The 72089-nt window shown below is 40.5% G+C and overlaps 2 protein-coding genes across 2 annotated transcripts in view; one reads left to right on the forward strand and one right to left on the reverse strand.

Moving 5' to 3' along the window:
* The first annotated feature begins 3774 nt into the window (after positions 1-3774).
* DCT (dopachrome tautomerase) lies at positions 3775-22471 on the forward strand. The gene is made up of 8 exons (XM_032226259.1): positions 3775-4087; positions 8991-9290; positions 10484-10584; positions 12543-12709; positions 16506-16685; positions 17999-18134; positions 20857-21058; positions 22290-22471. Exons 1-8 carry the CDS (start codon positions 3775-3777, stop codon positions 22469-22471), a joined length of 1581 nt encoding a protein of 526 aa, XP_032082150.1.
* A 15040-nt stretch (positions 22472-37511) lies between these two features.
* The window catches only part of GPC6 (glypican 6), a 934808-nt gene continuing 900230 nt past the window's right edge, over positions 37512-72089 (reverse strand). Inside the window, 3 exon segments of the mRNA XM_032226094.1 lie at positions 37512-38487; positions 43965-44140; positions 47658-47794. Coding sequence (XP_032081985.1) covers positions 38285-38487; positions 43965-44140; positions 47658-47794 — 516 coding nt within the window. The 3' untranslated portion in view covers positions 37512-38284.

Genomic DNA, 72089 nt, shown 5'->3' on the forward strand with positions numbered 1-72089 from the left:
GGACTTCAACTCCCAGAATCCCACAGCCAAAATTCTAGTGGGTGGGGGGAACTTGGGAAGTCTGGCTCTAAGAATGGCTCTGTGAAGTTTAAACCTAAGAAAAAGTTAGAAGCATTCATTTAGTGCCAGAAAAAATATAGACATGTTCTAAAACTAAAGACACGGTGGCTCAGTTGCTAAGATACTGAGTTAGTCGATCGAAAGATCGGCAGTTCAAATCCCTAGTGCCGCGTAATGGAGTGATCTCCTGTTATTTGTCCCAGCTTCTGCCAACCTAGCAGTTTGAAAGCACATAAAATGCAAGTAGAAAAATAGGGACTACCTTTGGTGGGAAGGTAACAATGTTCCGTATGCCTTCGGCAGTGAGTCATGCCGGCCACATGACCATGGAGATGTCTTCAGACAGCGGTGGCTCTTAGGCTTTGAAACTGTTTTATTTATAACTAGCTGATAACCTGGCGTTGCTCAGGTATTTATTTATCCCAACCCTCCTTCCATGAATGTTACCGTAATTTCTAATGTTGGATTTCCCCCCTTACCAGAGGGAGCCACCTTGTGGAGTACTGTGAAGCTGTTAGCATGGCAACTCCACAGCGCTGTAGAATAGAAGCCATTTTAAGGCAGTATGGTAAAAGCCGTTTTAAGGCACAACAGGCTGTATCTGAATAGGACCCCCCCCCCCAAGGGGTGTTAGTGGTGTTTTATCCCATAGTATTTGTTTCCGGAGAGTAAGTAATCTGTGTACCAAGTTTGGTTGAAATTGCTTGAGGTGTTCGAGAGTTATCCTGGAACACATCAGGAGCACTCTATAAACCTCATAAAGGCTATGCATGCCCCTTTTTTTTTTTGACAAAAAACGGGCCCGCTTTTGCGAAAAACGGGTCGTTTTTGGGAGGTCTGCAGAGTGCAAAACCTTTTTTAAAAAAATTTGCTTCTTCAAAATCTTAGTGCGTCTTATACTCTGGTGCATCTTATACTCCGAAAAACATGATACCCCAAATGAGCTAACTTACAGAATGTGACCAAAATCCTGAACCTGTGGGATTGAAATTTGACAAGGTTTATACAACATTTTACAATAAAAAATGATCATAAAGCATTTTATGACATCATATAAATGTCATAAGATTGTTCTTGAGGTCAGCCATGGCTATATATGCCATATGTTACATCAACTGAGGAGAAGTCAAGATGGTGGCACATTAGCAGCTTCTGAAATAAGCTCCCGATTTGCAACTCAAAGTTTTGCCCTCAAAGCTTCTGGCTTAACTCAACGTCCCCAAAACGCCAGCCAAGAACAAAAACAGAACCAAGACCAGCGCCAGCAATGTTACTGGAACCCATAAATCTAACAAGGCAGAAAAAAAGAGATGAGGATCGACTCTTATCTTCCTACCACAGAGGCAGTTATATGAACTGTGATATAAAATTCAACTTTGGCTGCTTTGAAGGCAGATACATCTCTGAATTTTAAATAATTTTCCAAGTACATTAGAAGCTCTGCCATTACTGAAGCCATTGAGGAATCCAGTAAGAGCATATCTCTGAAAAAAATGACCCAAACACCAGCAGACGCTTGATGTTTGCATCAACAGATGTTTGATGCTGCCACATTGCTATATATGTATGTATATGTGTATGTGTGTCTGTTCAGCTATCTTTCAAACTTTATTGAAAATTTTAAACACCACACAGACTAATACAAAGTAAAATAGAGTGAAAAAGGAAAAAAAGAGAAACTAAAAGAAAAAACCCTAAAAGTATGAAAAAAATCTAGCAGATACAGTAAAGAAAGAAAGAGAAAAAGATATAATTCCAATCTTTACAGCAGTTATAAATACTATCATAAATTGACCCCTGTCTCTAAAGTCACATCTTGATTCTCTTTCTAATCATCAAATCATAAATAATATTGATTTTTTTTCTTTGTACGTAAAAAGTCCGTAAGGGGTTTCCAGTTGCTGCCATCTTGATTTTTTGACTGCTTCTATGGATGTCATGAAATATTTTTTGTCTATTTCACACTACATATCATCAGGAAAACAATCTCTTATTCGTTTTCTCTAAACCACAGAAGAGTGAAAGGGAATATTTAAAATTTCTTGCATATGGATACACTTGATCTTTCAGTGATAAGTACAATTCACTAGCCTCTTAGTGAAGACCTCTGTCTTTGTTGGGACACGACTGAAGATGTAACACTCTTGGTATTATAGCTAGAAAACAGATGACATAAAATGTCATTTGAATATACTCTGACTTCATCTTAAATTCATGACTGCCTATCTTTTAAGTATACATGTTATAAAACAGTAGGATGGTTTTAGGATCCTTGCAGGGGCATTATCATTGTAATTATTGAGCTTATTAATTTATTTCTCAACTGCTTTTTCTTTTAGGGCTGTCCAGCAAGGTTTACAATAAAGCAATAAAAATAATCTCAAATTGATTCATCATAATAAATCTAAGAGTATTTTAAAACAGAAAATGCATAGCAATTGTTTTTAAAAACTACCATAATGCAAACTGACAGGCAATCTGGAATACTTTTCATCCCCAGATGAAAATTTTAAACACGATACAGACTAATACAAAGGAAAATAGAGTGAAAAAGGAAAAAAAGAAAAACTAAAAGGAAAAACCCCCTAAAAATATAAAAAAAAATCTAGTAGAGACAATAAGAAAGAAAGAAAGAAAGAAAGAAAGAAAGAAAGAAAGAAAGAAAGAGAAGATATAATTCTAAACTTTACAGCAGTTATAATACAATCATAAATTGGCCCCTGTCTCTATAGTCACATCTTGACTCGCTTTCTAATTATCAAATCATAAATAATATCGATTTTTTTTATTTGTACGTGAAAAGTCCATAAGGGGTTTCCAGTTGCTGCCCTCTTGATTTTTTTGACTGCTTCTATGGATGCTGTAAAATATTTTTTGTCTATTTCATACTACATGAAGCATCTCCAGATGCTTCAGAGATATATATCTCCTTTTAATACGAACAAACACAGCATGGGGGCCAGAAAAGAGTTTCGTAATTGGGGCAGAGTTGATTGTACAAACCCGCCAGTGGTGGCCCTCCCCGTCCAATCTTTACGTAGGCTTGGAAGAGACTGACTGAAGGGGCCTTTCAAACACCTGAATTCAAACTCTTCTGCCATGTGATAGCTCGTGATCCTTTGAAAGTGTTAAGAGTGATTTACAACGTTCAAACTATAGATGCTGCGGAGGTCTAGATTTTCCAACCCATTACAAAAGTCTCAAAGAAACTTGCGTTCCTCAGGCCACAGCGTGACAACGGAGGCTACAGTCTCACAAATCCCTGAGCGGAAGAAAAGATGAAGCTGTGTGGAAATCAAAGATGTTTTGTCTCCTTCTTCCAGCGCTTCTCCTCCAGCATCCCAGGGCTTTCTTTTTGCTCATAATGTCATGTGCTGATCATAAGGGCTTTCAAAAGGCTAATCCTTCTAATTAGGGCTTGCTGACCCCCACGTATAAAACCTTAATTTATGGCCCCTTGGCAAACAACAAAGAGCTAAATTGCTTGCCTATTAATCACATTCAATTCTGGGAAACTTGGATTAAGCAAAGACCCCCGGAGGTTAAACTAGTTGCTAGTTGCGGTGAGAAGAGAAAAAAAAATGTTTCTTGGGTCAGTTCAAATGGGGCTTGCTCAATAGCTGGAAACAGCTAATGACAATCTCTTCACCTATCCTGCATTCAGAACCATAAGCTGAGCAGTAGAGTTTTGCAGGCTCTGGAAAGTAGATCTTGATGGCATTCCTGCTGCGAGATGAAAGGTTGCTTTGCCTGATGCTCTTTGCATATCTGAGCCTTGTTGGGCTTCCAGAGACAAAGGCCCAATTTCCACGGGTATGTATGACTGTAGAAAAGCTGCAATCCAAGGAGTGCTGCCCGGCTTTGGGGTCGAACCCGAACAATGTGTGCGGTTCACAGCAAGGCAGGGGCACCTGCCAGGAGGTCCAGGTAGACAGAAGGCCCTGGAGTGGGCCCTACACACTCCATAACGTGGATGATCGGGAACAATGGCCCTTGAAGTTCTTCAACAGAACCTGCCAGTGTACAGGTGAGAAAAACAGGGGAAGCTCTCCAGATGTTTTATGATTAAAGCTTTGCTGCTAGCAGGGGATTTTAGAATTGTAGTTGTGATACCTCTGGAGTATTGCTAGGCTGCTCACTGTGACAAGATTCCTAACAGAGGATCTTAAATTCTTAATGTCCTCTTGACTTGATGCTGCTTACCAGTTTTGAAGCCCATGGAGGTAAAACCACATGCTTTGAGTATGCTGAATATCTCTGATAAGCTTTTCTTGGGTATCATTATTGTTATTTTTTGTCTGTTCGTGTTCTGAGAATGCTAGCAAGGCACATCATGAAAATATCTTGCATTGTCTATTTAATAATGTGATCACTCCTGAATAGGCATGTTCATTGGACGACATTTGAGAGTTTTTTTTTCCTTTTAGACAATTTTCTGTCTATGAGAAGTATATATTTTGCAAGCGGGGAGGACATCACCTCAAGTGAGATATTAGGAGGCATACTCCAAGGAGAATTAGTGACAGAAACGGAAAATGATTTCATTTATATTTAATGTTCATGGGATTACTTTCTAGCTAGGTATTTTCACATTTCCCCTCTTTTGTCACATTAAAAATTACAATACAGTCACAAATTTTGAAATCCTTAAGTGATACACTCAAGTGATTAATGTTTGTGCCAATGTGCCAGAGTTTGTTTTTGCAGCTGTCTGTCTGTCTGTCTGTCTGTCTGTCTGTCTGTCTGTCTGTCTGTCTATCTATCTATCTATCTATCTATCTATCTATCTATCTATCTATCTATCTATCTATCTATCTATGGAACACGGTGGCTCAGTGGCTAAGACTCTGAGCTTGTCGATCAGAAAGGCCGGCAGTTCAGCGGTTCAAATCCCTAGTGCCACGTAACAGAGTGAGCTCCCGTTACTTGTCCCAGCGTCTGCCAACCTAGAAGTTAGAAAGCATGTAAAAATGCAAGTAGAAAAATAGGAACAACCTTTGGTGGGAAGGTAACAGCGTTCCGTGCACCTTCACCGTTTTAATCATGCCAGCCACATGACCATGGAGACGTCTTTGGCCAGCGCTGGCTCTTCGGCTTTGAAATGGAGATGAGCACTGCCCCCTAGAGTCAGGAACAACTAGCACATATATGCGAAGGGAATCTTTACCTTTTCATTCATTCATTCATTCATTCATTCATTCATTCATTCATTCATTCATTCATTCATTCATACATACATACATACATACATACATACATATTTGCATACATACATACATACATACATACATACATACATACATACATACATCACTAAATTATGAAATGTTTCATTAATGCTTTCTGGAATTATATCCAATTAAAATATTTAAGAGTTTCAGTTCCAAATTCATTTTTAAGAAGTTTTGGAATATTTTGATATATTTCTTTCTATTGTTTCAGGTTTTTAAAAAATATATATAACTACCTTATGATTGAGATAGGGTCTTTGTTGCAGCATTTCCAACATTTATGGTTATATGTCTTCTATGTTTTCTTGACAGATGTATGTTTCATCTGTAAAATATGTTATACCAATTTTCCCATAAATTATAACTGGGATAAATGTTACTATCTTCCCCCACCCTCATATTCTTCCCATTGGTCCACTGCAAATGTTTCTTTAAAATTTTGCATTCATGTAATCATGCAATTTTTGATTTGTTCTTTCATTACCTGCCATCTCTTGGCGGTTTATGTCTGCTCCCTCTTCCCTTCCCTTCCATGAGGCCTCATACAGAGTAGGCCTCGCACAAGGAGGGGGCAGAGGATGGGCAGAAGTGTTTTCCTGGTCATCCTGGTGTTTTCCTGGTGTCTTTCTTTCAACACAGGAACATTTTTTCCCCCCATTTAGGAGCATCATACATCTTCCTCCAAAATATTGTTTGACTCCAACATTATCACTCATTGTGGCTAATCTTGAAGGATTATGGGAATATCAATCCAACACTATTTGGAGAACATATTTTGCCCTCCCTTGTTTTATCAAGCCAACTTGTGGCCTAGCAGTCAAACATAGCGTCCCAGTAAGGGGACTATTTTGTCTTTTGATTCAAGCTTGAAGTTGTAGATTATCGAAGTTACGGCAGTAAGAATCTCGAGTTTAATGTGCCACAGGTTGCAGAAATCCAGAATAGACTTAACTTTTCTATAATTGCAGTCATGAGCAAACATGAACACAGTAGTTTTATATGCTTACAATTCTAATTGCCATCAATTCCATGCTAAAGACTGTGTGTATGTGGCAGTCTTGAACTGCATTATTGTACATGGTGGACCTTATATTACTTAAGTCTTCCATTTTGTGAACCAGGGATAATTAAATCAGAAAGTCTGACCTATTCTTGTTTTCTTCAGCTAACGTACTTCTTGTAAATGTTTATTGTTTGAATGTATTGTAGTACGTTGAATGGTTTAGAATAGAGGTCATGGGTGCAATTACAAGCAATTATCAGTCATTATTGCTGTGAGACAGCTAATTCCATAATACATCTTTTCTGAATGCAGTAAGCTCCCATGCATGCAGGCTGTGAAGGGCTAATGGAATTCTTCTTCCTAGGGCTATTTCTTTTTCTGAAAATAGATTTCCTGAAGGTTTTCATCAGAAAAACATTGGAAAGGCCACCAGTGTAATAGTATTTTACTAAACGTTTCTATTACTCTTTACTGTATCTTTATGATCAATTTGCCAACATAGCTAATAGCAGAAAAACTAATAATTATATGTAAACAAGGTCAGACTACCCCATGCTGGGAATTCTGAGGTTTTGAGCCGCAACCTTTCAAGATAATGGGAATATAGACCACATTTAAGATGCTTCTGTCCTATGCTCCTCCTGGCTTGACTCTAAGAAGGCTTAAGAAACCCTGCCTGGACTCAAAAACTGGCAACTGCTAGCAAAATATTTAATCTGGACTGTAGGTTCCCACATATTTCTTTGGACAATTCCCTTGTTTCTGCCTTCTGAAAAGCAATGGCCAATCACTTTCCTTTCTGTGAGTAGAATCCTATATAGATACTTGTGTGTGTATGTATTTATTTATATACATCTACTCAGCAATGGTGGGACTCAATTTTTTTTTACTACCGGTTCTGTGGGTGTGGCTTGGTGGGTGTGGATGGGGAACAATACTGCAAAATCCCCATTCCCTCCCCACTCCTGGGGGAAGGATACTGCAAAATCTCCATTTCCACCCCACTCCAGGGGAAGGATACTGTAAAATTCCCATTTCCCCCCCACCATCCCACTAACCTGCTTTCCAGCTCTGTTCTATGTAAGGCTACAAAAGAAGACTCAGCCGATCAGCTGGGACTCGAGAGGCAGCGAATAGATGGGGGCCAGTCAGAGGTGGTATTTGCCGGTTCTCTGAACTACTCAAAATATCCGCTACTGGTTCTCCAGAACTGGTCAGAACTGGCTGAAAATCACCTTTGCTACCCACACAAGTTAAATTAAATTTATAGTTACAGGATTTATAGTTAGAAGATTAAAGCATCAATATGCAAATATGCATTTTCTCCTTCTTCCCCCCCCCATTAAGAACTTTAATATACTTTCCCTTACCAGCATTACAGAAATAGTACAGTGGTTAAGATGAAGACTTACTAAAGTAGGGCGTAAAGTGAAATTTGGACATTAAGAGTGAACATACGGGGTCAGGCTGGATAGCCTCTCGGGGACCCTTTCATGTTGTTATTATAAAATAAAAGATGGAGTTTGAAGCTTGCGGAAGAACAGGAAGTGTGAATGCCAAAACCGCAGAGTTCAGCTTAAGTTCTTACAAAGCCACTTAGCCATTATGACCTGCGGCCCAGACAAAAGAGGAAGCAAGACAGTATCTGCTTATAAGGCTTTTTTCCTCAGGGTAACCGATCAGAAATGGTATTTCCGTGTTGTGCTGCTTTTGACAAAGTATAACAATGCATATTTCCTTCAGAACACTGTTCAGATTTTCAAATGGCTATCTTGGCTAAATTATTCTGAACCTTTGGCTGCCAAATAAAACTACTTCTCCTTGATCCTGAAACATCTGTCCCGTTATTTTCTGCAACATTACCGGTACATCTTTGCCTAGCACACAGAAACTTGCTGCTGTAAAATAAAGTAGAAACATTTTTTCTTTCTTTTAAATAAATTTAATTTTTGTGGATTACATACCTTATTTTTCGGAGTATAAGACGCATCTTTTTTCCTCAAAAAAGAGGGTGAAAATCTGGGTGCATCTTATACACTGAATACAGCATTTTTGGCTGCCTGAAACCCGCCCCCTTCACCAAAAATGGCTGTGCATAGCCTTTAGGAGGCTTCCAGAGTGCTCCTGGGAGCTGGGGAGGGCAGAGGGCATGAGCGAAAAACAGGCGATTTTTTTCTCGTTTTTGCCCTCCCCCGAGCTTCCAGCAGCACTCTATTAGCCTCCTAAAGGCTATCCATGCCCTTTTTTTAAAAAAAATATATGAAAAAATGAAAAACATTTTTGGGAGGTCTGCAGAGTGCAAAAACTTTTTTAATTTGCCTCTTCAAAATCTTGGTGGGTCTTATACTCCAGTGTGTCTTATACTCTAAAAAATATGATACTTTCCTGTTTTTTTAAAAAATGTCCAGAATTTGATTGTTTTATTATTTTTAAGTCACATAGAATACAAGAGCTCAGTTCCTAAAGAGCCCAGGTCTACTAACTATGTCCCAAGGTGAATTGTGTTCTTAGAAAGTGTATCAAGTCCAAAAGACTTAATTTAACAACTATAACATGAGCTTGGCTTGTTCCCACAGGGCAGCATCTAACTTTTGTAGAGACATGTTGTAATCACGTATGTTTGACATTTATGTTCTTTTCTTGACATTTTTATTCGTATCCAGCAGTAATATAAATGATGCTGTCTTTTTCTTTAGGATATTTTGCTGGCTATAACTGTGGCGAGTGCAAATTTGGCTGGACAGGGTCCAATTGTGATGAAAAGAAGCCTCCAGTTGTCCGGAAGAACATCCACTCTTTGACAAATGAAGAGCGAGAGCAGTTTTTAGATGCCCTCAATCTTGCCAAGACTACTGTCCACCCTGACTATATGATTGCAACCCACCATTGGTCGAGTCTGCTTGGTCCCAGTAGAAATGAGCCACAAGTCACAAACTGCAGCATTTATAATTACTATGTGTGGCTTCATTATTATTCAGTCAGAGATACTCTCTTAGGTTGGTGCTTTCTAGTTTGGTGGAAGGTTAAGTAGTAAAAAATATATTGTAGGTCAGGGGCCCTCAAACATTTAACAGGGTTCTTAATTTTTAAACAGGGTTCTTAATTCACGGTCCCTCAGACTGATGGCAGAATCCAACAGATCAGAAGTTATGAGTATGATGACCTAGCCATAATTTAACAGCAACTTGATCCACAGAGAACAGAAACTGAAGATTTTCCCACGTGCTGATTTCTTTAAATTAAGCTGGAACCAAAGGCACAGAGGAATGGAGCTGGTTTTTTAAAAAATGACAAATATGATTTGTCCCTTCTTTAGCGGTGTGTTTTCTTGCACTATTGTGATCCTTCAAGTTGAATCCATCAACCAGATCTTCCAAATCTCCTTTCTTTAGTCCCTGCCTTGGACTGAAATAATTTGAAGGCTGTGGAGGCCTCAATCCATAACTGGTTAACAAAAATCAGTGTTTTATCAGTTGCTTCTACAAAGCAGGCTTTGTTCCTCTTTAGAATACTCTTGCTGCACTCAAGTTGTTGAGATGTGAGCATTGGGCTGCAGTACATTTTTACATTGGCCAGTATAAGTAATTAAAGGGTTATTTCTGGAGTACCAGAACTGTGCAGACAATTGATGGAAGAACTGTGATGATTCCAAAGGAAGGGAAATCTATGATTCCAGTTTTCATTAGAAAGAGGATAATCGCTAAACTGTAGCCCTGTACTTTGCTCCTCTTGGCCATTTCCTTCCTGGCCAGTTACAGATGCACAGGATAGTCACACTTCAATTACACAAATACGTCAGGGTAATTTGTGCAAGTGAAGAAAAAAAAATGATGTGGCTATGTCAGAAAATAGATGGTTTAGAGAAAATCCTCCATCTATTTTTTTCCCATTAATTTCCTTATCTTGGCAAACTTTTTGTCAAATCTTAACCCACAAAAATTAATTTTAATTTGTGAAAAATGCTGTGGGAAGTGTACAGGCAGGCTTTAGGGATTAGAGGTTGTGCACTTAAATTATGTAGATTTATAAGACAAAGAAAAACCAGGGCACAAAAAATTGGAGAGAGAAAGAGCAGAAGAGGGAATGATAGAAAGGACCAGAAGATTATAGATTTAATCTGTCTTTGTAGTTCTAACCTACCTTTTAGAGTGTCTTTTTAACTGTAATTTTTGTTTCTCTCTGTTTTCAGGACCAGGCCGTCCCTTTAGAGCGATAGATTTCTCCCATCAAGGCCCTGCTTTTGTTACCTGGCATAGGTATCATTTACTACTCTTAGAAAGAGACCTGCAGGTAAGTTGTCATCACTGTTTTTATCATGTATCTGAAAGAAGCAACTAGGGCATCTCCTGGCCTCCAATAATGCTCCAGAAAGGGAAAGATTCTCAATATGAGAAATGAAAACTATGGCTCACTGCATCTTCTACCAGAGCCAAGGTCAAGCAAAGTGGAGGCAGAAAAATGATAAGTTGGTGGGATCAAAACAGAACATCATTATTATGATAACTGGCCAGAAAACTGTATAATTATGTGAGCCGTATACTACTAAACTCTCATGTTTGCAACCTTTAACTGGGCGAAATTGTGCATCATAGGATAAAACCTTTTCAAACAAGGTGTCTCACATAGCAATAGCACTTAGACTCATATACCGCTTCATATGGCCCTCTCTGACCAGATTACAGGGTCAACATCTTGACTCTAACTATCTGGGTACTTATTTTATGAAAGGATGGAAGGTTGAGTCAACCTTCAGCCTGTGAGGATCAAACTCCTGTCAGTGGGCAGAATTAGCCTGCAATTCTGCATTCTAACCACTGTGCCACCATGTGGGCTCGTTTACAGAATGTTGGGAACCATTATTACTGAGGGAATGAAATTTGGGGAAATTGTGGCTCCTTCAGCATTGCTGTGCTGCTGCTCTTTCTGCCCCACTATTATGTGGTCCTCATTTTCTAGTGCTATCCCTGGGAGCCCCAAACCCATGCACTGCACTCTCTTGCCCCACTTAACTGCTTATTGAGAAATGAAGGGGGAAGAGGGAGGGAGGGAAGGAGGAAGCTGGAGGGAGAGAGGGAAGGCAGAAGAGAGGAAGGAAGGGAGGAAAGAGAGAGGGAAGGAAGGAGAGAGAAATGGAAGGAAGGAAGTATAGAACAGGAAAGAAGGGAAGGAATGGAGGGAGGGAGAGAGTTATAAGGAGGAAGGAAAGAAGGAAGAAACAGGGAGGAAGAAATTGGGAAGAAGGAAGAAATAAAGGAAAGAAGAAACAATATAGAAGGGAGGGCTGGAGGAGGGAGGGAGATTTTTGTGGGTTACACTAGAAATTAGCATATATTAATTGTAAATCACTAATACTATTCTACCATACCGTAAGATTTACAAGAATGAATATTTATAGGGCCTATCTGTGATAAACCAAGAAGTGTACATTTTCCTTCTACATAGCTATTTTTTAAACAGGTGTGTATTTTATAGCTTTTTTAATTTGTTCATTCCATGTTTGGATAGATAGACATGAACCAATAAAATATGTAACAGTCTGTCTTCTTATTCCCAAACCATAAAGTGTCCATTTTTCAAACCACCTTCTTGGTGAACATATTTTTGAAATAGACTGTTACTAACTGATGTTAGTAAAAACACGCCCCAAGGCTCTCTGTATCTTACCATCCTTTTCCTAATAAAGAAGTATAATTCTAAGAAAAATAAACACCCTGAGAATGCATAATGTCGCCAGATATTCTGGACAGACTACTACAATTCCTTTTATAGCTTGCAGGTAGAAGAGCAATGTATTAGCACTAAGAAGAATCTATCTAATTTTGTTGTCACAGTCATCTTTCAAATACTAATACTCCAAGCAAAGCTATATTGAAATGCATCTGTGCTGCTTATTTTGTTGTTGCTGCAATATTGATTGGATGATGGGGTTTGTTAATGAGAGCAGACCAGAAAAAGAAAATAGGGAATATAAACTTATTTTAAAGCACTTTGTGCTATTTTGATTAACCATTCTATTGCTCTTCAGTAGCTAATCAGAATAATTCATGAATCCTGCCTTTAAAAAAAAGTAGGTGTGTGTCAGCTGGCAAATGAAATGGCATGGATCTTATTAATGGAATATATAATTTTCATGAACAAAGTCAAGAGATATTGCAAAGAAAATGTTAATGATGTATCATTTCCAAAACCAATATAAAGATATGATTGATTTCTTTTCTCCATCTCTTCTCCACGCCCACGTTCTTTAGCGACTGAGTGGCAATGAGTCCTTTGCATTGCCATTCTGGAATTTTGCTACAGGCAAAAATGAATGTGATGTGTGCACGGATCAACTTTTTGGAGCATCAAGGCCAGATGAGCCGAACCTAATAAGTCGTAATTCAAGATTTTCAGAATGGGAGATAGTTTGCAATAGGTAACAAACATTTTGAGACCAGTGAAACATTGATGTTCAACCTGTCCATTCTAATTTCCCATTGCCACTGTGGTTAATTATCTATCTTTCAACTATTTAATCAATACAGAGATCTAATTTAAATACTATTAAATATGCTTCTTACAGTGACGTGCGGTGAAGTTTATACCTGGTGAGGTTCAGCTGGGCATCCTTTTGCGAAGCAGCTCAGCAGGGCAGCGGTCGGCCTCGGCGGGGGGGGGGGGAATTTGCATCGCGGGAGCAACCAAGCGCCCGGGTCTGCAGCAAAGGCGCTTGGCGGCTCCCGCGATGCAAAGTGCCCTGCTGCCCCCCCGCCGCCCCGGAGGGGCGGTGGCGGCAGCAGCGGCTGCTTTAAGCGCTCCCTTGTCTTGCAGCCGGGGCTGCTCCAGGCCACCGGCTGCTGACTCACGCTCCTGTGAGAGCCTCTGCGCAGCGCCAGGAGGCCACAGAGAAGCTTCGCTCCGCTTCTCACCCAGCCTTCCCCCAGAGGCGATCTGGGACTTCCAGCGGCGGAGCCTGGAGAAGCAGGCCAAGGCAGCAGGCGGGCGGCAGCATCAGGGATGGTGGGGCACTTTGCATCACGGGAGCCGCCAAGCGCCCAGGTCTGCAGCAAAGAGCCAGCCTCCTCCTTCTCTCCCACTCTTCTCTCCTCTGAAGCATGCCCCGCCCAACGTAAGTGTGCTCAAGAAGACATGATTCGCTGCTTCCAGATCAGGAGGCGGAAGAATTAGTGCCTCTTTTGCATCTGAACTTTTTTGCCTTTTAACTCTTTCTTAACTTTTAGAAGGCAAAAAATTCCTTATGGAAAGGAGGCCCCGAGTTCTCTCACCTCCTGCTTTGGTTAACACTAAGCAGACACCAAGCCACTGTGACCTGGAATCTGGTAGCAACTATCTTGGCTTTAATTATTTTAAAAAAATTATTTACATTTCTTTCTTTTTCCTGAGGAGATTGGTGAGGCTCCGCCTCCCTTGCCTCTAGTGGCTGCACGTCCCTGGCTTCTTAAGAAACCCTCAATATTTTTAAAACTACGATAATTTTCCATTTTACTAAACAATCCTAAACTTTATGGTATTTCAGTGAAGGTAGCCTGGTGAAGTAACACAAGAGGAAAGGAGACAATATCCAAGGCTGTGACTGACAAAATGTGTGTCAGAGTTTCAACGGAAGCCCTAATTAAATCAATAGCCAAGCTTCAAAAGAATCCAGTTATTTATTAGGAGCAACATGTCGGCATGTACCCAAGTGAAGCTAACTCTGACCCTACGTAATTTATGGCTCAGTTATGACCCTGTTTCTCACCCTTCCCCAGGTGTGTCCTAAATCACATTCTCCAATGGAGCACTTTTGTGGGCCGTAGAGATCACACCCCTCTTGCTGTTGCAGGTAACCTGGGAGACAGCCTTGAGAAAGATATAGAATGTGCTTCTGGTTGTGGCTGCCATGCTGCTCCATCAGTTCCCCTCCTTTTGCCTATAGCAACTCTAGAGCAGGCCATGGATGCTTTGTTAGTTGACATTCAGCTCCCCTCACTTCCTGAAGGCGACCTGTACAAAGCAAAACAATTTAAGTACAGGTATAAAATTTAGGGCTGTGACATCCCCCCCCCCAGTGTTTTTGGCTTTTCTGCATGGAATTTTGCTATAAGGTGGTCGGACTGTATGTTCCTACTTTTTACCCAAGATGCCTCTGATAAGGGGTATCCCTTCCACTTGATTAAGTATTGGAGTTGTCTCCATGGATGCTTTGCGAGTTGACATTGTGATTATGTAACAAAAGCCTACTTGACACATCCTTGGTTCAGGCAAAACTTTCGCTGGTGCCACACTGAGGTAGCAAGGAACATCTTTCTTGCTGCTTATGTTTGAATCAAAATATCATCTGTACATGTGAGGATGACTCTGGACCCCAAATAAGCTTCCATGGGATTTCTTAGAAAGTAAGAAACATGGCAAGAGATCAGTAAGTTGATCTCGGATAAATTGGGATGAGTTGAAAGGAAGAAAGATCAGCCTTATCTTAGGTTATGTTTCCCAGGACAGCCATTTTGTGAATGGGCAAAAGAACTCCCTACAAGATATTTTCCAAATATTATATAAGCCTCCCAAAAGCTTAAAACCATTAAACCATGTTATGTTAATAAACTCTATGGTCACGTCTTATCTAATTCCCTCCTCTTCCTCTAATGCACAATTATTTTCACTAAATTATGTGAAAGAAAGCCATTCCTTCTCCATGGGTTGCTTTTGCTAAGGGCCTCCAAGCTACTGATGCCAAAACTTTAACAGGATTAAAGTTAATATTGTTAAGGCCCAAATACCTCGTGTTCAATTAATGTCAATTCTCTGGTTTTCCCCCCCGCTGCACTTTAGCCATTTTAAGAGTAACATTACAATTTGTTTTACCTCAGAATTTGTAAAACTGATATTTTAAAGAATTGCTTCTTAAAGAATGGCCGAAGGACCCCCCTGGGGCTCCCTCAAGTCCTTCTCAGAGATTTGCAAAATCAGATTTATTTGTCAAATGTTTAAGGTATTTTCAAAAATGTAAAACAATATCACTATTATCATTATTTTTATTTGTTAAAAAAGATAGGTATTTTCATAAAAATATTTTATTTTAATATCTAATCAGTTTATTTATAGGGATGTGTGAATCAGTGGCTAAGACGCTGAGCTTGCTGATCAGTAACTCTGCAAACAAACCTTGTTAGCATGTCTCCAGTTATACTGCCTACACTTTACAATTTATCAACATTCTCAATTTGTTAAGAACATTTACAACTTTTTAAATCAACCTTTTCTTGGATACTAATACGTATATATCTCAGGGACACAGTGGCTCAGTGGCTAAGACGCTGAGCTTGTCGATCAGAGAGGGCAGCGGTTCAGCGGTTCGAATCCCTGGTGCCATGTAACGAAGTGAGTTCCCGTTACTGGTCCCAGCTTTTGCCAACCTAGCTGTCCAAAAAGCATGTAAAAATGCAAATAGAAAAATAGGAACCACCTTTGGTGGGAAGATAACAGCGTTCCATGTGCCTTCGGCATTTAGTCATGCCGGCTACATGACCACGGAGACTTCGGATAGTGCTGGCTCTTCAGCTTTGAAACGGAGATGAGCACTAGAGTTGGGAACGACTAGTACATATGTGTGAGGGGAACCTTTATCTTTAATCAGTTTAATATTGTTATTTTTCATATTGTTATATGATTCAATAAGAAAACATACTACAAACATACAATTTTAATGCATTAAGCCAGTAAATATTAATAAATATAACACAAACAAAATCCCTTTTGGAGTTCTCTATAATTTTTAGAAACGAGAAGGGGTCATATGAACAAATAGTTTCAGAAGTCCTGTTCTACACGATAGTATCTTCCAGTTTTACCTAGGGTGCCTGTTGTTATCCTGTAAACAATCTTAGTTGTAAACCTGACCTTGGATGTGTTTTGTATTTTGGCTTTCATCACCCTTAACCTGCATACTAGAGCTGTTATCTGTGCTTATTGAGGATGACGTTAATTTTAATCCACTACATAGAAAGTGCCAAATTGGTGTAGAATGATTATTACCAAATATTGTACAGTATAGATTGTCAAAATTCTGTTAACTTTAAAAAAAAATCATTTCTGCTATTAATAGTTTGGGTAACTAATTAAAGGTTTAATTCTTTTCCACTGTGCAGGTCAGTGAAACAAAATTGTTCAGACATTACTAACCAAATTTATCGAACAGATCTAATTAGTGCTATCTGTCTTATTTTGAACCTTAGTTTGAATGATTATAACCGTCTGGTCAAGCTGTGTAATGGAAGCAATGAGGGACCTCTACAGAGGCACCCTTTTAGCAAAGCTGGTGACAAGCTGCCAACCCCAGAGGACATTCAGAAGTGTCTTTCTCTTCAGGAATTTGATAATCCTCCTTTCTTTTGGAATTCTAGATTCAGTTTCAGGTGAGTTCTTTGAATTTCAGAAGGGGTTTTGCTCAGTGGTGGGTTTCTATTTTTTTTTTTTACTACCGGTTCGCTGACGCGACGCTTCTGCGCATGTGCAGAATCATCCCGGCGGGTGGGCGGAGCCTCCCACTGCCACCACTACTGGTTCGCCCAATCTGGGCCGAACCAGCAGAAACCCACCTCTGGTTTTGCTGCTTGACAATGACTTTTACTTCCGGCCAGAGATTGCTAGATGTGACATAGAATAGAATTCTTTATTGGCTAACTGTGATTTGGCACAAAGAATTTGTCTCCAGTGCATAAGCTCTCAGTGTGCATACAAGCAACTAGTGATAAATGATGATCACAATCATAAAACATCATAATCATAAATCACAAGATATAACAGTGATAGTCATAGGATGCTAAATAAGCAATCAACATGAATCATAATAGGATACTAAATAAAAACAATCATCATAAATCATAAAATACCAACAACAAAGTTATAGTCATAAGAAGCTAAGGAAATAGGTAACAGGAAGGCTGAGAAGGATAATAGTAATACAGTCGTCCCACCTTGTTTCCCCGAAAATAAGACAGGGTCTTATTTTCTTTTGACCCCTGAATTAACCACTTGGCCTTATTTTTGGGGAGGTCTTATTATTTTTGAGGTTCAGGGGGCGGTGAGCACGGTCACCTCATGGCTGCTGCTGTGTTGCAATATTTTCAGGAAGGGCTTATTTTGGGGGAAGGGCTTATTTTAGCGCATGCACTGAAAAGCCCGATTGGTCTTATTCTCTGGCGAGGTCTTATATTCTGGGAAACAGGGTAGATGGTTTGACATTTCAGGGCATAGACAGTGTTGTGGGAATTAATTGTTTATCAGAGTGGCGGTATGGGGGGGGGGGGAAACTGTCTTTGGATTTAGTTCTTTTAGCATGCAATGCCCTGTAGCGTTGTCTTGGGGGAAGAAGTTGAAACCATTTATGTCCAGGATGGGAGGGGTCTGTAGATATTTCCTCATCCCTCTTTCTGGCTCATGCAGTGTACAGGTCCTTAATGGAAGGCAGGCCAGTTGTAATTGTTTTCTCTGCAGTCCTAACCATCCGTTGAAATCTATGTCTGCCTTGTTTGGTTGCACTGCCAAGCCAGACAAGTTGTTGAGGTGCAGATGACAGACTCAGTAATTCCTTTGTAGAACTAAATCAGCAGTTCCTTGGGCAGTCTGAGCTTTTTGAATTGAAGCAGGAAGAACATTTTTTGTTGTGGTTTTTTGATGACATTTTTGATGTTAGGTGCCCATGCCGCTTCATTTGCCTTTTCCACAGGAATGCATTGGAAGGTTTTGCTGAACCAGATGGAAACCTCGAGCCGCCAATCATCAGTCTCCATAACTTGATTCACTCTGTTTTGAATGGAACGAGTTCTTTCCCCCATTCTGCGGCAAATGATCCTATTTTTGTGGTATATTCTTCTGCTTTTGATTTCCATAAGCTTTTAGAATTAAATATGACTAAATAAGAACTTTTTCCCATATCCAGGAGGAAATGGATTTATGCCCATAATGGTAATAATATTCTCTACTGATTAGTATATCTGACCTCTATTGAGTACTATGCTTTTAGCTTGGAATAGCACTAAGCAGGGAGCTGCGAATATGGTAAAAATGTTAAGAGATCAGTTGCAATAGTATGATAGACTATTAAGTCTTTTTCAAAATGAGTATTTCATGAGCAACACAAAAACAGCTCTTCTCTTGACATTATTTTACTGTACACTGTTTGAGCATACATTAATGGGACACAGAACAGAATTTACATGTTGTATATCAACATATGGAAACGTAATTTAAATAGATCATATACAGTGCATGTTTTGGGTTTTATTTAAAATTTATTGGGAAGCAAATCAGTCATTTAATTTATCTTGCAAACTACTCAAAATATTCAGTTAATTTTCACTTTTCTTCACCATGTTGTTCTTGTGGCTGTTGTTGAAATATTGTTATATTTCATATATTCTCTGCTGAGGTCTGAAGCACTCGGAAGTTTACAATCAGGTTATCAGTTATCCCAAATTAGTTACAGTCAGTTACAATTAGTTCGCAATGGTAGAGAAAAGGTATAAGAAAGAAAAATTAAAAATTATTTTCCCCCCATTACTTATCTCATGTATGTTCCTCACAGATCTAGTGGATTAAAAGTGTGTTTCAAACATTTGAGAATGTTTAATCCCCCCCATTTGATAGATTAGGAGCCAAGAGTGAATCATATCGGGGAGATGAAAATTGAAATGATTTTCCAAATCCTGCCCTAGATTTAATCAGTGTTAGGAATATTCCGGTTTCTTGCAATAGACAGAATGCCTTATAATGAGATAGTAAAATCTGGTTCATTGTTATTTTAAAAGGTGATATTTATTATGTTGTGCTGTTCTGAAGCCAAGAGCATCCATTACTTGTCACATTATTAAAAACAGCTGAAAAGAAAATAGTATTCTGCAAAGTTAGCATATGGACACACTGAAACGGTTGTCTTTTTCAGTACTTCACAACAGGCCTTTGGATTCTGGGGGCTAAAGACGTAGGAGGAGAACAGTTGTGTCAGTCTATGATGGGAAAAAAAATCAGAGAGGGGCATCTGATAGATTTTTTTCCCCAATCAACCAATACTATTAAAAAGCATGAAGCTGCAGCATATGGAAAATTAAACTGTTTAATAAAACCTGTTAGTCAAAAAGATGCTACCAGAGTACTTTTGATTTTATGTGAGCTCCCTCTGCTGGTTAAATTAAAGTTTGATCCCTGCGACTATTAGTACAAGTAACCAAAAGAGGAAGGACTTGAACATTCACTCTTAATAAATTTCAGTAAGAGTGCCAAGATTCCTTCTCATCAGGTTTGAAATAGCGGTTTGGTGTCTAAAGCAAAGCATCCTCTGAGACCCAAGTGTAATAAAGAATCTTGGAAGAAAAAGCCAATAATATTTGCTTCAAATGGAGAGCCTTCCAAAGATTTGTTCTAGGGCAGTGTTGGTGAACTTTTTTGGCAATGAGAGCTAAAACGGGAGCGCGCATGCAGCCACCCGGTGTGCATGTATGCACCGGGAAGATGATTTTCTGGTTTCCGGCATGCACGTGTGCACTTGCCAGCTGCTCTTTGCACACACATGCGTGCCAGAAACCGGAAGACCAGGTGGCTGGTGCACATGCGTGTGCCAGAAACCAGAAGAGCAATGGGCGATCGCTCGCGTGCTCAGAGAGATGACTCTGCGTGCCACTTCTGCCATGCGTGCCATAGGTTCGCCATCACGGTTCTAGGATAATCTTGCTTTACATAGAGAGATGACAAAGGACATGAGGACAAAACAACGACAAAAATAATAACAGAAGCCTCTGTTTGCAAGCATTTAGACCTCTTTCTTGAATTCTGAATTCCAAATATCTGGTATTTTATGCTGTTGCTATAGGAAGACTTTTGTCTGACTGGGGAGCCTGTGTTAAATTTGTCAAAAACTTGTGGATAGGTTTTTCATACGTAGCTTTGTTTCTTTTGCCCAAAACTTCCTTGAAGTCTGTTTGCTTGTACAAAATTGTTCTTAGAGCAGAGCCTACAGCAGGGGGTGAACGATACTGGCTGAGATGTTGTTTCTGAACTCTCACCCAACTCTGATGTTTTAGTTCTATAGTACATTTCCAGACACCAGGAGAGCAATTTCCCCACCAATTTGTAGCAGGAACCTAAAGGAAATGGATGAGTGAAGCTTCTGATGGACTTAATGCATTTTAAATGTTGACAGATTCTTTCATGGTGTCCCTGCGCCTCCATCTCAGGGAGAAAAAAATGCCCTGAAAATCTTATTTCTACTTTATGTAGTTATATTGCCCCCAATGAACCTGTGACCCCTAACTACAAAAAAATATTTACCCCCCGAGGTTTAACTTGCAGCACGGACCAGTTTGCAGACACCTGGAAGGAATATGGTTTAGTTGAATGTTTCGGAGAATAGCAATGGATAATTCTATCATTTTTGTTCTGCAACAACTTTCAGAGTGGCTCATGAGTATGACGGACAAGGACACATGGTGAACATGGATAGCCAGAAAGTAGTTAAGGGTAGTCATTTGTTTTCATTATATTTGCATAGCCATATTTATAATTTAAGATGAATATTAATTGGAATTACAGGTCCTTCATTCTTTCACTGATGCTATATTTGATGAGTGGATGAAACGGTTCAATCCATTGGACAGTGCCTGGCCCCAGGAACTGGCACCCATTGGTCACAACCAGATGTTTAACATGGTGCCCTTCTTCCCCCCTGTCACCAATAAGGACATGTTCCTAACAGCTGAGCAACTTGGCTATAGCTATGACATTGATCTACCAGGTAATGTTAATCAGTTTTCCCCTGTGAATTTCAATTTGTTTCTGAATTATCAGGCAGCATGTTACTGTAGTTGATGCAAGATCTTCGTAGTTGATGCCATGGAATTAGTATGCAGATTTTAAAGGTGCAGCTATTCTCACAGCAACCTTTCGAGCCAGGCATCAGGGCTGCTTCTGTCCATTTCCTAGGAAAGAAAAATCCTTGACTCCATAGATTCAGAGAAAAGTACTTTTACTAGGAACGAATCGAAAGCAACTAGTTTCAGGCAAGATCTGAGGCAAAGAGCGTGAAACAGCAAATTGAAAGAATCTGTAGAGCCCAACCGCCTTGTAGCTAGGCTACCAGAGGGCTGCAGCATACCATAGCTAGAAGAAAGGACCTTGGAGAGATGACTGTAGTTGGGCTTTGCAAAGCTGTAACGAAAGATTCTCCACTGAGTACTCCCCCCTTGTCCATGGCAGCAAGTAGCAGACTAGTTGACACCAGGTTAGGATGAAGAAGCTTTAAATCCAAAAGAGAATTGGAACCCTTTTTGTTAAATCGGCGGTAGTTGACCAGCGGTGGGATTCACTTAACTTCCCTGCTGGTTTGCTTCGTTTGCATGCTCCATGCAAGGGTGAGTTCTGGCTTCTTTTACTGCTGGTTCACCTAAGAACGTGCTTTGGGCTTGAGCTTGATGCGCCCTACCCCTGCATGTGCAATAGGTAAAAAAATGCTTCTGCCCATGCACGAAAGCAAAAAACCAGATGGCGACACCGATAGAACTATTCCGGGGGTGTGGGCGGCCGAGTTACTACCTACTCGGCTGAACCGGTCCGAACCGGTAGGAACCCACCTCTGGTGCCACATCTGCCCTTGCGCACTGCCTCCTGCACATGCACAGAAGGTTGCACATTATGTCGGGGCAGGTTGGTAGAGCCTCCTGCAGCCACCACTACCAGTTCACCCAAACCAGAGAGAACCGGCTAAATGCCACCTCTGCTTGTGACCCTGGTTTTCATACTCCCCCACATTAAATCCATAATGGCTCTGCTTCTCCCAATTTCAGTACATCTAGGTTACCTCTCCACTTTGATGCATCTCTTATTTGGTTTTTAAATGCAAACATATATTTTGAAGAGCTATGGTGAAGTACCTAATTTTTTCATGGTTTTTTAATATTTATCTTTGAAGAGTTGTGCTTCTTACCTACAGTGTTGTTACACCTCATAATATTTCTCTACTTTTTCAGAATCTGCCAAAGAATCCCAGGCTTGGGCTCTGATGGTAGGACCCACTATTGTGGGAGCTCTCATAGTTTTAGTTGTGCTGATCCTTTTGCTTATTCTCTTACAACACAAGAGACATCGGAAAGGCTTTGAGCCACTAATGAATGCACAGTTCAATATAAAACAGTACATGGATGAACCATAGCAGTGAAGTGCTGCTTTACGGTATCTCTCCCCATTCCCCATTAGACCTTGGATGGATTGATTTATAGTAGCTTTTCTCAACCTTGGTGGCTTTAATCTGCATGGAATATTTGGAAAAGGCAATTATTCATCATAAAATTCTTTTGGAGAAATTATCTAAGCACAAGTTCCCAAAAACTACAAAAAGACAAGACCAGAGTTATAAATTTGAGAAGGGAGAAGGGTGGAGTAAATAAATATATGAGGCCCCAAAGAGGGACGTAACACTGGGGGACCACCCAAGCTCTAAAGATAATGTTTTACATCACCATCATCTACTAGCTAATCACAGTCGATTGCATGCCTGCTTATTATTAGTGTTATTTTACTATGTATTTACTGCATGGTGCTATAAAGAGTGCATTTATAACTGCCTCTGTGAGAAAAACCATCAGCATTGCTCAGGGATGGGCTTCAAAATTTTTAGCAAGGGGTTCTCTGCTCGGTTGATGAATGGGCGTGGCCATTGTGGGCATGGCCTAGTTGGCCTCCTGCACCATGGTATGGAGGGGTATTTTTGCCCTCCCCAGGCTCCAGAAGCTTTCCTTGAGCCTCCAGGAGAGTGAAAATGGCCTCTCCAGGCTTTGGAGGCCCAAACTTCCAGTAGGCCAGTTTTTTGCCCTCTCCAAGTCTCCGTGCGCGCCCTGTACTTGCCTACATCCAAAATGGGTTGCGTGGGGACTATTGGGAGCGGAGGGATGGGCAGAGCCAACCACGAGTGGAATTTGGGGGATCTCCAAACTGCACAGAATCTTAGCTAGAGGTTCTCCTGAACTCCTGCGAACCCCTGCAGCCCACCCATGGCATTGCTCTCTTAGATATTTTCTCTTGAGTCTATGCATTCATTCATTTTGGAACCTAATTCTGGGAATAAATCCTAGGACAATCAACCAAAGAATGAGTGCACAGAAGAGCAACAAAGATGATTAGGGGGCTAAAACATGAGAAATGGTTGCAGAACCTGGGTATGTCTAGTCTAACACAGAGAAGGGCTATGTGATAGCAGTCTTTCAATAGTGGACAAAGAAAAAGACAACCTATTCTCCAAGGCAGCTGAGAGCAAGGCAAGAAAGTTGGCTTTTTCCAGCAAGATGGCGTGGCCTGAACAAAATAAAATAAATGGTTGATTTAATTGTTAATTTTAATCTAATTTTTAAAATGTTGTTAATATTAATTGGGTTTGTTTTTGGTTACTCTATCTAATTTCCTTTTTAACTTTTGTAATATGTCTTTTTTTAATGTTGTACGCCGCCCTGAGTCCTTTGGGAGAAGGGCGGCATATAAATCCAATAAACAAACAAACAAACAACAGACAGAAACATATCAAAGAGAGATCCAACTTAGAAGTAAGGAGAAATTTCCAGACAATGAGAACAATCAATGAACAGCTTGTCTCCAGAAGCCATGGTGTTCCATCACTAGAAGGTTTTTGAGAAGAGATTGCATAGCCATTTGTTCAGAATGGTATAAGATCTCTGCCTGAATGGGAGGTTGGATTAAAAGACTTCCAGGGTCCCTTCCAATTCTGTTGCTCTGTTCTGTTCTACTCAATGTGTAAACAAAAACATAAAATGAATGGCATTTGACAAGGCTATGTAATATTCCCCAGCTCTAAGCCAGAGATCCATGTCTCTGTGAAGCTTTTGGATGTTAATGCTCATATCCATTAAAAGTACTCTTATTATCCACCTTGATATATCAATAACCATCTGAAGGTTCCAAGAGAGGCTGGATTTAGCTGCCAGTTCAATGTTACAGCGTGTCAGAGGACTTGTAGGTAAAGGAGAATGCAAGCCTACTTAGTTGGCCTAACTAAAGAAACTGCAAAAGCATCTTTTGCTATTTGTTTTCAGTGACAGGTGGATTGGGAATTCTGAGTTGTTTCCCCCTATAAAAGCATAGCCAAAAACCTGTGATTCGTTCTTGGCTTCCGATCTGTCAAAATCTAGCAATCCCAGGTTGCACAAGCCTGGAAACTTTGGAAGTGGACCCTCCAAAATTATTTTACATTATTTATATGTTGCATGTGAAAATAAAATTAATTAATTGCACTATTTAAATATTAACAGACCAATTTCATGGGAAGTAATCATATTAATACTAATGAGTGAATTTTGATTTGAATTAAAATTGCCTGAAATTCTACTTCAGTAACTTCATTTTTGTCTTGTCCCTTTCTCATCTAAGGTGCTCGCTTTTAGGAAAAGGGCTGCAGGCATTTCTTTCAAAAGCCAAATGCAGCCCTTGTGTTGCCTGAAAGAGTTTGGTCCCACTGTGAATTCCCAGAAACCACTAATGTAATGCTGGATGGAATTCTAGAACAGGGTTTCTCAGTGTCAGCCATTTTAAAATGTGTGAACTTCAACTCCCAGAATTGCTCAACCAACATACCTCTAAAAATTGCTGAGATTTTTAAAAGTAAAAATTGGTAAACTAGAAAAAAATGTGGGATAGACAGCATCACCACCACCAGATGGATTTGTAACTGGCTAACAAACTACACAACAAGTAGTCCTTAACGGCACTACATCTACATGGGGAAAGTACTGTATTTTTTGGACTATAAGCAGGGGTGGGTTCCTGCCAGTTCTAACCTCTTCTATAGAAGAGGTTCCACAAATCTACAGTGCCGTTTAGAACCGGTTCCAGCTCCCTCCCCGCGCCTGTCCACACATCATCAAGATGAAGAGCGAGACGAGGAATTCTGGGAGATACATCCTTCTCTGACTCTAAAAACATGACATTGTCCTATGTTTTACATGTTTGCTTCCGCCACCTGCGTGAGTGTGAGAATAGGGGTGAAACCCCTCCAAATTATTTGGGTAAATTGGATGAGGTTATTTGAGGAACCTGATAGACTCCATTTTGAATATCTGACTAGCCAGCAAGCTTTTCTGGAATGAAATCCCAGGATCAGAATGACTTGCTCAGAAATAACCTAATAGTTTGGAAACTCCCTTTGTAACAGGAAGTAACAGGACATGTTTTGCCGGAAGCCAGTAATGCTCTTATTGTTCAGTTCTGGGAAGCGAGGTCCTTTGGGGCTTTGGAACACATATATTTTCGGAACATTTGAGGAATTTCCATGTACTTTTCATACTGTATTTGTAAATGCGCAACTGTATTTTTGTATCCAAGTTATGATGCACATGATACGTCATTTTGTATATTTAAGGTGCGCCTATGTACCTTGTAGTTATTCTCATTTGCTTGGGAATCCACCTGCGCAGGTGTAATAAAATAGCTGCTTTTTGTTGCTCATCATCTCCTTGACCATTTCTTTGATATGAAGAAATAATATCTGGGATATTTTTCTCACAGTGAGGAAGGCGACTTCAATTTTTGGCCATATGATTTGAAACCCCATCATCTGTGATAGGTTAGATTAAGAGTTGAAAAGCAGCTGCTGTTCTCTCTCATTTCATAAAATCAGCAGGGGCCAGCTGAGCCAATGCATTTCCTGCTCAGGGACAATATGGAGCAAAATTGCAGCAATGTTCAGATTTTCTGTGCTTCAAAGCATTGAATCCATGGCTCTTGGGGTGATCTCTCTGCTTCATATCACCACTTTCCAGCTCCTGGTATTTTTCTGGATAAAGTAACCGGACAGCTGCATTGCTGAAGATTCTTTTTGCCTTGAAACTGGGTAGTCATTGACAGCAGGCAGGCAGGAGGGGTCTGTGGCAGGGGATAGTAAAGACCCAACTCTGAGAAGATTCAATGCTCTTCCAATATCTCTTCTTGAGTGGAAATTTCAGGCTATTCCATCTGGAAAAAAAAGACTTTTTGTGAAGAAGTTCTTGAAACTTCAATCCTCGCTTGTCTTATTACAAGGATGTCCAGTTACAACTCCCTGCCTAGGCCACCCAAATTAATGTTATCTGCAGATATTATTGCCCAACAGATAGGATGTTCTCCTCCTGAATGTAGCTAAGCCTTTTCTCTACTATTGCTAAAATATCTTGTCTTGTGATGGATTTTATAATAAGGTGTTTTCTTTTTTCATTTTGAAAAGGTTAACGGCAGAATAAAGTTTATCATTCAAACCAATAAATTTGGGGGAAACAACAGCAAACTAACCATCTTTGCTTCCTATCAGATTTCCAGTGGGAAATTGAGCATTAGAATCTTCTCCGCTTCTTTCTTGATTTCAACCTAAACTTGCTCCAAATGATAGGCCAGGAATGAGTACATTTCTTTGATTCTGTAGATTAATACCATAGATTAAAGTCTATACAAATTCCTACCTTTCGTTTGAAATATAATATTGGACTGCAAATTAACTTCCTCCTTTTCTTCTTCTCTTACACCAGGGGTGGGTTCCTGCCAGTTCTAACCTCTTCTATAGAAGAGGTTCCACAAATCTACAGTGCCATTTAGAACCGGTTCCAGCTCCCTCCCCCTGCCCGTCTGCACCACGCTTGCCCTGCCCACCGCTCACTGATTGGCTAGCTCACCAATCACCCCGCCCACCTCTAAGAGTCCTATCTAAACCTTAAAGTCTTAAAGTTGTCAAATTTGAACATCACTGGGTTTTTTTTTGTAAAGGGTTAGGAGTGCAAGGGTCTTGTAACTTGACAGCTTTAAGACTTGCACACTTCAATGCCAGAGTTTCTGAGCCAACATTTTGGTTGCTAAGCAAGAGCGTTGTTAAGTGAGTTTCACCACATTTTGCAAGTTGGCCGTGCCCACCCAGTCACATGACTGTTAAGCCACTCCCACTCGGTCACATGGCTGGCAAGCCACTCCCACAAAGCAGGCCACACCTACAGAAGAGGTTCTAAAAAAAAATTGAAACCCACCACTGTCTTACACCCTTACTTCCAACTTTTTAAAATGAGCATCCTACCTTTGAGTTTTCTGCAATTCCTGATTTTGCTTATTTTGACCTTTAAACCATTGAGAACTATCTGAAATAGTAACATAGAATATTTGGGGATGTCTCATTAATATGATACCAAGCACAGATTCTCAGAAGGAGGAATTCTATACATTGTATTAGACTTTTAAAGGAGGGTTTTTTTAGTATAAAAATGGCAGCACGCTGAATCCTCCAGTAGTTCTGCTTTAATTTAATGTATTCCATGATTTGTAACACTTGGTTTCACCTCCTTACACTCTCCATCAAAATAGCCTGTGCAAGCTAATTAACAAATTAGATTATACATTCTAAGAGAGCTTGTTGTTAATTTAATTGAAACCTAATTGTGACTTCATTAACACTTTCTAATTCCCTGCCCCATTAATACTTAAGGTTATTCCAGATATCAAGCAACTAAAAAGAAAAAAAAATCCAAACCACAAACCAAAACAAAGCATGAATTTGAAAATAAATTCCATCTGGTTCTAAAAAACGTGCATTTGTTTTAGAGGTTAGCTGTTCTCTTCTTCTGGTCTGGTCCTCCGAAACAGGCAACCATCCAGAGATGCAAATGGCTCCCATCAGAGGTGGGATTCACTTACCTTCCCTACTGGTTTGCAAATGTGAGCGAGCTCATCTCTGCATGCGTGCCACCTTCTGCGCATGCACAGTGCTCACGCATTACGTTAGGGTGGGTGGGTGGAGCCTCCCGCAGCCACCACTACCAGTTCGCCTGAACTGGAAAGAACCGGCTGAATATCACCCCATTCTGATAATGTTCCGAAAAGTGATATTTTCCTAGGCCCCAGGAGAGAATGGTGGTGGAGATGCTTGTAAGACTTTTTTTATTGTTTTGTATGGATTTTTTCCTGAACACATAACATTTGTTTCTTTGTTTTATGCTTCTGATTTTTTATTATGTAAAGCAGTCAGGAGTCAGTTAGAGTTGAATATGTAATTAATGTAATGAAGGAAGGATAGATGCTGGATGCAGATAGGCAGTTATTCAAAGAATGGACCATTTTTGGGATGACTTCATCCCATATCAATTGCAATTTACAATACGTGGATACAGGTAATCCTCAACTTACAATGACAATGGAGCCCAGAATTTATGTTGCTAAGTGAGAAATTTGTTGAGTGAGTTTTGCCCCATTTTACAACTTTTCTTGCCACTTTGTGAAGTGAATCACTGCAATAATTGCACTCCAGTGACCATGGAGACATCTTTGGACACCGCTGGTTCTTCAGCTTTGAAACGGAGATGAGCACCGCCCCCTAGAGCTGGTAACTACTAGCACATATGTGCAAGGTGAACCTTTACCTTTACCAGAGGTGGTATTCAGCAGGTTCTGACCAGTTTTGGAGAACTGGTAGCAGAAATTTTGAGTAATTTGGAGAACGGGTAAATACCATCTTTGACTGCCCCTGCCCCCATCTGTTCTCTGCTTCCCATGTCCCAGATGATCAGGAGGAAATGGGGATTTTGCAGTAACTTTCCCCTGGAGTGGGGAGGGAATGGAGATTTTACAGTATCCTTCCCCTGCCATGCCTACCAAGCCATGCCACGGCCACCAAGCCACGACCACCGAACCAGTAGTAATTTTTTTTGAATCCCACCGCTGACCTTTACTTTTACACATAGACAACTCACAGACTATGAGAGAAGGCATAGTTTGCTTATTTTGATCATTGATTAAAAAAAAAGAACCTCTTCTCAAAAGACAACTGTGGGACTGCTTTTCCCAGCTGTGCAGATGGTCAAGTAGGCTGGGGATTTTTAAAAACCCACAATAGAACATAGAATAACAGGGTTGGAAGGGACTTTGGAGATCTTTAGTCCAACCTCCCAGCAGAATTTAATTAATTGAATTGAATTCTCTTGCATCAGAATCAGTAGTGGGTTCCTACCCGTTTGGACTCGTTCGGCTGAACCGGTACTGGTTTGGCAGCCTGGGTCGCTGGAACCGGCAGCGATCCAGCCTGCCACACCCCCAAACTGGTTCTCCAGGTGGGGCCATAGGTGCTGCCATCTTCTTTTTTGCTTCTGCGCGTGCACAGAACAATTCTTATTGCACTGCGCATGCACGCACAGTGCGCATCTAGTGCGCACACATACACACAAGCGAACCAGCAGTAGTGCCTGCCGGAACCCACCCCTGATTAGAATGTGACTACCGTATTTTTTTGGAGTATAAGACGCTCCGAAGTATAAGACGCACCTAGCTTTTGGGGAGGAAAACAAGGGGGAAAACATCTGCCTCCCAACAATTTTCCTGCTTGCAGCAAACAGCAAACAGTACAGATCATATACATTGTTTGTGGTGTTGCATTTTAGACTATACTTGTACAGATGCTGTTAAAATTGATGTGGCTTTCTGGAAGTATAGTTATTCTCTGCTATTTAAAAGAAGATACAATAGCACTGGGCCTTATCAGAGAAAGCAATTTTTAAAAAAAAAAAACTTCTTCATTTTGTTGTCTAGAACAATAATAAAGCAATCTTTAAAAATAAGTCTAATAATTTGAACATTCTATAGTCATTTATAGTTATTTACTTACCTCCTTGCAGCAAACAGCCTGATTAGCACAATAATTTTTTTTTGCCTCTGCTTCCCAGCAATTTGCCTCTGTGCAGCAAACACCCTGTTTCACTTTCAGTTTCAGCAGGGGCCTCCCGATTATCAGCTGTTTCAGGCTGCAGGGATTGCCATAGCCTATTGCTGCCTCCACAAGCCCCATTTTCCCATTTGCTGCAAGGAAGTAAATTGCTGGGAGGCAGAGGCCAAAGGATGGAGGCTGGTGGGTGGGACTACATTCGGTGTATAAGATGCACCCAAATTTTCACCCTCTTTTAGGGGGGAAAAGGTGTGTCTTATACTCCGAAAAATATGGTAAGTTGCGAAAAGCTAAGTTTAAAAGACTGCCCATTTCTTTAAATGTGTTCCTTAGAACTCTCTGGTTTTCTCCAATATTTTAGAAGCTGTTCTAGTTCTTTATTTAACAAAGTGATAGCACCACACAGCAATGAGATATAAAGACTTGTAGCCTGGTCTAAGGTGGCGCAGTGATTAAATGCAGCACTGCAGGCTACTGCTAGATCAGCAGGTCAGCGGTTCAAATCTCACCGGCTCAGGGTTGACTCAGCCTTCCATCCTTCCGAGGTGGGTAAAATGAGGACCCAGATTGTTGGGGGCAATATGCTGACTCTCTGTAAACCGCTTAGAGAGGCCTGAAAGGCCTATGAAGCGGTATATAAGTCTACTGCTATTGCTATTGCTATTGCTATTGCTATTGGTCTACATTTATTTTCTGTTACTGTTACTGTGAATAGTTACTGCATGGACAACAGACACCAAAATCTCTGAAGAAATAAACCTGAGAATTCCCCAAGTACAACATCAATTGCTCACTGAGAACTGTGTTCTCCTACTAACCTGCTAAAAAAAAAAAGATTTTAAGACTCCCTAAAAATTTATCTTGGAAACCTCATTTTGCAAGGAGATTTTGCCCGTTGAGCCTGAAATATTTAAAAGAGTCTGCTGAGCATCTCCCCTTACCAGGAGCTACAGTGTGAGAGAACCCAATGGTGAGTGGGTATTCTCTGTGGCAAATCTACCGAACCGGTTAGAAGAATTTCCACCAGTTGACCCGGAAAGCAGGCCACACCTACAGAAGAGGTTCTAAAATTTTTTGAAACCCACCACTGGTCCTTGGATATGATTATTCTACACTATCATGCTCATATTTATAAAACTCAGTGCCTCTGTGAAAGGTGAGGATGACTACTGCATTTGTGGTGCAATCAGAACATTGCGTGTGTTGAAGTTGTTTTAACACAGACCAAAGATGCCTTTTAAAAAACAAGTTTACATCATATTCTTATGCATGCCAGTGCTGTGTGTGAGGTAATTTAAGGTGGTTCTGACAAGTGTCGGCATCTTCATATCGGGTCACATGGGCGGCAAGCCACTCCCATCCGGTCACATGGGCAGCAAGCCACTCCCACAAAGGAGGCCACACCCACAGAGTAGGTTCAAACAATTTTTGAAACCCACCACTGGCTGGCAACCATCTTCCCCTGGAACAGATTGGAATATCGAACATCGGTTGTCTAGTCCAACCGTCTACTCAAGGCAGGAGACTTTATACCCGTGATGGCGAACCTAGGGTACGTGTGCTCGAAGTGGCACACAGAGCCATCTTTCTGGGCATGCTGTCACCTGTTGCTCTTTTAGGTCCGGTACGCCGGCCAGCTACTCTTCATACATGCGGAAGTGCCGGAAACCGGAAGATCATCTTCCCAGCACGTGCTGAAAGAATCAAGGTGTTGCAATGGCTCAGTCAAAGTCCAGACCTTAACCTGATTGAAATGCTGAAGGGAGACCTCAAGAGAGTTGTGCTTAAACAAATGCCCACAAATCTCAATGAATGGTAGTGAAATTGTAAAGAAGAATGGGACAAAATTCCTCCACAACAATGTGAGGCTGATAAAATCATACAGAAAATGATTACTTTAATTTATTCCCGCTAAAGGTGGTTCTATAACCTATTGAATCACAAGGTCTATTTAGTTTTTCATACATGGCTACTCCTTTTTTTGGGAGGGGGTTCTTTTTGTAAAATAAATGATGATATGGTGTACTACATCAGGTGTTGTTCATCTGAGATTGTATGTACCTACTTTTAAGAACTGCTAAGGACCAGATGATTTTTATTATTCCCTAATATGAAACACCATAGAACTCAAAGAGGGTGTACTTTCTTTTTCACGTGACTGTATACTGTCAGTGATACATTGCATCTTCCTAGGTTTTTAGGAAGAACGTGATGCATATGAAGACCAACACTAGCTAAGAACTGGCAGCTGTGCTTTTGCATTGTTGGGTATAAAAATAAAGGAACAATTGGCCAGAATGGTAGCATTTTCAGCCATTGAATGCAAACTTTATGTAGGGCTGAAAAAAAAATTTGTTGAACCCCGAGACTTCTTCATAATTGCTAAATAATGGTCCTGATGGAGCCTGTAGCTGGGGAAAGGGATTAGCAGAGGACTGGGAAAATCTGCTTGATACTAATGTGAGAAGCTATTGGAGTTTTTGGGAATTAAACCAGAATGATTATTTTGCTGAAAAGATAAGAAGAGAGTTCCTTATGCCCTAGAAAACTGACTCTTTGAGTTCTAAAACCTTCTTGGTTAAAAAAAAGAAGAATATAAGAATCTTTAGGCCATAGGGATGATTGTTACATTTTTTTTCATGGAAGAATGAGCATAAATGTTCATTTTAGGAACATTGGTTGATGTTACCTTATTCAAAATGTTAAGGGAAGCTGAGGTTTTAGTTTAATACATGATGGTATCTTACCACATCCATACTATCTGTGCAGGACTTCAAAACTGCTACATTGACCAAAGCAAGCTTTCTTAGGGTACGTTCACTGGATACCATTGTAGGTGTTATTTGTGTTGTATTGGACCATCAACAAGGATCTTTGTTTTTCGCATTGCAAACCAGCAATATCCAAGTATTTCTGAAGTACAATTATAAGCCAGGTAAAGAAAAGCACATCAAATGATATAGAATACTTGTGTTTAAGAAGCACCAGGTTTTTACATTTTTATTTCCTAATTCTGAAACTCAACACACTTGGTAGATTTAACAGCTCTTTCACATTCCAAGGCAATGTGACATATGAGAAAAAGACCATTTAACCTCTAAGGGGGTATTTGAGAGCCTTGTGCACATTTTAACACAAAGCAGTCATGATACCTACTGTGAAGAAGTAAACAGAGAAATATGATGGGACAAAATTCATTCCTGATTTTAACTCACATGGTAATTCACACAGTCAGGACGATTAAATGGAGACATGCTATCTGAGTTTGGTGTTATTTAACAACACCTGTCAGCACCAGCTTTGGTTTGGAAGATGGAACCATGATGACTGCATAGCCCTCTGCATTTTCATCAGACCTGTATCTTGATTTGATTTTGCTCAGAATCAAATATTCCCTTTGAGAAGCTCAGGCTGTGCCTGCTACCAGTGGTGGGGTTCAAATAATTTAACAACCGGTTCTCTGCCCTAATGACCAGCTGGATATGTGTGGCTTGGTGGTCATATGACCGTGTGGGTGTGGCACCCATTGACATGAGTGATGTTGAGTTGGCCATGCCCATGGCCAACTCAACATCACTCACGTCAATGGGTGCTTCGCCTTAGCTGTTACGATGTAATAAGGGTTAACTGGAGAGGCAGTTTCTATAAGCAGGGAAATAAAGATTAGGCTAGGAACAACCCCAGAATGTTTCCTTCCTGCCTTCCTTACAGAATTAGCCCTTTAAAGTGAAAAACAAAAAACAAAATAAGATTTCTTCCAACAACCGGTTCTCTGAACTGCTTAGAAAGTTAACAATTGGTTCTCCCGAATAGGTGTGAACTGGCTGAATCCCACCACTGCCTTCCATCCTCAAGTTAAATCAGCCATGGGAAACCAAGTGTACAATGAGATCACAAGTTTTGTTCAAATTTGGGCCAAATCTTTGTTAATGGAGAGACACAACAGCCATTTTAGCATAGCTGGACCCCAATTAAGAAGCATCAATGACAATGAGGACAGAATAGTACTCAGGATACAAAGTGTAACCGTATAACTGCATAACCAGATACAGCTCAGGATCGATCCAAACGGAGCACTTCCTCACAAAACCACCTTCCAGGGGTTCAACTTTAATGTGAAATTGATATAAAAACAGCTGTTGAAGCAACTGTTTTTCAGACATGTTTAATATGCCTGCTGGGAATCAGAAGAGCTACAGTACATTTCAGGAGGCTATATATATATAATCAGAAAACAAAAAGTATTGCAAGAAATCTTGGAATGTGGAAACTTAATTTTTCCCCCTTAATCTTGAGAAAAGTGAATGTGGTTAATTAATCAGTGGAGACACCTGTTCAGAAAATGTCAGTAAATCATCCGTACAAATGTGAACAAAGGGTGCTGCAATGGGCAGATTCCACGCTTGCAATTATTTTCCCCACAATTGAGTTTTAGCATCTTTTAGATCAGCATTTTTAAGGTCCGTGGACTTCAACTCCCAATACTTCACAGTCAGCAGAATTCAAGACAGCTACGTGATCGACATTTTCTCTCCAACACGAGGTTGGTTCACCAATATCTGGGTCCTTGCAAATGGCTGCCGCTGTGTGAAATCATAAATTTTGTGTGGCTGGCCCTGATTAGAACTCAGATGGGAGACCACTACCGCCCCAGGACTGTAACAAGGACAGCACAGAAGAGATCAATGGCAAACTACTTTTGTCTCTTTCCCTAGAAAACTTTGTGATGTTTAGCTTGGCTAGAGGGTACAGCTTTTGCAGCACTGCAAGTCACGGATGGTGGCAGGAAGGTTTTTGTTCCCTTGCATGGCAGGCTGGGCGAAAATCAGCTGTGGATTTACTAATTATTCCCTAGGAGGTTTACAAGAGACTGCTTTCTGATTCCCAAATGTTTGGAATGTAGCAATTATATCGCTCCTTACCTCCGCTATAGATTATATTGCCCAAAAGAAGAAAGCCAGAAGGAACCTAGAGTGGAATTTTGTGTAGAACGGAAATAAGACTGTTACAATTCTGATTAAAAGAAATTCCTACTTCAGGCTTCTTGAAATCAAAGTGCATCTCTAAGTGGTTTGGCTAATGGATCTCCTGAAATATGCCCATCAGGATCACAGAAGAGTAGATTACGGATCATGTTAACCAGATGTATCCTTCAGATATTTTAAGTTTTTTTGCAGTTAATTAAGCACATAAGAGTACAATCATCATTACCAAATCAAGCTGTTCTGCATATTCTCATGTCTGCATCCTACAGATTTTCACAAACGCATGAGTTGGGAGTTACCCCTGCAAGGGACTTCCGTGGACAGTTTGTCAAAAAAAATCAAGGTAGTGATTGGAACCATGTGGTTAAAGTCCTTTTTTTTGCATGAATTGTGTATATGATATCACAAAAAAGCATACTTGACTTTTTGGACACCTTCCCTGTCCATGTGGAACTTATGCAAACCCACAACGATTGGACGGGAGACTTCAGAGAGTCTCCCAAATTACTCCAGATTAATACCATTGAGGGCCACATCAAAGTTGTGCTTGACCTTGGGGAACCAGGGAGGCATGGCCATGGTGGGCATGGCCAGCTCAATATCACTCGTTGAGGCTCTGTTTTCACTGGCAGAAGGCTGCAAGAGGTCATTACAGTCAAAAACTGAGCCAGGGCGGGCCGTGTACAGCGTCCCCATAATCCATTTTTGCTGGCAGAGGGCTTCAGGAAGCCGTGGCCAAAAACGGAGCCTGGAGGGCTGCACGTGGTCCTCCCATGCTCTATATTCACTGGTAGTGGCACCATGGACCAGTCCTTCGCTGTTTCCAGGGCGGCCCCGCAGGCCAGATCTAAGCACCCTATGGGCTACATCTGGCCTGTGGGCCTTGAGTTGGACACTCCTGCTTTAACGGGACCAAAGGTAGAAATTATCAAATGTATGGGGAATACAGCAGAGGTGGGTTGCTCCTGGATTGGCCTGGATTGGGCAAACTGGTAGTGGTGGCGTTGGGAGGCTCAGCCCACCTGCCCGGATGCTTCTGCGCATGCGCAAAAGTGTCGCGTGCATGAACCAGTAGTAAAAAAAATGGAAGTCCACCACTGGAATACAGGTAATCCTAGTGTAGCGACCACAACTGAGACTGTGAAGTGATCGCTAAGTGAAACTGCAATTGCGCTTATGATCTTATTTCAGCTTCCTTTGCTTTACAGACCTGCGAAGTTGATGAATAGGAGAACTAGTTGCAATGTTACTTTTTCATCAAAGTAACAGCAAGCATCTGCCGTACGAGGCAGATGTTAAGCGACGACTACCTGTATTTGAATTGTATTTAATTAACTTATTTTAATGAAAATTTGATTGAAACTATTTTTTTCTCACTGGGGACCATATATGTCCTCTGTGTATGCGGTTCCATGACAACATACCATTCAAAGACTAAATGCAGATTGCAGAAAAAAATGATTGTGTATTCCTGCTATAAAGAAATGGGCAGAAAGTCTCCTCTTTGACTTTTGCACTTGTCAATAATGAAAGGATGACATTTACCCAAGCAACACATACACACAAAAAGCTGGTTGACAAAACATTTCCCCCCTACAAAGATGTGTCAACCCTGAGCTTGTAATTAAGAAGTTAAAATCTGTGATTTTTATATATATATTTATATTTATATTCATATATATAAAAATAGATGGCCGTACTAAGACTAAAAAAGTGAAAGAAATTCGGAGTGTCAGTACTATATATATTATATATGTATATATATATATAGATATTTGTGTGAGTGCGTGCACATGTAGGAGTGTCAATAGTTCAGCAAGAGAATTCCCTTTTGATACAACAAACAATAGGAAGAAAGTCATTTATATGAAAAGTTAAGATATTGATCCAATTACTATTAATGGCTGCTTTTAAATTGACCATTTGGGTATGTTGAATAGCACGGGTTCAGAAAATTCTGTTCGAGATCAAAAGTGAAAGTAAGAAAGATTACTGTATATCGTAAAAGATTTGTGTATGGGAGGGATTTAAATGTTTTAAATTCAAGAATTGTTAAAAAAATGCTGTGGATGGGTAGTGATAGGGTGTGTGTGTCTGCAGAGATTTGTTAAAAATGCCAAGATTGGGGTACAGGCATGTGATTGAAGCCCCACTCCTTTTTATGTGTAATCTATGAACACAGTAGGCCTCTAAAAAGAGGAGGGGCTTCAATTACATGATCATGGCTGCCATTTTGATATTTTTTGGCACCATCCTGCAGATACCCCCAAAGGGCACTCACTCCTATGCCCATGTTGTAACATGGGTTCAACCAACTGCAACAAAAACCTTACCGTGTTTCCACAAAAATGAGACAGTCTTATCCCCCCTCCCCCGAAATAAGCACTTGGCCTTCTTTTCTGCGAGGTCTTATTATTTTTGAGGTTCAGGAGGTGGCGAGCGTGGTCACCTCATGGCTGCTGCTGTGTTGCAATATTTTCGGGGAGGGCTTATTTTCAGGGGAGGGCTTATTTTAGTGCATGCACTCAAAAGCCCGATTAGGCTTATTATCCAGGGAGCTCTTATTTTTCGGGAAACAGGGTAGTTGTCAAACACAAACTGGTGAGAGGAAAGGGACAGAAAGGTGCTACTCTTGTTCTCAGAAAGTGTCCTATTTCTGCTTCAAACCTCTCCGCCAACTCTTCTGTTTGACAGTTAAGAATAAACATAGTTAGACCTGTGTTACAAAAAAAAAACCCAAAACAAAACACCAAACTCCAAGATATTCTCTCAGTGACTTAACATCATTTTGGTGATTTGAAGTGCAATACAGAAATGTCCTAGATAAGAAGGCTTGGCTTTCCTGTGGGTGCATATGTACGTGCTTATTATTCGGCCTTGGAATAGCTTTATTTTCAACATGTTTCTTCTTCCCGTTCTCTTTTTCTTTCTAATGGAAAAAAAAGAAGAAATAAAAATAAAAGCCCATGTCGGGTCCCCTAAATCTCTTACCCCCCTTTTTTTTCTTTCTGAGGCATAAAAGCAAATCATATTCTGAAAAGTCTTCTAGAATAAAAGTGTGAGAGAAGAGATCGCTGAGAAGCAGACATCGCCTTCCCCAGATGGAAACCAGAAGAGGCTCTTCTAGGCCCCGGCACACTCTCCGTGAAAGTGCCAAAATGCGGCAGGGTGCAGGGCCGCTTCCTTCTGGTAGAAAACCGTAAGGGTTGGTGGTGTGGTCCATTGTCTGAGGGCATCAGAAAAGGAGCTAATTGGCTGTTCTGTTCTTTTTCAATAGCTAAAAGGCAGTCAGAGCTGACTGGAGCCGGGATTATCTGCAGTGTCTTTGCAGGAGAAAGACTGTAAGAAGGAGGAAGCCTGTGAGGATAGATGGGCTTGGCTGGCTGGCTGAAGAGTCGACTTCCCTCCTGCCTGAGTCAATGAGAGGAGTTTCTGTGGTGATGAATTCAAATTCCGTTGGACAAATGTCATCTGTACAGCCGCTTCCACTACCGGAGCCACTGGTCTCCTCACCTGTAGGACCAGGGAGAAAAAGAGAGAAATCAGGAAGAGCTTGAAAGAACAGCTCAAGCTGTACACAGAGAGTGAAGTAGCTCCAGGTGACTCAATGTCTGAGAGCTACTGCCTGATGGGTTTGAGTCAGAGGTGGTATTCAACAGGTTCTGACCAGTTCTGGAGAACCGGTAGTGGAAATTTTGAGTAGTTTAGAGAACCGGTAAATACCACCTCTGGCTCTGTCCCCATCTATTCTCTGCCTCCACAGTCCCAGCTGATCAGGAGGGAATGGGGATTTTGCAGTAACCTTCCCCTGGAGTAGGGAAGGAATAGAGATTTTACAGTATCCTTTCCCTGCCACACCCACCAAGCCATGCCCACAGAACCGGTAGTAAAAAAAAATTGAATCCCACCACTGGTATGAGTGTACTACTTGGTGGACCATCAGCTTCCAGGATGGCTGGTTCAGAACTCCTTCCCAGGACCTCATAGCAGGTCCTACATTGACCATTGACCTGGGTCACACAGCGGAGCCCACAAAGGTACTCTCAAAAGGCCAATCATTGAAGCCAACAAGGACCGAATTATTTAATTTGAATTTTTTTTAAAAAAATATGTAGCTGCCTTTTTAAGAGACTTCAGTGGGAAGTCTGTCAATAAAGCTGTTCTGCTGACACAAATTATTAAAATAGTCATGAGTTTGGGCTCAAAGAAATAACAGAATTGAAATAGCAAACTGAAAAATTTGTTAGCAAATTGAAACCTGGATATTTCCACAAATGTAGTGAGAGGTAAAGCAGTGTTTTTACAGGATATTCTTAGCCAAATTATTTATAAGCCAAATACTTATTTATCTATCTTTCATTTAAAACAAAAGTTATTTTGTCTTTGCATAGAGGAGGGTTATATATTAAAAAAATTCAACACGGTATAATAATGCTAGAAAAATGAATAAAATATCTAAGTATCAATAACAATAAGCCAGCATTCCTCCTAGATAATACAGGTAGTCCTTGACTTACAACAGTTCATTTAGTGACTGTTCTAAGTTACAACTGCACTGAAAAAAGTGACTTATGACCCTTTTTCACGCTTATGACCATTCCAGCATCCCCATGGCCACGTGATTTATATTCAGATGCTTGACAACTCACTCACATTTATGATGGTTGCAGTGTGGTGGGGTCATGTTTTGCAACCTTCTGACAAGTAAAGTTAATGAGAAAATCAGATTCACTTAACAACCCTGTTACTCAGAGGTGGTATTCACAGGTTCTGACCAGTTCTGGAGAACTGGTAGTGGAAATTTTGAGTAGTTTGGAGAACTGGTAAATACCACCTCTGACTGGCCCCACCCCCATCTATTCTCTTCCTCCTGAATCCCAGCTGATCGGGAGGGAATGGGGATTTTATAGTAGTCTTCCCCTGCCATGCCCACCAAGCCACACCCACCAAGCTGTACTTTGCCCACCAAGCCACACCCACAGAACTGGCAGTAAAAATTTTTGAATCCCATCACTGGTGTTACTAATTTAAAAACTGCAGTGATTCAGTTAATGCATGTGACAAGAAAAGTCGTAAAATGGGGCAAAACCCACTCAACAAATTTCTCACTTAGCAACATAAATTTTGGGCTCAATTGTGGCCGTAAGTCAAGGACTAGCTGAAATATTATATAATGTGAACATCTGAGGAAGAACAGCTTTGCCCGGGTGACACTTAATGTGCAATGATTTATTAATCTGTGCATGGCACAGCTTTTTTTTGTCTCCAGCAAGACAAGGTAGAGCAGCTAGTTTCTGAGGTAGATATTTTACAAAAATAAAATTGCCACGTGTGGACATATGAAAAAAGAAAGGGAACTGCTGCTATTTTTTTTAAAAAATCCATATACTTGCTACTTATGTACAAGTCACATTCTTAACCATAGTATTTCCTACACAGAATAAAGAAAACAATTTTTTTCCTGGTGCTGCTGAATTTAACCATCCCTAACATATTAAAAATGTAGTTCACTATTCTTTATTTGGTGAGAAGAAAGCTCTTCTGTTTTTACTCCATTAATTTTACATAGATGTCTACAGGTTTCATTTTAAGCCTTTTTGGTACATCAGCATAACATCTACATCTACAACTATTGAAGTATTAAGCTATTAAAGAATCTTGAAGTAGTGTGTGTGTGTGTGTGTGTGTGTGTGTATGTATGTGTATGTGTTTGCGTGTGTGTACTCAACAAATCAATCAGTAAACACAAACACATTCCGGTGTGTTTGTATATAAAATGAAAAAAGAAAAACAGTAGTAGCATACTTCTAAAAATATTCTCTCAATGGGAGCTCTTGCAGTATTAAAAGGCAGTTTTTCAAGTGTTTATTAAAAGTTCATTCTAATACAGAAATTTTCAACAAATAATTTCTCTTAGCACAAGATAACTAAGTGTTGTGCATTCCTCTTTTGCTCTATGGCTGTGATGGTGAACCTATGGCACGTGTGCCACAGGTATCATGAAAAGCCCTCTCTGCGGGCATGCCAGCTGGAGCCACAGCCCAGCTCCACTGTGCATGTGCGTGGACCTCCTGCTGGCCAGCTCTTCTTTGGGTCTCAGCCGCGCATGCACCGGGGTGGGTGGGACGTATGCGGGGGACGCATATGTGCATGCACGTGTGTGTGTGTGTGCATGTGTGTGGGGTGCTCGCATTGCATTTTGGGGTCCCGTGCAATGCCCCTGCACTCCGTTTTGGCTTCGGCCATGTGTGCCCCACCCTCAGTGCATGCGTGCCCTACCCTCGTACATGTCCGTGCAACCTCCCCATTCCCCATTTTGGACCTGCAAGGCCTCCTGCACCAACCTGAAAGCCAAAACGGGGCATGGGGGCGTCACACATGCATGCACGGTGGTGGGGCTCATGGGGGTCACATGCACATTGCATTATGGGTGCAGGCGTACAATGACAAAAAAGTTACCCATTACTGCTCTATGGCCAACAGATATAGAGTTTTCAGAAGCCAACCAAGATGTACCCCAGCCGTTTGCTTCCCCTAGACTGGCCTTCTTCCGTTCTTTATTAAACATCCTGATTTTTTTTAATTTTAAGTTGTTATTATCAGATCAATCTAATTTTTACTTATTTGACCATATCTAAGTACTGTTCTACAGTGTCTTTAAAACACGCCACAGTATTTCTTCTTATCCTTTTTAGATATTTTAGAACTGTTTTATCCTAAATGTAATTTCCTTGCTGGTCAATCACCAAATAATTTTTTTTAAAAAAATGACTGATCAAACCAGGGATATTCTGCCCATCAAACAAGTATTATAATCAGTGAGCCACCGCTAACCAATAGAAAAAATGCAAGGAAAAAAGGAATTTTTAATTCAAAGCTGGTTGCTGTGCTTACACACATGTGCATTTTGATGAATTTGATATAACTTAATATGCATATTAAGACATGCCAGACATGCCAGTACAATAAAATCTGCCCCCCAAAAGGAAAGTAATGGAAGGCTGTTTTCCTGGAACAGAACAGAAAATTGGAAGTATACACCAGCAGGAGGTTTATCCAGGAAATGAACTTTTGGGGCCTGCATTTAGACTGAATCCTCTGCATGGTGCTGCTAAAGAGTCATAACAGAGATTTTCAAGACAAGCGTAGAGTTAAGTGGCATCAGAAGAGGCCTGGAGCAAACTGTGTGGGAGAAGTCGGATGGCTAGGGGAAACCACTTTTCATGTTACATATGTGCGTATACCAGGGTTGGATTCAGCTGGTTCAGACCAGTTTGAGTGAACCGGATGTTAATTTTAATCTGGTTTGCTGAACCGGTAGTTGCAACAACTGGCTGACTCTGCCCACACTACTACTCCCCTCCCAGGAATCTCCATGCGGCCCGTTTTGGATGCCAGGTCAATTCAGGGCCCACATGGAGGCTCTGGGAGGGCTAAAAATGGGCCTACTGGAAGTACCGGAAGTCTGGAAACGGGTCTGTTTCTGGCCTCTGGAAGGCCTCCAGAGCACAAGGGAGGCCATTTCCGCCCTCCCGGAGGCTCAGGGAAAGCCTCCCGAGCCTGGGGATTGTGAAGAGCGGGCCTACCGGAAGTTCAGGAAGTCCGAAAACAGGCCTATTTCGGGCCTCGGGAGACTCAGGGCAAGCCACTGGAGCCTGGGAAAGGTGAAAACGCATCCCCCATTATGGTGCAGGAGGCTGAGTAGGCCATGCCCATCATGGCCATGCCCACCCAGCAACCAGGCAGAGAACGGGTTGCTAACATTTTTTAATCCCACCGCTGTGCATACCCACATGCTCTTCCTGTCTTTTGTAGGAGAGACACACTATCTTGCTCTCTAAAAGGAAACTGTGCAGCTGGGTACCATTTCTTATCTTCTAATTTAGGGGTAGAATAGACAAGAGGTATGTGTGTGCTGCCGACTCAGTGGTACCTTAGGTGGGCATCTTACTGGAAGTTTTCAAAAATAGATTGGACAATTTTTGACTGGGAATGGTGTAACGTTCCTGTCTTGAGCAGGGGATTGGACTAGAAAACCTCCAAGGTCCCTTCCAGCTCTGTGATTCTATGATTTAATCTGAAAGGAAAGCAGCTTGAGAGTGTCCAGCCTCTGCTCCTCATATGGTAGAAACTTTCTGGGTGGGATAAATAGACTGGTTTTGTTTATGCTGTAGGACCTCCTATTGGTATGAGCCAAGGTGGCGCAGTGGTTAAATGCAGCACTGCAGGCTACTGCTAGATCAGCAGGTCAGCGGTTCAAATCTCACCGGCTCAGGGTTGACTCAGCCTTCCATCCTTCCGAGGTGGGTAAAATGAGGACCCAGATTGTTGGGGGCAATATGCTGACTCTCTGTAAACCGCTTAGAGAGGCCTGAAAGGCCTATGAAGCGGTATATAAGTCTACTGCTATTGCTATTGGTAGATGTGGAAGGCCTCAGCATGTGAAAACTCATAAATTTAATAAATCTCAATCTCTCTCTCTCTCATAAAACCATTGAATGTAAAAGAAAGACTTGAATGGCGATAGAGTGAATGGACCTCCACCACTTGATTCATGTGTAAGACTACTCTTTACAAGTCAAACAAAAAGCAAGAGTTTCAAGACAATAGAGTCTTCAAAACACCTTTTTTCGGCTCTCACCTTCCTCTCTGTGATTGCTGAAAAATTAGCGATGTGTTTCCTCTTCATTCAGAAGTGGGAAACAAACTCAATAGTATTGTAGGCTCTGAAGTTGGCTTAACACCATTAAAAACTGGAGCACTGTACCCTGATTAGATTAACATGCAAAACCTGGTTCCCACCTCCATTTATGATGTGACCTTACTTACTCTGCCCAAATGCCCATCCACAGTGATGTCTAGCCACCAAAAGCAATTACAGCACTGGATACAGGAAGAAGACAGCCATTAATTTCAATGCAAATCGCTACTAGCGTTAGAAGTCAGAAAGAAAGGTTGCAGCAGAGAAAATTGCCTACATAATGTCTTACTTGTGTCCTGAAAGTTCACATCATTCCCATTGTATGCATTTTTAAGTTTGTTGGTCATTACTCTTAGTGCCATGATTTGCTGTCTTATGTAGGTATCAGGCCGGGTGATGTCCACATCAACCTCAGGATTGTTTATCTGATTGGTGAGTCCATCATTCATGATCTCAGGTAGATACCTGTACACCAGAATAGAGAATTAAGACACATCTTTGTAATGATTACACTTCGATGGCATTATTCACCGAGACAAGGACATTCATCCATGACTTATACACATTCATCTTTTGTGATAAATATGCTTATAGGACCATTCATTCATTCCTTGGTGTCTTATGTTTCAGGGAGGGATGTCTTCCTAGAATGGATGCAAACAAATAGTTTCCTTTTCCCAAAAAATAATAAAACACCACTGTATTTCCTGAGTAACCATGGCTCAAAATTTGAAAATTCCTAAACGCCCTATTCTACCGAGCGAGATAGATGGGAGACAGTATTTTCATGAATTCCTGTTTATGTTTTAAAGAAATGATTTGCCTTTATTTATACTGGGATGGGTTTCTACTGGTTCGCCCTGGATTTGGAGAAATGGTAGTGGCTGTGACAGGAGGCTCCGCCCACTCTCCTGAATGCTTCTGTGCATGCGCAGAAGCATCACGCGCGCACGAGCGAACTGGTAGTAAAATAAATTGAAACCTACCAATGGGTGTAATGTATTCACATTGTTGACTTTGCACAAAAGAACCACATGATTCTATACTAAAAATTGGCATGACTTACTTCTGTGCTTTTCTTTACATTCTTTTGTTGGAATAACCAGGATTTAAAAGCTGTAGGTTTTATTAAGACAGGTAAAGGAAACTTTGGTCCCACTGAAATAAATGAACCTTGTGTATATATTTGAGAGTTACTGATTTCAGTAAGAATTAAGTACATACATTTGGAAAATAATTCTCTAGTCAATGGAACAACATCTGATTTAGAGGACAAATCAAAAGAAAATAACATCCTCTTTTTTCTGTATCTATGACCAGTTCCTAATATAATAACCAAAAATCCAAATGATCCATGACATTGATTTGGCACAATATATGCCACGAGGGACTGTGAATTTGAAGAAATGAATCATCCACTAATCAGGAAAAGCCCTAAAAGTATATCTCCCAATAGATGTGTGTGTGTGTGTGTGTGTGTGTGTGTGTGTGTGTGTGTGTTAAAGCCATCAAAAAAGTGATTAGGATTACAGAATTAGGAAATAAAAGAGTTGGGAAAGAACCTTAGAGGTCTTCTAGTCCAACCCCCTGCTCAAGCAGGAGACTCTATAGTATCACTCCAGGCAAATGGAAGGACATTAAATGTTTTTCCTCCCATATTTCCTCTCTGTCCAGACAACCTTGCCTGATTATATTGGAGATTTTGACAATAAATCCTCTTAAGCTTGGTTATTGGACTTCCAATTTGAATATTTAAAAAAAGCGTTGGAGTATTTTTATATATTTACAATGAGGAAGGATAGAAATGCTAATTCTTGCCAAACATAAACAAAGGAATATATCATGTAGCAAAATCTATGTAAAGGAAAACAATATATTTTCTGTACAGAAAAACACACATATTGGAAAGATAAAACGCCCATTGTTTAGCTTCAGATAAAGAAACACCTGCCTAATCATAAATAAGGAAGTTTGTTGTAACTTTTAAGATAATCTGTTTTAACAGAATACAAAAAGAAAGTGTTCATCTTGATAGAGCATAAACTGTCGTAATAATACATTCCATTCTACTGATAACAACTGGTGAACATTCTAGACTTTGGGCCCCTATTAAAAAAGGAAACAAAGAAAAACGCAGAGTGACCACCTGCTCAAAAACTTGATAGTTCTGGGTGAAGAGACATATTTTGACTTTCCGTTGATCATCTGGTGATTTTTAATTATAATCCTAGCTTGGGCCAGGAACAGAGAAAACAAAGGAGTTTAAAACTTCTGACAAAAGAAAAGGAGAAAAAGGTGCATAGGCTAATTAAATAGATCACATTAATACTCTTGCATTAATAAGAGAATATTGTTAGTTAACCAGGAAACTGTTTCTAACATCATTTTTGACAAACTCTTAGCTAATCTATGAAAAGACTAGACTTCCCTATGAATATGCGGATTCACAGGTGTGTTGGGCTGTTGAGTGTATTTAACTTGCAGGATGCATGGAAATTGTTAGAAAGTTAACAGGTTTATCAAGACCATTGGATTTGCACACATTAAAATGGGGTCTATAACAATTCGCCATGGCCACCTTGCCATGGCCAACTTGCCTTGGCCAACTCACCACAGCCAACTTGCCATGGCCAACTCACCACGGCCAACTTGCCATGGCCAACTCACCACAGTCAACTTGCCATAGCCAACTTGCCATGGCCAACTCACCACAGTCAACTTGCCATGGCCAACTTGCCATGGCTAACTCTCTTCAGGATAGTTCGCCATAGCCACCTTGCAGCAAGACAACTCGCTGTGGGACAAGAGTTACACTAATATAAAAAAAAATAGTGGAATAGAATTATTAAAGAAAGGATGCAGAAGGAGGGACAGGATGAAATGTGAATGGCAAAAATTTAAATATTTTTAAATTTATTTTAAATAATTACATTGAAATGGTAAATTGTCCCTCAGTGAGTTGAGCTACCGGTGAGTTGGCCATGGCAAGTTGGCCATCGTGAATTGTCCCATTAGATTTAAAATGTGCTCTAGAATGCACCGAGGCTCAGTGTTGGGCCTGAAGATATCATCAGAAATTGAAAAATGATTAATAACCGAGCAGAATCCAAGACCAATACTTTCTAGGATTACTCACAATTGATGATGTTTTTTATAGCAAAAGTAAAAAATGACTAGTGATCCATAGATCCAAATTGTTAACTGCATTCTTCAAAAATGCACATAGATTTATAAGGGGGGGGGGGAGTATCGAGAAGCTTCATCTTCTCTTGGTATCTTTTTTAACAACCCTTTCTGTCTGACATGGGTTAAAGTAACAAATTTGGCAAGCCTTTTCAGCATAGGCTTATAGTAAACCTTTCATTTAACCCTTCATTCACACGTACAAACACATATGGCCACAGAGGAATTTAACCCAACATGTTTTTTAAAAGATGTAAGTTATAAGTTCTAAGGAGATGTAAGCCGTCTAGAGTTGTAAGATGTAAGCCGCCTTGATAGTGAGATGGGTGGTATATATATTTAATAAATACAACATGTATGTTTTTTAAACAAATCATATAAAGTTATAAATGTATTATGGTAATCGGCATAGGTTTTTACACTAATACTCTGCACAAATCCAAGAAGCTGGAATTTCTGGCATTTGCACCATGTTTCCCAGGTCTTATATTAATTTTTGCTCCAAATGACGCATTCGGGCTTATTTTCTGGTTAGATCTTATTTTGGGGGAAATACGGTATTATATAGGGCTTATATTACGAGCATCCAGAAAAATCATGCTAGGACTTGTTCTCCAGTTGGGTCTTATTTTCAGGAAAATTCCAGTTGCAATGGAGAGAGATAGCTTTCATTAGTTATGGACAAAGAATGCCAGTATTCCTTGTGTTCAATTGACAAAGTGTTGCAAAGCCTTCTAGACCCCTACATTGCGAGTTTCATCTGTGAATATTGTTTTTATTGTTTTTCTTTCTCACTTACTTAGCTTTGGTGTGTCCATTCCAACAATCCTCTTCATTAGACATGCCAGCAGTCACTGTTTCTTCCTTGCAGATGGTGTAGGGTAATGTAGACCAGAACTTTTTGGAAAGCTTTAGTTTTTCTTTAATGTCAATTACCTAATCACAAGACAAAGGGAAGGTCTTTGGTTAAAAAAAAGCCTAATAAAGCCTGTTCCTGAAAAGAATATTCAAAGAAATTAATAAATATGGCATATGTACTAGGATCAGGGTCAAGCTACAGGATAAAGGCCCGCGTCTATGCGGGCTGGGATCCTTGAAGGACATATCCCAGGGGCCAAGCTGCAACAACCCAGGATATGCTAGCTTGGCTGGATCTGGGCTGATGGCGAATCATAGACTTTAAAATATGGGAATGTTAGCAAACCCTCATGCACAGGCAGCTTGAGTGGTGTCTCCTTGCATATGAGCCCCATCCTGTCGCTCGGGCAAGTCGAGCTGTGCATGTGTGTGTGCACTGGCCTGCTGCTTGCGTGGCCTGATTTCCCTACACCCCTCCCAATGAGGATGCCAAGTCGTAAAGGTTGGAGACCATTGCTTTAGGATGTATCTCTCCATATGTGGAAGAAAACCATCTTTCTCCCTTCTTGAACTTGCGTTCTTTTAGGAAGACTTTTTGTGTTTCTTTTAAGAAACATTAACTCTTTACATCTCCAACAGCTGAATGTCCCAATCTTTACCAATAAATTTGGGTATAAGATAAATATCCACAATCTGGTATTTGCAGATATCAAGCCCACACGTAGGTACAGATTAAACACTTGCGAAATGCATGATATCCCACTCTGGCTGGGGGAAACCATTGGTTGCCAAAACTGTACATCTCCCTGGGACTGCTGGATAATGGTCTGCATATAAAGCGCATCATGAAGATAGAAAATTAGACAACAGAACTAAACAAAATAAAGGAAACAGAAACAAAGGTTTAAAATCCTAATTGTATGTGACTAACCATATTCACGTGAAATAATTCCCATATAATTACTGTGCTCTTCAGTTTTCAGTTCTGGTAGTGCAATTCTCATGTGTGTGTGTGTGTGTGTGTGTGTGTGTGTGTGTGTGTGAGAGAGAGAGAGAGAGATTTTTTTCAGGCATTGCTACTGCTCCCTTCATGTATGACAAAACCTGAGACTTTCTTGTCCTCTAGATGGCAATATTGACTAATGCTTTCTTTTCCCACTACTTGGGACACGCAACTCCATACAAAATATATCCTACATAAAATTGTAGATTATTCTATTGAATATAAAACTGACAAGACTGATATTTTAAAACTTGAAACTGACAGGCTGCTATTTTAATGAGGTCTGCCAGAGCCAAGGTTAACCAAAACCTTCGTTCATTACAAAATGTTAAGACCTCAATTCGCAGCAAGTGAAGGAAGAACATTACGCCTAGTGATATCTTGACAGGGTTCTCAAAATTGCATCGTGAATGTGTTTTGCAAACTCATGCCTTTTGAGTTTTTTTTAAAGTATAACTTTAAACAAATTTCATTTTATTCCTTTTTTTAAAAAAAATAATAACACAGCAGGGGTAATTATAAATGGGTATTGCATTGTAGCTGTTGCAATAACATTAAACAAACACTTATCCTAAAGAGGCTTTTCTTTTGTAATAAAAAAACAACTGAAATGAAATACAATAAAAAATATACATTTTAAATTGATAGTAACCTCATACTTTACTTAAGAGCTCTGATGCGGAAGCAATTAGCTTACTAATATCAATTAAGGTATTAACACAGTAAGAGTCACGTTGGGCCAGATCAAAGATAGACTGAGTCAATTTTTCTGTTCCTACATCAGCCATCCAAATACCTCTGAGAAGGGTTTGATAGTCATGATTTCACTGCAGGAATTCTTGTTTATACTTAATTCTTCTTGGGTATGCATACAGGTGAAACTTGAAAAATTAGAATATCATGCAAAAGTTCATTCATTTCAGTAATGCATGTTAAGAGCTGAAACTAATATATGAGACTCATTACATGCAAAGCAAGATAGTTCAAGATGTGATTTGTCATAATTGCGATGATTATGGTTTACAGCTCATGAAAACCCCAAATCCACCATCTCAGAAAATTAGAATATTACATGCAATCAATAAAACAAAGATTGTACATAGAACAATATTGGACCTCTGAAAAGTATAAGCATGCATATGTACTCAATACTTGGTTTGGGCCAATTTTGCAGCAATTACTGCCTCAATGTGGCGTGACATGAAGCTTTCAGCCTGTGGCACTGCTGAAGTGTTATGGAAGACCAGGATGCTTCAATAGCGGCCTTCAGCTCCTCTGCATTGTTCGATCTCATGTCTCTCATCTTTCTCTTGGCAATGCCCCATAGATTCTCTATGGGGTTCAGGTCAGGCGAGTTTGCTGGCCAATCAAGCAGAGTAATCCCACGGTCATTGAACCAGGTTTTGGTGCTTTTGGCATTGTGGGCAAGTGCCAAGTCCTGCTGGAAAATGAAGTCAGCATCCCCATAAAGCTCATCTGCGGATGAAGATTTTGAAGCATGAAGTGCTCCAAAATCTCCTGGTAGATGGCTGCATTGACCCTGGACTTAATGAAGCACAGTGGACCAATACCAGCAGATGACATGGCTCCCCAAATCAACAGAGACTGTGGAAACTTCACACTGGACTTCAAGTATCTTGCAGTGTGTGCCTCTCAATTCTTCCTCCATACTCTGGGTCCTTGGTTTCCAAGTGAGATGCAAAAATTGCTCTCATCAAAAAAAAAGGACTTTGGACCACTGAGCAACAGACCAGGTCTGTTTTTCTTTAGCCCAGGTAAGACGCTTCTGATGTTATTTGTTGTTCAGGAGTGGCTTGACAAGGAGAATGTGACATTTGAAGCCTATGTCCAGGATCCGTCTGTGTGTGGTGGCTCTTGATGCACTGACTCCAGCCTCAGTCCACTCCTTGTGAAAGTCCCCAACACTTTTGAATGGCCTTTTCCTGAGAATCCTTTCCAGGCTGCGATCATCCCTGCTGCTTGTGCACCTTTTTCATCCACACTTTCCCCTTCCACATAACTTTCTATTAATGTGCTTTGGCAACATCCAACTTCTTTTGCAATTACCTTTTGCGGCCTTCCCTCCTTATGGAGGGTGTCAATGATGGTTTTCTGCACAACTGTCAGGTCAGCAGTCTTTCCCATGATTGTGATTCCTACTGAACCAGGCTGAGAGACCATTTAAAGGCTCAGGAACCCTTTGCAGGTGTTGTGGCTTAATTAGCTGATTAGAGTGGGACACTTTGAGCCTAGAATATTGCACCTTTCCACAATATTCTAATTTTCTGAGATTGTGGATTTGGGGTTTTCATGAGCTGTAAACCATAATCATCACAATTATGACAAATCACGGCTTGCTTTGCATGTAACAAGTCTATCTCATATATTAGTTTCATCTTTTAAATTGCATTACTGAAATAAATGAACTTTTGCATGATATTCTAATTTTTCGAGTTTCACCTGTATGTATATCACTGGTGGGATTCAATTTTTTTTACTACCAGTTCTGTGGTGTGTCTTGGTGGGCATGGCTGAGGTGGCACAGTGGTTAAATGCAGCACTGCAGGCTACTTCAGCTGACTGCAGTTCTGCAGTTCGGCTGTTCAAATCTCACCGGCTCAGCCTTCCATCCTTCTGAGGTGGGTAAAATGAGGACCTGGATTGTTGTTGGGGGCAATATGCTGACTCTGTAAACCGCTTAGAGAGGGCTGAAAGTCCTATGAAGCGGTATATAAGTCTAACTGCTATTGCTATTGCTATGGCAGGGGAAGGATACTGTAAAATCTCCGTTCCCTCCCCACTCTAGGGGGAGGTTACTACAAAATCCCCATTTCCTCCCAATCAGCTGGGACTCAGAAGGCAGAGAATAGATGGGGGCGGGGCCAGTCAGAGGTGGTATTTATCGGTTCTCCAAACTACTCAAAATTTCCGCTACCCATTTTCCAGAACTGGTCAGAACTGCTGAATACCACCTCTGATGGTACACACCTCTTCAAAACCACAGCGCTCCCAATAAATTCCATTTAAAGGAACAAAACTTCTAGCTATGTTTACATTCCTGGAATTCTCTCTGCAACTAGTATGCAGATAGTATCCTCTTCTACAAGACAGAAAACTATGGATAGACCTGAAATTAATGTGTTTCTTTTGTTTTGATGCTACTCATTTGGCATGTACCTTTTAAAAATATTTTAAGATTTTTTTAAAAAAAAGATTCATAAGCTGACTGAAGAAATCATGATGGTGTAAGCATTCCTTGATTAATGACTACTCAATCAGTGACCGTTTGAACTTGCAACAGCGCTGAACATGTGGTGCTTATGATGGGTCCTTGGAGTTCTGGTTGACATAGAGTCACATTTGCCAGGTTTCAATAAGCAAAATTTAATTGGAAATTCAGCAGGTGATTGTAAAATGGCAACTACGTGACATCATCACTTAGTAATGTGCAGAGATTTGCGTAATGATGGCAACAGGGAGTACTGGATTCGCAGTTGCTAAGAAGCATGGTCACATGACGTTGTGCTTAAAACAACAGCAATTCTGGTTCCAATTGCTGTTGTTAATGGGGGACTCCCTGTATGTAAATAAATAAATCTTATTGCTTAGTAATGCAATGGACATGTTAATGCTGTGCAATTTTTATAAAAACACAGGAAATTCTAGACTATGAAATATTTAAGAAAGGGTCCAGAAAAGAAAAGAAAATTATTGCATTATAAGGCTGTCAGTGATGATATTCATTTTCTAACCATCTCTCTTAGACCACAGTTTTCCAACCTTTCTGGCTTTGCAGACTGACGGGAGAAGGGAAGAGATGATTCTGCATGAGTGGTGGGCAACTGTATGCATGCACAGCTCCATTTCCATGTGTGCTCATCGCTGGTGCAATAACAATAGCACTTAGATTTATATACCACTTCACTGATTTACAGCCCTCTCTAAGAGTCAGCCTGTTGTCCTCAACAATCTGCCTCCTCATTTTACCAACCTTGAAATGACAGAAGGCTGAATCAGCCTTGAACTGAACTGCATTCTAACCACTGCACCACCACGGCTCACCACGGCAAATGGAACATGCATGCTTGCCTGCTGCCAATGCAAGTGGAGATGCATGCACATGTGCTCACCCACCACCTCACGGCCCGGTTCCAATAGTTCAAGGCCCAGAGATTGGGGTTCCCTGTCTTAGATAGATTTTTGCAGCCAAAATATCACTGAGAGACATAGCACTTACATGATCAACTATATGATGGAATATATGCTTCCAGGGACTATTTCATCATATCTGTACAGTGTTATCTTAATTTGGCATATATTTTTTTATCCATGACTATGAGGAAAAAATGTAAATAGAGAGGTCAAAGAGAAATAAAATATAAAAGCCTCTAATTTCAATAACTTTCCCATTACAACTCTTAAGTGATCATTACAATCATGTTTGTCTGTTTGAATAAATCAATCAATACACAATTACAAAATAGTGCTGATGCTAACACATTTTTAGAGAGTCAATCTAAGGTAAAAAAATTTTTTAGAGGGACAATGATTTCATTATCTCCATTGAGGTCCTAAATCATACTTGACTAAATTGCTTCATTCTTAATTAATACTTCTAGAAAGGTCAACGAGTGCTATGTTGGTTCCTGAATTTGGGGAGTTGAAATATGCACTATATGTATGATACTGGGTTCCAGATTTGGGAAGTATTATTTGATGACACAACATAATTTATAAGTAGCAATAGCACTAGACATATACTGCTACATAGTGCTTTACAGCTCTCTCTAAGCGGTTTATAGAGTCAGCATATTGGCCCCAACAATCTGGGCCCTCGTTTTACCAACCTTGGAAGGATGGAAGGCTGAGTCAACCTTGAGTCTGGTGAGATTCGAACCGCCAAACTGCTGGCAGCTGGCAGTCAGCAGAAGTAGCTTGCAGTACTGCATTCTAACTACTGCGCCACCACGGCTCTGAAGTAGAATTCCAACTCCTTCATGGTAAGATCTGATTACATTTTTTATATATTAAAATTAAGTCAAAAATGCCTCGTGTGGTGGCAATTAAAGGTGGGTATAGTATCCCCACCTGAGATGCAAAATCCAGACAACCACTTGATGGAAGCAAAGAGCTGTGCATCTGTGCTGCCACCTACTGAATATTTCAATTTCCGCAGAACCTTTATGTCCATATATGTTTTAGTTCTAAGGGCTTCGGCTCTGCTTTTTCGTTAAAATATTGATTATATAAATACATTTTATACAAATAAAAACTTTCTTGCTGTTTACTGTTCAGAGGTTCAGATGGCTAAGGTGTTTCTTGCTCCAAAGATTTCCTAAAATCCTCTGATTGGCCCTTGTGAGAAAAGAGATCCTTAGTTCGACAGATCTTTGGGCTGAAGCATTGGGACTTTTATCATGAACCTATGGCTTCACTTGTCTCATAACACAAATACTTCCTTTAGGCATGAATTTCAAGACTGGGGAGACATTTTGCTACTGAAACAGACATTCCTATTTTTGCACCTGTAAAGCAGAGTTCCTCCTATTGTGAAGGGATGATTCTGTGGGAGGGGAGGGTGCATATGTGCATGCATGAGCATCTGTTGCTCACATGACTGGGGCCGTGAGCCCATGTGAGGCTCGCACAAGTGGGCTGTGAGCCTTCACGACGCTCACACGAGGAGGGCTGCGAGCCCCTAGGGAGCTTGCACAAGTAGGGCCGTGAACCCCTGCGACACTCATGCAAGTGGGACTGTGCTCCCGCACACATGTGTGCACCCTAACCAGCCACTCACATTGGTTGTGAATAGGCGATGACCTGGCAGTGGGCCACGACTGACAGGTTGGGGACCCCTGCTGTAAAGCAGGGTCTCAGGCAGTCTCACAAACATGGCTTGTTTACAAAGCCAGTATACTTATTTGCACTTTGCAATTTTCATTTGATCACAGTATTACTTTTATGTTGTTTTTAATGATGTTTTAAATTGTATGATATGAGCCATGGGTGCCCAACGTTTCACTCAACTTGACTGCATTGAGTAAAGAGGAATTGTTTGGGGCTGCAGCAGGGGTGAAATGCTATCAGTTCAGACCCATTTGCCCGAACCAGTAGTAAGAAATGCACACTCACATTTGCAAACCGGTAGCGAAAGTAAGTGGATTTCACTCCTAGGCTGCATATAAAATATATAATATACTTAATGTATATAAATCACATAATCAGAGGCGGCTTGCTAATTCTTTTACTACCGGTCTGGGCACGCTCCTGTGCTCACTCCTATGCATTTGCGCAGAAGCGTCCGGGGGGTAGGGGGTGGGCAGAGCCTCCCGCTGCCGCTACTACCAGTTTCGGCCAATCCGGGCTGAACCAGCAGCAACCCACCTCTGCACATAATAATGTTAAAAGTTTAAAATCTCATGGGGACACATTATTAACTGTTCAGGGCCACATGGACATACCTGATATAAACTGTCAGGATTCTTTTCGCACCCAAGTGATACAAAAATACAAAACATAAAATGAAAAGTGGCTTTCCTTTCCCTGCAGACTTACCTTACCCAAACACTAGAGAAGAGTACTAAAAAGTTAAGTTGTAAATCTCATTCAAGAATGTCGAAAACATTCTGCACAATACACATTTTATTACACAGTTGAATATAAAAGCGGTGGCAGAAACACACCAGCTTCAAGATGAAGAGCTGGGAGTTTTTTTTTTTTTCTGTACCACTTCTTTCGCTAAGTGCCAACATTCAAGTCACAAACATTAATCTTGTCAAGAAAGTAAAAGAAAATAGTAAGTACTCAGGTAACTACAGAAGGCAGCAGTCCGTTCCCACACTAATTTAATTGCAGCAGTAGAATACTCCATTATTTGACATTTTAAAAGTGATATTTTTAAAATGAAAAATCAACCTAATTAAATAATGCTTAATAAATTATGTTATGTTCATAGGTAGAGAGCAGGGTTCAAGAAGGCAATTTTATAGCCCCTTCCTGGATCGGGATGCTCTATGCACAGTCACTCATGCCCTCATCCTTTCTCGCCTGGACTACTGTAACACTCTCTACATGGGGCTGCCCTGGAAGAGCACCCGGAGGCTTCAACTGGTCCAGAATGCAGCTGCATGGGTTATCATGGGGGCACCTAGATGCTCCCATGTTGCGCCCCTTTTAGGCGGCCTGTACTGGTTGCCGGTTGTCTTCTGGGTGCAATTCAAGGTACTAATTATGACCTTTAAAGCGCTCCATGGCTTAGGCCCAGGATACCTGCGAGGCCACCTATTGCCACCGGTAGCCTCCCACTGTCCAGTGCGATCTCACAGAGTTGGCCTCCTCAGGGTGCCATCAGCCAGACAGTGTCGGCTAGTGACCCCCAAGGGGAGAGCCTTCTCTGTGGGAGCGCCTTCCCCCTGGAATGAGCTGCGTCCAGAGCTTCGTATAATCCCTGACCTCCGATCCTTCCGACGTGCCCTAAAAAGTTGGCTGGCCTGAACAAAATAAAATAAATGATTGATTATTGTTAATTTTAATCGATTTTTTTAAAAAAATGTTATTGCTAATCTTAATTGGGTTTGTTTTTTGGATACTCTAATTTTTTAAAAACTTTTGTAATGTGAGGTTTTTTTAATGTTGTACGCCGCCCTGAGTCCTTGGGAGAAGGGCGGCATATAAATCCAATAAACCAAACCAAACCAACCAATACCTCAGTAAATTCCTTCTCTTCTCAAAATTTGGATGCATGACAGTGTGCACATATGAATGTTGAAAGTGCAAGACAAATTTTCTGGATATTCTTCCAAACCAGAAAACGGTGATGGACACCTAAATGTGATTAGTGTTCTCGGGATTAATTTGAGATGTGGGAAAATGAGTATTTATTTTTGGTCATTCATGAAATCCGTTTGAGATTATCAGCATTCAGATGTGAATACAAACATTCCCAAAATATAAGGGCTGATACATCTGCAGCTGAACTGCTTAGGGACCAATAAGGAAAATAAACATAAAGCGATGTGGTCAATTATGCTCAATATTAGGTTAGGGAGCAGGCATCGAATAGTCTATAGGGCTAGAGGCAGAATTTATTTAGTATTCCCTTAGCTGTTTAGACTCAGAAACCAAGCCTCAAAACAAGACACCTAGAGTGTAAATTAAGCCTCTTATAGAGCCCTATATAGGGCTCTATAGGGGTAAATTATAGGGTAAATTAAGCCTCTTATAAAGCCCTATAGGGGTGGGCTTCAAAAATTTCAGCAATGGGTTCTCTGCCTGGTTGCTGGATGGGCGTGGCCATGGTGGGCTTTCCTTGAGCCTCTGGGAGGGAGAAAACTGCCTCCCCTGGGCTCTGGAGGCCTTCAGGAGGCCCGTTTCCCACCCTTCCTGAACTGTGCGGGCCCTGCACTTACCTCACATCCAAAACGGGCTGCATATAGACTCCTATATGGGAGGGGAGGGGAGGAGAAGGTAGGGTCAGTCAGGAGTGGGGTTTGGAGGTTCTCCGAACCAGCCATAACGTTAGCTATGGGTTCTCCTGAACCCGGGCCAACCCATAGCAGCCCACCCCTCCTCTCTTGGTTCCTCAAGTTATTTAATCTGTTTTATCTGCTTAAGAAGGACTAGGAGCATGCTAGGATTCTGGATGCATGATGGAACTACCACAAATGATACAGGCACTCGTGTTAGGCAATTTTTCAAGAGCTGGTTGTGAAGAACACATGCAAAGAGGGGAGTTACCATTGCTATCTTCCCAATTCTTGATGGACACTGCTTCATTAATAGTGAAGGACCAACACCATGCTGTACTTTCTTAATTGTCCACAGCTTTTTCACCATTTCAATATTATTATCCTGACGTCGCCTTCAGAAGGAATCAATATACCTCCCATTTGTTGATTTATATTTGGAGAAGGTAACTTCCACACCAGCCCTGTCCCTGAGCCTGTGCATCTCAAATTGCTGCACTGTGAGTATTTTGGAGGATCTGTGCTGGATTTGTTCTCTAGGTGGCCTGCACACTGAAATGGTTGCATTCTGGTACCCCTCGCGCTGTTTTATTCAGGGTAAGCAATATACTAAGCGTAGAAATGGTAAGGCAAAGATATTAAAGAAGATATAAATATATAGGGACATCATGCTTCAATGTTGGCCCTGTTGAACTTGATTAATGAGTTTTGGGTGAGTTGCAAGACACTCTATTAATTGCTGTAAATTGGAATTGATAGCTAGAGTTTTAAGTAATTATATGTTCTGCATTTACAGTATATTGGATTTATTAATTATTTAGGTATTCTTATCCCATGTGATCTTTCTCAAATTATATTAAATGTGAATAAGAAAGAGGTTTCTATGGATATTGATATAGTAAGTGAAACTCATTTACCCTTTGAAATAGGGTAAATGTTCTAAAATGAGTCTAATTTCCAGGATTCTTTAAATTATGCATCATATTTCCATACATACAGTATATCTGGAAAACTTTTTAAAAATCACAACACATTGTTCTCTAAATTTCTATGAGCTTTTGTTTTGATCCAAAAATATCATTGAAAAACTTATCAGTTATGGATGGGGATTTTGTCTCTCTGAATCCTGAATTATATCCAAATTAGGCATATTTTTGACTGGTATCAAATTTTGGATGACTTCATTCAATATTATCTTTTTGGGGTTTTTTTTTTAAAATATGTGTAGGTAGCACCTTTGATTTATTGAACTTTTTGGTGTTCATAATATATCAGATTAGATATAAGACCTATCACTGTTCTCTAAATTTCTATGAGCTTTTGTTTTGATCCAAAAATATCATTAAAAAACTTATCAGTTATGGGTGGGGATTTTGGCTCTCTGAATCCTGAATTATATCCAAATTATACATATTTTTGAATTTTGGATGACTTCATTCAATATTATCTTTCCTGGGTTTTTTTAAAAAAATATTTACAATACAATACAATACACATACAATAGCAGAGTTGGAAGGGACCTTGGAGGTCTTCTAGTCCAACCCCTGCCTAGGCAGGAAACCCTATACTGCTCCGCACAAATGGCTATCCAACATATTAAAGACTTCCAGTATTGGGGCATTCACAACTTCTGAAGGCAAGCTGTTCCACTGATTAATTTGTAGGTAGCACTTTTGATTTATTGAACTTTTTGGTGTTCATAATATAACAGATTAGATATAAGACCTATCACTGTTATATCAGTTTGAATGCTGGGCATACTGAACACCCTGCCATGCCACCACGACCAACCAGATGAGCAAAAAATGGGCCGTTTTTTGCTCATTTCTGCCCTTCCCAGCCCCCAGGAGCTCTCTAAAAGCTTCATAGAGGCTATGCATGGCCATTTTGGTGAAGGGGACAAGGTTTCAGGAGGCATCCAGATTTTCAGCCTCTTTTTTGAGGGAAAAAGGTGCATCTTATACTCCGAAAAATACGGTACTTACTCTTCATTTTTGCTGTACTGTCTAACATTGTTCACAAATAATTTGTGTTGCAGCATCTTCTGCACATAAATGAAATTTATATCCACTTTCCCAACCAACATTCTCATCACAAATATTCCTTACATATTTATCCATAAATAACAATCACAGAATCATAGCATATTCTTACATTTTTAGTCCATGACCAGGGATGAATGATTTGCTAAGGACTCAATTTATTCTCACAAATGCTTTACTTCCTTTATATATTGTACTTATCGCAGATAGGAACCAACCTACAATTTCATATTTATACAAAACTTTTCATAACTCTTGCAAATTGATTTTATTGTATTCCTTTTCTAAGTGAATAAAGATAAAATAAACTTTCATTTTCACATTCATACATTTCTCAATAGCCTTCTGAAGATAAAAAAAAATCAGGATTGCAAATTTCATCTTCAGGGAATTGCAGTACTTCCCCAGTTTTTTCTACTAGCACAGAGATGGCATTCAGCCAGTTCTGACAGGTTCTGGAGAACCGGTAGTGGAAATTTTCAGTAGTTCAGAGAACCAGCAAATAGGCTGGCCGTGCCCCTGCTGCCTCCCAGTCTCCCAGTTGATCTTCTTTTGTTGCCTTGAACAGGAGAACGGAGCTGGAAAGCAGGTTAGTGGAGTGGGGTGGGAGTGGGGATATTGCAGTATCCTTCCCCTGCCACGCCCACAAAGCCACGCCCACAAAACCGATAGTAAAATTTTTTGAATCCCACCACTAACTAGCACCTCCTGTATACTTTTGATAATAGTTCTCTGAACATGTTCCAGGCATATTTAACAACCTTATCATTTGATTTTTGCATTCATTCTTGCTATCCCTCCCATTGTAAAGGGAAACAATAAAAACATTCTTCCAATTGTCAAGTACAAAGGCAACCCTAATGTATATGTATACAAGTTACATTGCAATGCAACTGTGTACAGTAACTCTGCAAACAAACCTTTTTAGCATCTCTCCAGTTATACTGCCTACACTTTACGATTTGTCAGCATTCTCAATTTGTTAAGAACATTTACGGCTTTTTAAATCAACTTTTTCTTGGATACTAATACATATATATCTCAGGGACGCAGTGGCTCAGTGACTAAGATGCTGAGCTTGTCGATCAGAAAGGGCAGCAGTTTGTTGGTTTGAATTCATAGCACCACGTAATGGAGTGAGCTCCCGTTACTTGTCCCAGCTTCTGCCAACCTAGCAGTTTAAAAGCATGTAAAAATGCAAGTAGAAAAATAGGAACCACCTTTGGTGGGAAGGTAACAGTGTTCTGTATGCCTTCGCCGTTTAGTCATGCTGGCCACATGACCATGGAGATGTCTTTGGACAGCGCTGGCTTTGAAACAGAGATGAGCACTGCCCTCTAGAGTCGGGAACGACTAGCACATATATGCGAGGGGAACCTTTACATTTACCTAATACGTATAGCATCACTTTCTTACATATCAAAAAAATTCAATTTACATACCAGCATTCCGTTCAGATCCCTAAATTATTTCTTCCAGTATTTCCTAAATATTAGTTTCATCCCAAACAATTTCATCATGTTTGTCTTTCATTCCACTGATTTTGAGAGAAGGTCTTTCTCTAAACATCTTCGCGCCTTTCCAAAACTGATCAAAAGTTTTACCATTTTCTCTCTCTTTTTTATTCGTTACAATGCCTTACTGTTTTAACTACAATTCTTTTTCTATATGCACGTTATATAATAGATTGATCCCATCCCACATTTTGCAGCAATTGTTCTGTTACATGTATTTTTTTCGATCACAGTCTCTCCATCATCTTCTTTCCAAAAAGCTTCCTTTTTCACGCTTCTCACTTAGCGTGACTCAACACCCTACTTTAGTAATTTGGAACATTTTTTTAGGTAGCTTTCACACCCTCTTTCGTGACATACATTTTCCATTCTTTCTGTTCAGAGAGAAATCTGGCTTCTGATATTTTTTCATGCAGCACTCGTGTTTTCTGTTTTTGAGATTCTTCTCTCCTTCTCCTTCCTTTCCCTTCTTTGCTTTTCATTCATATCAGTTTTCAGCACAATCCATTCCAAATTCTACCTCAAAATGGTGTATCTTACATTACCTATTTTTCCCTTATATAATAAACAATCAAACTAGTCATACTTTTAAACGCATGTTCATTCCTTTGTCAAACACAACCTCATGATTCAAGCATTTTTTGAAACAATCAGATCTTTTTTTTTACACTGATACTTAAAGTCATCATTCTCATTCATTATTTCTTGGATATCTGAAAGGCCCAATCATTTTTCTCTGTTCTGTAGTTCCTTGTTCCCAATCATCCATTCATGATTTTGTCATCCATTCCAAACTGATAATTCTTGTCTGCAGTTTTAGGGGTTTGTGTCTTGACCAAATAGAAGAAGCATAACAAACTGTCACCACTCCAATGAAGGTTTTTATTTTAAAAAGTCAAATTCATACCAATCCATCATTACATATTTTTTTCCTGTGAGAACGGTCTATCAGGGCAACCCCGTCTACACAATTATGGGATGGAGCATAAAAATGAAAAAGCCCTGATTGCCCTGATAGACTGGTCCCACCAGAAAAACAACAACACTTAATCTCTCCCCTGGTATAGCAGGCAAAGCGAGGAGAGCCTGTGGCTTAAAGGTTAATACATCTACCTAATATGTAAGTAGCTGGGATTTGAATCCCAGAAGGGTATGGCTAGCGGATGGGAGCTAAATAGCTTGAAATAGATCTATACTAGTCTCTCTTTATTTCTTTGTCGGTAAACATAAAATTCAATCAATAATTATTGTCTAGTTTAATGAAAAGAAGGACATGATATGATAGCAGTGTTCCGATATCTCAGGGGCTGCCACAAAGAAGAGGGAATTAAGCTATTCTCCAAAGCACCCAAGGGTAGGACAAGAAGCAATGGGTGGAAACTAATCAAGGAGAGAAGCAACTTAGAACTGAGGAGAAATTTCCTGACAGTTAGAACAATTAATCAGTGCTTCAACTTGCCTCCAGAAGTTGTGAATGCTCCAACACTGGAAGTTTTTAAGAAGATGTTGGATAATCATTTGTCTGAAGTGGTGTAGAGTTTCCTGCTTAAGTAGGGGGTTGGACTAGAAGACCTCCAAGTTCCCTTCCAATTCTGTTATTCAATTATACTTCATGAAATTTGAAATTAGACTAGAACAGAGTTGGATGGGACCTTGGAGGTCTTCTAAATCAACCCATGTGCCTTATGCCATTCCAGACAAATGGTTGTTGCTTCTTGAAAACCACTGAAAATTATTCAATCAATGATCAAAAGAATAAAAGAGTTGGACAGCAGAGTGCATTACAAAAATATGGCTTAATAAAAATCTACTTACAATTGTATGGGAAATTCTAATGATACAGCTATAAAATAACTCACCCCAGGCATAATATTTAGTCTTTGTCATTGCAGATCTAATTCTATACTAATGTGTTTGCATGCTTTAATAGCTGTGACACAACATTTCGCTGCATTATATGCTTATTGTGTGATAAGAAAAGAAAACCAATATAAAACTTATCTGATTATCATGGCTATTTGCTATCTGGCGTTTGAACAACATAATTTCTGCCAACATGAAGAGGAAAATGCAGGTACTTTTCATGCCTCCATGCATTATTAGCTCAACCCTGTGCTTTACAAACCCCAGACCATGAAATATGATGCTCTTCTGTTAATCTCAGAAATCAAATCTGATGTGAATCTCAGCTAATGCTCACCAAGACAGCAAGTGTGAAAAAATGTTTTCTGAGAACACAAAATGCTTCTTGACCCTTGATAGACTGGATGACTAATCTTGGGAAAACACTAACCTTGGATGACCTTTAAGCTGGGCTGATTCACACAACACTATTGAATTGCAACTATGAAATGTTTTGATTTATATTCCACTTTTCCACCAAAGAGAATTGAAATTTATCGGCAAGTAACAATTAAGACATACAACTATTTGGCAGTAGTTAGCAATTTCATAGTGGTAAATGCTATGAACATTATAAAAAATACAAAATGCAGAATATAAAAAATTACTAGGAAGATGGGTCTCTTGTTGGGCATGCTTTAAATCATTTTAATCGGTCCAGAGAACTGAAGGTTACTTAGAAAACAAGGTAACCAAATAACTCTGTTTAAAATATGTATTTTTATATACTGTATATCACAGATTTTTGAACACATTTGGTTTGTCATGAGTATTGATAAATTAAGAAAAGTGTGACGTCTGAAGAATAATTATGCTTTCATTTGCATATTAGTTGGGGAGTCCCCAAGAAAGTCATTTCACATGTGAATCAAACAGTGATAGAATTCTGAAATTGACTGGCCAACTGTCAAATTCATAGAGTTAGAAGGGATCCAAGAGGTCTTCTTTAAGACCAGCCTTACAACTGGCTGTCCAACCATGGTTTGAAACATTCAGTGAAAAGTTTGCTTGGAATCATCATAGCAATAGCATTAGACTTATATACTGCTTCACAGTGCTTTTACAACACTCTCTAAGCTGTTTACAGAGTCAGCATATTGCTCCCAATATTCTGGGTCCTCATTTTACCCACCTCAGAAGGATGGAAGGCGGAGTCAGCCTTGAGCCTGGTGAGATTCGATCTGCCAAACTGCTGGCAGTCAGTGATCAGCAGAAGTAGCCTGCAGTACTGCACTCTAAGTACTATGCCATTGCGGCTCATCATGCTCAACTCCAGCTGTTCCTTTGCTTAATAGCTCTTGTCGTCAGGAGAATTCTCTTGTTTCCAGCTTGATGTCCCTCTATAAAGCTTCCTCCCATTATCAATGAAGATGAATATACGTGTCCCAGGATATTACAGGATCCAATCTGGATCGGTCACCGGGACCCAGAGGTTTAGTCTTCCAAGCTTTCAAACTCATGCTTGGAGCCTATCCTCAGGAAACTTCTCTGAAGCAGAATGCGTGCTTTGGGCTATTCTCAAAGCCCAAAGCACACACTGTGATGGGCAGTGGATGCTATCCAGGCCAAAAATGGACTGCAGAGGGGGGCTGCATGCACCCCCATACCCCATTTTGGCTGGCAGGGTGCTGCAGGAGGCATCTGTCCCATCTCTCCCCCCACCCCGGCCAGCCCATGGAGGAGAAATACAATGCTGATCCAGCCCTTGAAGAAATCCAGTTTGACACCCCTGCTGTAGCCATAGTCATAGCCATGTAGTCTTTTGAAGTGTTACCTCCCTCCTGTCAGTTCATGCCAATCTTAACTCATTTGAGTTTCCAACTAACTCATTTATGAAAACGTTGAAAAATACTGGGCCCAGGTCACAATCCTGAAGTACTCTTCCGCATACCTCCCTCCATGTAGCCATAGATCTATTAAGGACTATATGATGAGTCAAATGATCAAACCAACAACAAACCAACAACCAGCTGGAAGTGGGACTTTCCATCCCATATTGTTTCATTTATTCAGAAAGGAAATGATCAACTTTCTCAAATGACTTACTGAAGTCTAAGGACATGACATCCACATTTGCCATCTTCTGTTGGTTTCTACTGCTGACATTGGCCAACTCCATTCAAGATAAAAAAAGTTGGATCAGCTGCACAAAGCCCTTTACTGGTATACCTAAGACTTGAAAAGACAACTTCTGGAATATAAGGGTATCTAATGGATTTCTACAGTCCTGGAAGCTCACTTGCCAAGCTAGATGTTTGTTCTAAAGGTTATTGTGTGTTTTGTTTAATGAGATTGACTAAACCGTTGGATTAAATTCCCGACTCTTCTATAATAATCCCACTAGAACCATGCAACATGGGTAAAAATGTCAATCCTGCTCTTACCCAGGAATGTTAACTGGTCATCTCTACCTTCTTTATGGCTTTAAAATCCTCCCTCGCTCTAAAAGGAAGTGCAAAGGGTTGCCATGTTTGAGCTAGTAGCTCTCTGTAGAGATTTCAAACTCTTCATCTAAACCTTTTTTTGTCAGAAAATCAACATTTTCTTGAAGAGAACTTTCAGGGTCACTCATCTGATACTTCAATAATCAAAACCTGAGTGGAATCATAAACCCAGTAAGAAAAAGAATCTAAAGGTGACAGTGGTAAAAATTAAAGTTCAGGGATCTTCTAGTCCAACCACCCATTGATAATTAAGGGGCTGGGTTGGTAACTTTGAGGCCATGACTTCTAGTCTTCCCTTAAGCAGAGACGTCAACCACTGTAGGTACTTTTAGGCTGGCCAAAGAAGGACTAGGGAGCCCCATTTTCAGTTATATAAATAAAAACAGGATACAATCTAATAAATAAATAATTTCCAAACAGTCTAAAATGTGGCACAAACAGTAGGAATCCCCAGGTCCTTAAGGAACTAGATCTGTGATGGCAAACCTGTGGCATGTGAGCCACAGGTGGCAAGCAGGGCTCTCTCTGCGGGCATGCAAGCCATCAGCCCAGCTCAGCTCCACCATGCATAGGCATGCGCCTCCCGCTGGCCATTTGATTTTTGGGTTTCTGCCATGCATGTGTGTGGGGGCATGTGGGATATGCCTGCACATGTGTGTGGGGTGGGGTTGCATGTACATGTGTGTGGGAGGGGGCACGGCCTGTTTTTGGTACCAGGAAGCTGCAGAGAGGCCTGCTAGGCCCAAAACAGGGGCATGCGAAGGGGGGGGCAGGTGCACAGGGGCAGGGGTGGTGAGTGCGCATTGCATAATGGGTGTGGGAACGCACACGCTTTTGGCATGCAATGACAAAAAGGTTAGCCATCACTGAACTAGATAATTACTGATATAGACATCCAAGTGATTAACTATGTTTAACTATAATTCAGATCCTATAATATTTTTAGTCACCAAAAAGGCACTTTAGCCTGTAAATACCTGTAATTAATCTTTGCCTAAGACATGTGCTGTCAGAGACCTGTCACAGCAGCTCATAGATTATTTGTCCATCAATGCCAAAGGCATCCTAGAGAGAACATTTAATAACCAAATCCTGTACTGAACAACCAAGTCAAACTTTTCAAATAAGTCAGGGAATTGGGGGCTGGGTCTTCATAAATACAGAACAGCACTTTTAAACTTTTGGCTGCGCTAGTTTCTTGACAAAGGTCTTTAAGGAAGGAGGAGGGAGCCAAGCAAGATGATTTCATGGGATCTGAAGATAGGAGGAGATCTTAAAAATCATCTGGTCTAATTCTTTACAGTGATGAAATCTACAGATTTAAAGACCTCTGACAGATGGCCACCCAAAAATGTTCAAGTAATCTCTAATGAGAGAGAGAGAGAGTCCATCACCTCTTCTGCTATTGAATAACTCTTATTATTAAGAATCCCTCCCTAAAATTCAATCTACTTACTTCTATTTAAATCCCTTCTTTTGTAACTGTGAACATTTCTCTGCCTGCTTCATAAATGCATTTCAGATGTCTGGACACAAAATACCAGAATATTTTGTTTCTGTTCAGAACAGATCTACGTTACACATTGTGTAATAGGTCTATTGCGTAATGGACTCGCTCCCTTTAAGAGCAGAGGCGGGAAGATGGGTAAGAGCAAATGCAGTGAGGTCAGGTTGAAGGACGGAAATGTCATGATGGCAATCACAGCCGTGTAATCAAAGCCTCACCCGCTTTCTAACATGTGCCATGATGAACACTCTTGCTGATTTCCAGACACCACCAATGTGGCAAAATAGCTGCATCTGAGTCAGGAGACCTTGTGAGAAAGGAACAAGTACATTGTTTAGCTGGCCTGTTGATTCCCTTCTCTTCTGGGAATGTGAGAAAATTCTGGGAGGAACAGGCAATCACATCCAAGTGTATCTAAAATGCATGAAAACCTAAAAAAATCTCATTATGCAAACTGACCAGGAACCAGATTTTTCCCCCCTTGAAAATTAATGAGTGCCACTGCCAGATGGCAGCTGATGTGGCAAGAACACTGGCGATGCCTCTAGTAGGAAATGCAAGGTTTTTTTTTTCTCCTGTACATAAAAGCAACAATTGAGAGGATGCGCTGTGATCATTCTGGCATAAGAAGTGATGCTTATTGTAGGGCTGTCTCTGAATCAGTTCTTTCCCCTTTCCCATCAGACATTTTGGCAGAGGTAATATTGTGCAGTGAGTTTGGCATGCTTCTACAGCTTAGCAACAATGGGCGAGGGTGGGAATGATTTCTCAAGATGGGTAGAGGGATTAAATGCCACGCTTCACATTCAACCAGGGAAAGAAAAGAGAAATCAGTCATTAGTGAAATTTATAACCTTTCTAAGTCCTTCTGATTTTTGTCATAATTCCCCTTCTTAACTCATTAAAATGTGACTGGCGACAAAGCAGTTGTCCCTGACCCTGAACCAGTGGTGGGTTCCTACCGGTTCGGCCCAGTTCAGCCGAACTGGTAGTGGTATGGCAGCCTGGGTCACTGGAACCGGTAGTGACCCAGACCTGCCATGCCCCTGAACTGGTTCCCTTGTCCTCATCATCACCATCTTGTTTTTTTTAGTTCTGCCCATGCGCAGATCACTTTTAATTGAACTATGCATGCACGCAAACACATGCGCGAACGAACTGGCAGTAAAGCCGGGCAGAACTTACCCTTCCTCTGAACCTCTTTTATTCATTTTTTAAAAAGTTCCCCAGAACCATATTACTAAAATTTGGCACCCAAGTGATTTCCTTTGGATAAGTTTGTAGCATTTGGAAACAGGAAGGTGCCAAGAAATTTCGAGAGGGTGAAAAAGAATCAAGAAAATTGGACTTGACCCATGTATGTGACATTATTCTTTTGAGTTTTGTACCAAGGACATCAAAAATATGTCTTTTTTAAAAAAACAGCTTGATAGTCCCTTACTCCACCCTATAAATTTAGGCATAGATTATTGAAAAAGAAAAAGGAACCTGACCTAACATACCTAGTTTTGGCAGTGCAACAGTGAAGTCATTTACTTCCTTCTGTACCGTGATCTTAACACCTCTCTTTCTGGGTTAAGCAATGCAAATTAAGTGAAAAAAACAGAATGTAGAAGTGGATATTTCTAAGGTTCTTTTTTTTAGAAATGATAATAATAAAAAAAGGACATTCTTGTGGAACAAGAATTCTGGATCTGTTCACATACTTCCTTCCATCTTCCTACCCAGTTATTAGCCTGGTGATGGAAGTTACATGTTAACCTTGACTTATGATGGATTACTTAGCGGCCACCCAAAAGCTACCTACAAACTGATTACAACGTTACAACAGCTGCATATCTTGCAGTCACATGATCACATTGTGGGCCATTGGCAACTGGCTCACCTTTATGGTTACTTGTAAGTCTGCACTCATGGGACCATGATTTTCAACATATTTTTGCCAAATTCCAGTGTTTGCTTCGAGTTTTCTAAGAGATGAACCAAGGCTGAACTAGAGTGCAGGGCTTAATGTGTCATTAGTTTGGCGTTACTGAGAGACTGGACTTGGGTCTCTTGCAGGTGTGTAATGACTCCAAACTGATGATGCATTTAACCCCGCACTCCAGCTTGGCCTGCTAATCTCCTACAAGTTTCTAGCAAAAAAAAAACCCCAATGGTAAAATTTAATGACTGTTGCAAAAAAGGCGGTAAAATTGGGTCCCATCATATGGTAACCCAATTAATGGCAATGATTTATGACCATAATTCCAGGCTCAATTCAGGTTGTAGATTGAGGACTATATGTACTGATAAACTGAGAACCAGTTCGCATAGTAGCTAAGGTGCTGGACTATAACCAGGAGAACCATGAGTTCTAGTACGCTATTTGACGTGTAAGATGGCAGGGTGACATTGAGCTAGTTGCTCTCTCAGCCCAATCCGTCTCATTGGGCTATTGTCATAGGGAAAATAGAAGGGAGGGCATTCTGTATGCTGCCATGAGTTGTATAAAATAAAGGCAGGATATAAATTAACGGTAATAGTTCATTTCTTCTGTGCAAATTTGGTTCATCAAGTAAGCGAATGCATTTCTAGAGTTGTTTCATAAGAATATGAGAATCATCAATTATCCAGAGCAACAAAGATGGTGGCAAAGACATTCATTGGCAGGTCTTACAACTCAATCGTAAAGTCTAACCAGTTCCCTAAGACTTGATCCCAGATAACTGAGGGTTTGATCGCAATCTAAAATTTCTTTTGGATTCATTCCACAGGGGCACACTGCTAATGTGAAATTGGTCTCTGAGATATTTCTGCATAGCCAGTGTTGTGGCAATAGTTCTTAACACTGCGGAGAGAAATGATCATCGTTCAACAACAGAAAGAACAAAAGGAGCCCCATAAGTCAGGGGTGTCAAATTCAATTTCATTGAGGGCCACATCAGGGTTGTATTTGACCTTGGGGTGGGCATGGCTGGGGTGGGCGTGGCCAGCTCAACATCACTTGTGTCGGGAGCACCTGTGGTGGCCTGAGTGCTCCATGCTGCCCTCCTGAGCTCTGCTTTGACTGGCAGAGGGTTGTAGGAAGCCATTGTAGCCAAAAACAGAGCTTGGGAACCAGTTTTCATTGGCAGGGACACTGTGGGCCGGTCCTTCATTGTTTCCAGGGTGCCCTGCGGGTCAGATCTAAGCACCCCGCAGGCGGGATCCGGCCCTGGAGCCTTGAGTTTGACACCTGTCCCATAAGTGGAAACAGAAGGACCACAATATAATTGCTTAAAGAGATTGTATCATTTAGTCATTATATGAGTGTATCTTGACGTGCCTGCACAATCTTCTTATTAATACCTATTCATACACTGAGAAATAACAATGGAAAGAAATGTGCTGGAAGAACTTCAATGGAGACAAAAGCTTCCATCTGTGCAGTGTTTCAGTTGAAGGAGCTCTGTCTCCATTTCTTTTAGAGAAAAAAGCAGAAATCAGACTAAATTGTTCCTTCCCCACCTTTCCTCTCAGCATTAGGAGAGACCATTGAGGTGACAGCTAATGGTTGGAATCCTTTAAATAGCTCTGTCAGGCCTGCTTAAATCAGGACTCCAGCTTTTCTTTTGCCTCGTTTTCTCTCCGGGTATGAAAATGCAGCTGTTTGCTTTAAGGATGGCTGGCTGTGGGTGTCCAATTAATTCCCAGAGTCCTCAAACACTCCATAGCTGTAAAAGATTTGGCGTGCCTGGGTATTGCTCAGGGTTTGTTTAAAGTGGCCATTCTTTTGCATGTTTGAAGGCCTATCAGAGCAGAAGTTGAGACAGGGACAAATGCGTCAAAGCCCAGTTGGTGAGGAGGAGCTCAAAAATAAAATGGACCTTCATTTAACATGTAAGATCCACCCTGGCTAGGTGCTGAAAGAAAAAAAAAGCAATACATTATCCTCCCCTTTTTTACACACACACACACACACACACACACACACACACACACACACACAGAGAGAGAGAGAGAGAGAGAGAGAGAGAGAGAGAGAGAGAGAAGAAAAAGCAGCCAACAGATTGAGTTAAACATTGCACTAATTTTCAAATCCATCCATCATTATATTTAATATGTAGAAAGTCCATCAATGGTTTCCAGTCTCTTATAAAGCTGTCTAGTCCATGATCTCTAATCAAAGCAGTTCATTTCGCCATCTCTGCTAACGATAAATAGTAAATTTAATTGACCATTTTCCCTTCTTTTTTGTACACTATTTTTTTTTGTTGTTGTTAGAGTTGAAGATATGTTTCTGTTTTGTTTTATTTGTTTGTTCTACTGTTGTTGTATTTCCACCCCCCTATAGTAAAACAATAAATTTAAATTAAGAGCAAAACAAATGGACCTTCTTCTGATGGGAATAGATTGTACCAGAATGGCTGAGTCTAGAGTTTTGGGATAACTCTGTAGTGAAAAGAAATTTCCCAGCCTGAAAGGAAGGTCACGTTCCTTCCCATAGGATTATTTGGGATTCGTCTCCAAAAAGCGGAGAGATCATTTCAAATCAGAGAGAGTAAGTCTGATGCTTTCCATCTCTCTCCCGAGGTTGTGGTAAAGCTTGCACAGGGAACATGTTGAGGAAATACAAAGGACCCTAATATCTTCCAGTCCTCCTGCATCCCCAATGGGAGTGGGGGTTGAAGGAGAAATGTAGGTCAGTTTTTAAATTAATTCTGATTGCTCACAACAGGAGGGATTATTTTTGAAAGAAAATACACATTCTCTTTTCTGCCCCTACCAGTTCTGTACTCACCGTTCTTTGATGATAAAGACTGGATGAAAGGTATGGGGAAAAATGACTGACTCCTAAATCACGGGTACAACCGTCAAAGAGTCAATTATGGGAAAAATACATGGACATCCAGGCACTGAATCAATCTTGATTGCATTATTGAAAGCTTGAGAAAGCCATAAAAAGCCACTAAGAAGTAAATGAATGGCATGTAGCTTGGCTGGGGTTCCCAACTAGTTTCTATAGCAGCATTGCCATTTTATTCTCCCTGACCTTATTTTCTAAGGACTAGACACTAATAGGCTGGATGCCCTGGCCATGTATATTGGTGTAAAACACTAGTTTGAAGCAGGGAGGTGTAAGAAAGGCTTTCAGAAATAGTAATAACAATGGCACTTAGACTTATGTACTACTTCAGAATGCTTCAGAGCCCTCTCTAAGTGGTTCACAGAGTCAGCACATTGGCCCCAACAATCTGGGTCTTCATTTTACTAACCTTGGAAGAATGGAAGTCTGAGTCATCCTTGAGTTAGTCAGGATCGAACTGTTGGCAATTGGCAGAATTAGTCTACAATACTGCATTCTAACCACCACGGATCTTGATATAAAATGATCATTTATTATAAATGAGTTTATTATAAATAATAAACTCAAATAATAAATAATAAACTCAAATTGCATCTACATATTTTTATTATGCAGAGTTCCAAGCTTCCTCTCTTTGTATGTTGGGTGCTGTCATTGCTCAGTCATAT

Source organism: Thamnophis elegans, chromosome 11 (genome assembly GCF_009769535.1).
Source record: "Thamnophis elegans isolate rThaEle1 chromosome 11, rThaEle1.pri, whole genome shotgun sequence".
Classification (NCBI taxonomy): domain Eukaryota; kingdom Metazoa; phylum Chordata; class Lepidosauria; order Squamata; family Colubridae; genus Thamnophis; species Thamnophis elegans.

Bases quoted from the DNA above. Each gene is read 5' to 3' on its own strand.
- DCT (XM_032226259.1), top strand. From the start codon at position 3,775: ATGGCATTCCTGCTGCGAGATGAAAGGTTGCTTTGCCTGATGCTCTTT. The intron at 12,710-16,505 runs GTAACAAACATT...TTTGAACCTTAG, and splicing joins TGGGAGATAGTTTGCAATAG to TTTGAATGATTATAACCGTC. The intron at 18,135-20,856 runs GTATATTCTTCT...TTGGAATTACAG, and splicing joins CAAATGATCCTATTTTTGTG to GTCCTTCATTCTTTCACTGA.